General features: G+C 37.4%; 2 long non-coding RNA genes across 2 annotated transcripts; one reads left to right on the top strand and one right to left on the bottom strand.

The window, feature by feature from the left end:
- Nucleotides 1-31,999: 31,999 nt before the first annotated feature.
- On the bottom strand, nt 32,000-34,010 carry LOC141378701 (uncharacterized). The gene is made up of 2 exons (XR_012393930.1): nt 33,541-34,010; nt 32,000-32,836 (listed from the first exon to the last, which is right to left on the bottom strand). It is a non-coding gene; the product is annotated as an uncharacterized lncRNA (long non-coding RNA).
- On the top strand, nt 33,765-35,609 carry LOC141378700 (uncharacterized). The gene is made up of 2 exons (XR_012393929.1): nt 33,765-33,859; nt 34,773-35,609. It is a non-coding gene; the product is annotated as an uncharacterized lncRNA (long non-coding RNA).
- Nucleotides 35,610-72,089: the final 36,480 nt, after the last annotated feature.

Below are 72,089 nucleotides of genomic sequence, written 5' to 3' on the forward strand. Positions count from 1 at the left end.
AATTCAGAATGTGATAAAACCAGATCCAGCCACTAAAAAGCATTTTCTTTTTGTTTTAGACAACATTTCATGCACTGTTAAACATGTTAAAGCAAGTTGCAAGTGAAAATCTATGTCTCTGACTGAGTTTGCATTACTGCTTGTTTTGACCTCTGCTGGCTGAGTAAAGCTCATTTTCAACGTCCAATGCAGAATGTAATAAAACCAGATCCAGCTACTAAAATGCATCATTCTTTTTGTTTTAGACAACATTTCATGCACTGTTAAATATGTTAAAGCAAGTTGCAAGTGAAAATCTATGTCTCTGACTGAGTTTGCATTACTGCTTGTTTTGACCTCTGCTGGCTGAGTAAAGCTCATTTTCAACGTCCAATGCAGATTGTGATAAAACCAGATCCAGCTACTAAAATGCATCATTCTTTTTGTTTTAGACAACATTTCATGCACTGTTAAACATGCTTGCAAGTTGCAAGTGAAAATCTATGTCTCTGACTGAGTTTGCATTACTGCTTATTTTGACCTGTGCTGGCTGAGAACAGCTCATTTTCAACGTTCAATTCAGAATGTGAGAAAACCAGATCCAGCCACTAAAAAGCATTTTCGTTTTGCTTTAGACAACATTTCATGCACTGTTAAATATGTTTAAGAAAGTTGCAAGTGAAAATCTATGTCTCTGACTGAGTTTGCATTACTGCTTGTTTTGACCTCTGCTGGCTGAGTAAAGCTCATTTTCAACGTCCAATGCAGAATGTGATAAAACCAGATCCAGCTACTAAAATGCATCATTCTTTTTGTTTTAGACAACATTTCATGCACTGTTAAACATGTTAAAGCAAGTTGCAAGTGAAAATCTATGTCTCTGACTGAGTTTGCATTACTGCTTATTTTGACCTCTGCTGGCTGAGAACAGCTCATTTTCAACGTTCAATTCAGAATGTGATAAAACCAGATCCAGCCACAAAAATGCATCATTCTTTTTGTTTTAGACAACATTTCATGCACTGTTAAACATGTTAAAGCAAGTTGCAAGTGAAAATCTATGTCTCTGACTGAGTTTGCATTACTGCTTATTTTGACCTCTGCTGGCTCTGAAAAGCTCATTTTCAACGTTCAATTCAGAATGTGATAAAACCAGATCCAGCCACTAAAAAGCATTTTCTTTTTGTTTTAGACAACATTTCATGCACTGTTAAACATGTTAAAGCAAGTTGCAAGTGAAAATCTATGTCTCTGACTGAGTTTGCATTACTGCTTATTTTGACCTCTGCTGGCTCTGAAAAGCTCATTTTCAACGTTCAATTCAGAATGTGATAAAACCAGATCCAGCCACTAAAAAGCATTTTCTTTTTGTTTTAGACAACATTTCATGCACTGTTAAATATGTTTAAGAAAGTTGCAAGTGAAAATCTATGTCTATGACTGAGTTTGCATTACTGCTTATTTTGACCTCTGCTGGCTCTGAAAAGCTCATTTTCAACGTTCAATTCAGAATGTGATAAAACCAGATCCAGCCACTAAAAAACATTTTCTTTTTGCTTTAGACAACATTTCATGCACTGTTAAATATGTTTAAGAAAGTTGCAAGTGAAAATCTATGTCTCTGACTGAGTTTGCATTACTGCTTGTTTTGACCTGTGCTGGCTGAGTAAAGCTCATTTTCAACGTCCAATGCAGAATGTGATAAAACCAGATCCAGCTACTAAAATGCATCATTCTTTTTGTTTTAGACAACATTTCATGCACTGTTAAACATGTTAAAGCAAGTTGCAAGTGAAAATCTATGTCTCTGACTGAGTTTGCATTACTGCTTATTTTGACCTCTGCTGGCTCTGAAAAGCTCATTTTCAACGTTCAATTCAGAATGTGATAAAACCAGATCCAGCCACTAAAAAGCATTTTCTTTTTGTTTTAGACAACATTTCATGCACTTTTAAATATGTTTAAGAAAGTTGCAAGTGAAAATCTATGTCTATTACTGAGTTTGCATTACTGCTTATTTTGACCTCTGCTGGCTCTGAAAAGCTCATTTTCAACGTTCAATTCAGAATGTGATAAAACCAGATCCAGCCACTAAAAAGCATTTTCTTTTTGCTTTAGACAACATTTCATGCACTGTTAAATATGTTTAAGAAAGTTGCAAGTGAAAATCTATGTCTCTGACTGAGTTTGCATTACTGCTTATTTTGACCTCTGCTGGCTGAGAACAGCTCATTTTCAACGTTCAATTCAGAATGTGATAAAACCAGATCCAGCCACAAAAATTCATCATTCTTTTTGTTTTAGACAACATTTCATGCACTGTTAAACATGTTAAAGCAAGTTGCAAGTGAAAATCTATGTCTCTGACTGAGTTTGCATTACTGCTTATTTTGACCTCTGCTGGCTGAGAACAGCTCATTTTCAACGTTCAATTCAGAATGTGATAAAACCAGATCCAGCCACAAAAATGCATCATTCTTTTTGTTTTAGACAACATTTCATGCTCTGTTAAACATGTTAAAGCAAGTTGCAAGTGAAAATCTATGTCTCTGACTGAGTTTGCATTACTGCTTGTTTTGACCTCTGCTGGCTGAGTAAAGCTCATTTTCAACGTCCAATGCAGAATGTGATAAAACCAGATCCAGCTACTAAAATGCATCATTCTTTTTGTTTTAGACAACATTTCATGCACTGTTAAACATGTTAAAGCAAGTTGCAGGTGAAAATCTATGTCTCTGACTGAGTTTGCATTACTGCTTATTTTGACCTCTGCTGGCTGAGAACAGCTCATTTTCAACGTTCAATTCAGAATGTGATAAAACCAGATCCAGCCACAAAAATGCATCATTCTTTTTGTTTTAGACAACATTTCATGCACTGTTAAACATGCTTGCAAGTTGCAAGTGAAAATCTATGTCTCTGACTGAGTTTGCATTACTGCTTATTTTGACCTGTGCTGGCTGAGAACGTTCGAGGTTACAGAAGTAACCCTTCGTTCCCCGAGGAGGGGAACGGAAGTGCCATGAATGGGAGGATTCGGATCAGAAGCCGCTTATCTGGAGAGTATTGAACGGGCCAATGAATGAAATTAATTGGCAGCGTAAGCTTGCGCAGGTGTGCGACATCTGCAATCATCTCAGCATATAAGCACACCTGAAGCCAGCAGACGCCATCCTTTTAAGCTGAAGAGACTTTCAAACAGCTAAGGGACAGTCATTATGGCGACGGAATATGGCACTTCCGTTCCCCTCCTCGGGGAACGAAGGGTTACTTCTGTAACCTCGAACGTTCCCCTTCGGTTGGGGAACTTCAGTGCCATGAATGGGAGAATATGGAAAGCGCCATAATGACTGCACCTTACCAACACCCCCGATGAGGAGATAGTCAAGCAAGCGTGACGCACCCACATCATGGGGGGCGCGGTCCTCCAACGTGTCCCTGGCCCTAATTTATCCTACTTCAACAGAAGTTTTACGGATTTAGATATATTTTTTGGGAAGTCGTGAGCATCTAGATAATTCTAGGAAATACGACAGTACGTTGGGAAGCGTGCAATCCCGATAGGGAGGACGCTGCGGAGGCCATCCGTTACCCAAGGGGGGGATAGATGGCAGAATTACCTATGGACTAGCCCTAAAAGGGGGAGTACGCATAGCAAAGAGTGGTTAGCGGAGAGGGAAGACACGGGTCCGCCCAGGGGGGGGACTTAACCGTGGCGGAATAAGCATATGGGATCGCCTAGTGGGGATCACGCATAGCAGGCACCTATACCCAAAACGCGGGCTGACCAGCGGGCAGACCTACAACGTAGTGGACCAGCAAGTGACTCCTCCGCTGAGTCAGTGCTGGGGGCCACGGAGGAATCTGCAGGGCTCACCTGACGGGGAACTTTACTGACAGATAAAAAAGGCGCACGTACCTCCGTGTTAGGGAGAATGGCGCAGCAAGCGTGTTTCAACACCCTACCGAGTTGTCTCCTCAATCACCAAAGGGTTACCTAATACCCTTGAGGAAACCGGCTCCACTCGCAGATTGTAAAACCTTGCAAATGTGTTGGGTGTCGCCCAGCCCGCAGCTCTACAGATGTCTGTTAGAGAGGCGCCGCGTGCACGCGCCCAAGAGGATGCAACGCTCCGAGTGGAGTGTGCACGTACTCCCGGGGGACACGGCTGACCTCGACTCGAATAAGCGAGTGAAATGGCATCCACAATCCAGTGGGATAATCTTTGTTTCGATACGGCACTTCCCTGCTGCCGACCGCCATAACAGACAAAGAGCTGCTCAGATGATCTAAAATTCTGAGTACGGTCCACATAAATGCGCAGAGCGCGAACTGGACAAAGTAAAGAAAGGGCTGGGTCTGCCTCCTCCGGGGGCAGCGCTTGCAGGTTCACTACCTGATCTCTAAAGGGGGTGGTAGGAACCTTGGGCACATAACCGGGGCGGGGTCTCAGGATAACGTGAGAGTAATCCGGCCCGAATTCCAGGCACGAGTCACTGACCGAAAATGCCTCCAGGTCCCCGACCCTCTTGATGGAGGCCAACGCAACCAGCAGAGCTGTCTTCAGGGACAGAAATCTTAGAGATACTGATTCGAGTGGCTCAAAGGGATCGGATCGCAGACTCGTGAGAACGAGGGCGAGATCCCAAGAGGGCATGAGAGGGGGGCGAGATGGATTAATTCGCCTAGCACCCCTAAGGAACTGGATGACCAGGTTATGCTTTCCCACGGTGCCGCCAGCTACCGCGCTATGATAAGCGGAGATGGCGGCCACGTAAACCTTGAGAGTGGAGGGCGACAGCCTGCTGTCCAACTTCTCTTGAAGGAAAGAGAGCACAACACTAATCTGGCAATTTCGGGGGTCTTCTCTGCGAGAGACGCACCATTCAGTGAATAGACTCCACTTCAGGGCGTAGGCGCGCCTCGTGGAGGGGGCTCTAGCCTGAGTGATGGTATTAACCACCGCAGTCGGTAGGTTACCTAAGTCTTCCTCGCGTCTAGGGACCACACGTGGAGGTTCCAAAGATCGGGGCGAGGGTGCCAGATGGTGCCCTGTCCCTGAGAGAGTAGGTCCTCTCTCAAAGGGATCCGCCAGGGGAGGGCCGTCGCGAGGAGTGAGAGCTCTGATATCCAGGTCCGGTTGGGCCAAAGGGGCGCAACTAGCAGAACCTGTTCCTCGTCCTCCCTGACCTTGCACAGAAACTGCGCGAGCAGGCTCACTGGGGGAAACGCATACTTGCGCATGCCCCGAGGCCAGCTGTGGGCCAGTGCATCCGTGCCGAGAGAGCCCTCGGTCAGGGAAAAAAACAACTGGCAGTGAGCGTTCTCGGGGGAAGCAAACAGATCGATCTGGGCCTCCCCGAATCGCGCCCATATCAGCTGAACAGACTCGGGGTGGAGTCTCCATTCTCCAGGGCGTAACAGCTGTCGTGAGAGCGCATCGGCTGCACGATTGAGCGTGCCTGGGACGTGAATGGCGCGCAGCGATTTCAGCCGCGGGTGACTCCAGAGGAGCAGACGGCGGGCGAGCTGAGACATGCGGCGAGAGCGCATACCCCCCATGCGGTTGATATACGCCGCCGCCGCCGTACTGTCCGTCCTGACCAGCACGTGTTGCTGCTCCAGCACCGGTAAAAAGCGGTGGAGAGCGAGGAACACTGCCAACAGCTCTAGGCGATTGATATGCCAATGCAGCTGGGCACCCTTCCAGAGGCCCGCAGCCGCATGCCCGCGACACACGGCCCCCCAACCCGTGTTGGAAGCGTCTGTTGAAACAACAACATGGCTGGACGCCTGTCCTAGAGGCACACCGGCCTGTAGGAACGAGGGGTCGTTCCAAGGGCTGAGGGCGCGGCGACACAGCGCAGTAACCGAGACCCGGTGTGTGCCCGCGTGCCATGCGCGTCTGGGGACCCGATCGTGAAGCCAGTGCTGAAGTGGTCTCATATGGAGCAACCCGAGCGGCGTGACGGCGGCTGCGGATGCCATATGCCCCAGGAGCCTCTGAAAGAACTTCAGTGGGACCACTAGTTTGCTGTCGAGCTCCCTCAGACAGTTCAGCAACAGGCGAGCGCGTTCCTCGGAGAGGTGCGCTACCATGGTGATCGAGTCCAGCTCCATCCCGAGAAAAGAAATCCTCTGCACGGGGGCGAGTTTGCTCTTTTCTCGGTTGACCTGAAGCCCCAGTAGGCGGAGATGCCGAAGCACCTCGTCCCTGTGCATAATCAATTGCTCCCGCGAGTGGGCTAAAATCAGCCAGTCGTCGAGATAATTGAGTATGCGAATGCCCGCGAGCCGAAGGGGCGCTAGGGCACCCTCCGCGAGTTTGGTGAAGACCCGCGGAGACAGAGAGAGCCCGAAGGGGAGGACCTTGTACTGCCACGCTCGACCCTCGAACGCAAACCGCAGAAATTGGCGGTGGCGTGGAAGAATGGAGACATGGAAATACGCGTCCTTCAGGTCTATGGCTGCAAACCAATCCCGAGGACGAACGCATTGGAGAATGCGCCTCTGCGTGAGCATTCTGAACGGCAGCTTGTGCAGACAGCGGTTCAAAACGCGCAGATCTAGGATTGGCCGTGACCCACCGCTCTTTTTGGGTACGATGAAGTATGGGCTGTAAAACCCACTCTCCATCTCGGCTGGAGGAACCGGCTCGATTGCACCCTTCGCCAGGAGGGCAGCAATCTCCTCTCGCAAGACAGGGGCGGACAGGGGGTTGACCCTGGAGAAATACACGCCCGTAAACTTGGGGGGCCGTTTCGCGAACTGAATCGCGTAACCGAGTCTGATTGTGCGTATGAGCCACCGCGAGGGGCTGGCCCGCGCTAACCAGGCAGGCAGAGCCCTCGCTAATGGAGTCATCGCTACAATCGCTGACGTACCAGCGGTGGGGCAGCGCGGAGTGGGTGTGCTGATCCGGGAAGCACGAGGGTCCCGCGGAAAAGCTGGAGGAGAGCGATTCGCTCTGGCTCCGCACCCTGACTCCGGAGAGGGGGCTGGAGGGCTGAGGGAAGGGAGACCGTCCCCCCAGCGCTTGTGAGCCACTGGCGAAGCACGTAGAGTCTGCGAGCCGGAAGGCAGCGCGTCCCGGACTGGCAGAACTCGTGCAGTCACATCCGGGGAAGGGGAAAAGTGCTCTTTTACTGATGTTTTGGTGGCACTGAAAAGTACCGTTGTAATCGGGGCCCCGCCCTCCAGCGGGGAAAGAGCAAGTTTCCTCTTCTCCGGATGGCCTGTCTCAGGGACGCTTCGCGGTCCGTTTACCGGACTTAACGGCGCCCTGGGCAGGAGGGGCTGCCTGCTTTCGAGGTGAACGCCGCGCCCGCTTGGCCGGAGGCGCAGGCGGGGGCGGGGCAGCACTCGTTGGCGGGCGCCCTCGGCGAGGAACAGCGGAGGTGGATGGCTCGGCGGGCGGAGCGGGCTTACGGCCACGCCGATAGATGACATTGCCCATCGCATCCGACTGCTCTTTCACCGCCTTGAATTCCTGGGTGAATTCACCGACGGTGTCGCCGAACAGGCCAGCCTGGGATATGGGCGAATCAAGAAAGCGAACTTTGTCAACGTCGCGCATATCGGCCAGGTTTAGCCAGAGGTGGCGTTCCTGAACCACAAGTGTGGACATCGTCCTCCCCAGCGCACACGCGGCGGACTTAGTAGTCCGAAGAGCATAGTCGGTCGCGGTGCGCAGCTCATGTAATAAGCTTGGGTTGGACCCGCCCTCGTGCAGCTCGGCCAGCGCCTGCGCTTGGTAGCGCTGGTAGGTGGCCATCGCGTGCAAAGCAGAAGCAGCCTGGCCCGCAGCCTTATAAGCTCTGGCTCCGAGGGAGGCAGACAACCTACAGGCTTTGGACGGGAGGCGGGGCAAACCCCGCCACGTAGAGGCGCCGCGCGGACAAAGATTGACCGCGATAGCGCGCTCCACTGACGGGATCGCCTCATACCCCCTGGCAGCTCCGCCGTCAAGGGCGGTGAGGGCGGAGGCACTCGCAGCACGGGCAGAGAAAGGTGCCCTCCAGGACTGCGTGAGCTTACTGTGCACTTCCGGGAAGAAGGGGACGAGAGGCTTCGAAGGCTTCGCCTTCTGGTCCTCTACGTAGCACCCATCTAGTCGGTCCGGCCGCGGAGCTGGGGGATAAACCATCTCCAACCCCACGGCCGAAGCAGCCCGGGAAAGCACGGCTAACATGTCCGCTTCAGGATCCGATTTGACAGCGCTCACCTGCCCGGAGGGGGCGAGCGGGTCCGGATCTTCGTCAGACAGTGAAAGCCCACCCTCCGATGCCGCGGAGGACATCTGATCTCCGGTGTCAGCGAGTGTGAGAGCTACCATCTGGTTAGACGGATCACTCTCACCACCCGAAGCTTGGATGGAGCGCCGTGAGGAGCGAGAGGTCCGCGAGCCCGTGGGCGGCGGATTAGCTCCCGCTGAAACCCTCAGATCTGCCCGAGCGCCCGCTGCTTTTTTAGAACAGGAGGCAACTGGGGTGGCTCGCTCTCTTGCGAAAGTTAGCCGTGATCTTAGCTGTGCAACGGTCATGGCATCGCAATGACGACATGAACCGCCCGCGAGCACCGCATTAACATGCTGGACCCCCAAACATGCAATGCAGTGATCGTGTCCATCATCCGGAGACAGGAAACCCCCGCATCCAGAAACGCACAGTCGGAGCGCCATCCTGAAAAGGACGTGCTGCACGACTGTGTTGCTCTTTTAGGAAAGTTGCAACTATACGCACCGCTCTGGAGGACCGGACCCAAAGAACCGCAGGCAAGGGAGTAACCCAGCTCGACCGTCTGCCACCGCGAAGACCCACTCTGGACCGGGAGACACACTCGTTCGCTCTGAAGTGCTGATCAGCAAGAGGAACCCTCATCGACTCACTCAGAAAGGATCTGAAGCGAAAAGGATGGCGTCTGCTGGCTTCAGGTGTGCTTATATGCTGAGATGATTGCAGATGTCGCACACCTGCGCAAGCTTACGCTGCCAATTAATTTCATTCATTGGCCCGTTCAATACTCTCCAGATAAGCGGCTTCTGATCCGAATCCTCCCATTCATGGCACTGAAGTTCCCCAACCGAAGGGGAACAGCTCATTTTCAACGTTCAATTCAGAATGTGATAAAACCAGATCCAGCCACAAAAATGCATCATTCTTTTTGTTTTAGACAACATTTCATGCACTGTTAAACTTGTTAAAGCAAGTTGCAAGTGAAAATCTATGTCTATGACTGAGTTTGCATTACTGCTTATTTTGACCTCTGCTGGCTCTGAAAAGCTCATTTTCAACGTTCAATTCAGAATGTGATAAAACCAGATCCAGCCACTAAAAAGCATTTTCGTTTTGCTTTAGACAACATTTCATGCACTGTTAAATATGTTTAAGAAAGTTGCAAGTGAAAATCTATGTCTCTGACTGAGTTTGCATTACTGCTTGTTTTGACCTCTGCTGGCTGAGTAAAGCTCATTTTCAACGTCCAATGCAGAATGTGATAAAACCAGATCCAGCTACTAAAATGCATCATTCTTTTTGTTTTAGACAACATTTCATGCACTGTTAAACATGTTAAAGCAAGTTGCAAGTGAAAATCTATGTCTCTGACTGAGTTTGCATTACTGCTTATTTTGACCTCTGCTGGCTGAGAACAGCTCATTTTCAACGTTCCATTCAGAATGTGATAAAACCAGATCCAGCCACAAAAATGCATCATTCTTTTTGTTTTAGACAACATTTCATGCACTGTTAAACATGTTAAAGCAAGTTGCAAGTGAAAATCTATGTCTCTGACTGAGTTTGCATTACTGCTTATTTTGACCTCTGCTGGCTCTGAAAAACTCATTTTCAACGTTCAATTCAGAATGTGATAAAACCAGATCCAGCCACTAAAAAGCATTTTCTTTTTGTTTTAGACAACATTTCATGCACTGTTAAACATGTTAAAGCAAGTTGCAAGTGAAAATCTATGTCTCTGACTGAGTTTGCATTACTGCTTATTTTGACCTCTGCTGGCTCTGAAAAGCTCATTTTCAACGTTCAATTCAGAATGTGATAAAACCAGATCCAGCCACTAAAAAGCATTTTCTTTTTGTTTTAGACAACATTTCATGCACTGTTAAATATGTTTAAGAAAGTTGCAAGTGAAAATCTATGTCTATGACTGAGTTTGCATTACTGCTTATTTTGACCTCTGCTGGCTCTGAAAAGCTCATTTTCAACGTTCAATTCAGAATGTGATAAAACCAGATCCAGCCACTAAAAAACATTTTCTTTTTGCTTTAGACAACATTTCATGCACTGTTAAATATGTTTAAGAAAGTTGCAAGTGAAAATCTATGTCTCTGACTGAGTTTGCATTACTGCTTGTTTTGACCTGTGCTGGCTGAGTAAAGCTCATTTTCAACGTCCAATGCAGAATGTGATAAAACCAGATCCAGCTACTAAAATGCATCATTCTTTTTGTTTTAGACAACATTTCATGCACTGTTAAACATGTTAAAGCAAGTTGCAAGTGAAAATCTATGTCTCTGACTGAGTTTGCATTACTGCTTATTTTGACCTCTGCTGGCTCTGAAAAGCTCATTTTCAACGTTCAATTCAGAATGTGATAAAACCAGATCCAGCCACTAAAAAGCATTTTCTTTTTGTTTTAGACAACATTTCATGCACTTTTAAATATGTTTAAGAAAGTTGCAAGTGAAAATCTATGTCTATTACTGAGTTTGCATTAATGCTTATTTTGACCTCTGCTGGCTCTGAAAAGCTCATTTTCAACGTTCAATTCAGAATGTGATAAAACCAGATCCAGCCACTAAAAAGCATTTTCTTTTTGCTTTAGACAACATTTCATGCACTGTTAAATATGTTTAAGAAAGTTGCAAGTGAAAATCTATGTCTCTGACTGAGTTTGCATTACTGCTTATTTTGACCTCTGCTGGCTGAGAACAGCTCATTTTCAACGTTCAATTCAGAATGTGATAAAACCAGATCCAGCCACAAAAATTCATCATTCTTTTTGTTTTAGACAACATTTCATGCACTGTTAAACATGTTAAAGCAAGTTGCAAGTGAAAATCTATGTCTCTGACTGAGTTTGCATTACTGCTTATTTTGACCTCTGCTGGCTGAGAACAGCTCATTTTCAACGTTCAATTCAGAATGTGATAAAACCAGATCCAGCCACAAAAATGCATCATTCTTTTTGTTTTAGACAACATTTCATGCACTGTTAAATATGTTTAAGAAAGTTGCAAGTGAAAATCTATGTCTCTGACTGAGTTTGCATTACTGCTTATTTTGACCTCTGCTGGCTGAGAACAGCTCATTTTCAACGTTCAATTCAGAATGTGATAAAACCAGATCCAGCCACAAAAATTCATCATTCTTTTTGTTTTAGACAACATTTCATGCACTGTTAAACATGTTAAAGCAAGTTGCAAGTGAAAATCTATGTCTCTGACTGAGTTTGCATTACTGCTTATTTTGACCTCTGCTGGCTGAGAACAGCTCATTTTCAACGTTCAATTCAGAATGTGATAAAACCAGATCCAGCCACAAAAATGCATCATTCTTTTTGTTTTAGACAACATTTCATGCTCTGTTAAACATGTTAAAGCAAGTTGCAAGTGAAAATCTATGTCTCTGACTGAGTTTGCATTACTGCTTGTTTTGACCTCTGCTGGCTGAGTAAAGCTCATTTTCAACGTCCAATGCAGAATGTGATAAAACCAGATCCAGCTACTAAAATGCATCATTCTTTTTGTTTTAGACAACATTTCATGCACTGTTAAACATGTTAAAGCAAGTTGCAGGTGAAAATCTATGTCTCTGACTGAGTTTGCATTACTGCTTATTTTGACCTCTGCTGGCTGAGAACAGCTCAATTTCAACGTTCAATTCAGAATGTGATAAAACCAGATCCAGCCACAAAAATGCATCATTCTTTTTGTTTTAGACAACATTTCATGCACTGTTAAACATGTTAAAGCAAGTTGCAAGTGAAAATCTATGTCTCTGACTGAGTTTGCATTACTGCTTATTTTGACCTGTGCTGGCTGAGAACAGCTCATTTTCAACGTTCAATTCAGAATGTGATAAAACCAGATCCAGCCACAAAAATGCATCATTCTTTTTGTTTTAGACAACATTTCATGCACTGTTAAACATGTTAAAGCAAGTTGCAAGTGAAAATCTATGTCTCTGACTGAGTTTGCATTACTGCTTATTTTGACCTCTGCTGGCTCTGAAAAGCTCATTTTCAACGTTCAATTCAGAATGTGATAAAACCAGATCCAGCCACTAAAAAGCATTTTCTTTTTGTTTTAGACAACATGTCATGCACTGTTAAACATGTTAAAGCAAGTTGCAAGTGAAAATCTATGTCTCTGACTGAGTTTGCATTACTGCTTGTTTTGACCTCTGCTGGCTGAGTAAAGCTCATTTTCAACGTCCAATGCAGAATGTAATAAAACCAGATCCAGCTACTAAAATGCATCATTCTTTTTGTTTTAGACAACATTTCATGCACTGTTAAACATGCTTGCAAGTTGCAAGTGAAAATCTATGTCTCTGACTGAGTTTGCATTACTGCTTATTTTGACCTCTGCTGGCTCTGAAAAGCTCATTTTCAACGTTCAATTCAGAATGTGATAAAACCAGATCCAGCCACTAAAAAGCATTTTCTTTTTGTTTTAGACAACATTTCATGCACTGTTAAATATGTTTAAGAAAGTTGCAAGTGAAAATCTATGTCTATGACTGAGTTTGCATTACTGCTTATTTTGACCTCTGCTGGCTCTGAAAAGCTCATTTTCAACGTTCAATTCAGAATGTGATAAAACCAGATCCAGCCACTAAAAAACATTTTCTTTTTGCTTTAGACAACATTTCATGCACTGTTAAATATGTTTAAGAAAGTTGCAAGTGAAAATCTATGTCTCTGACTGAGTTTGCATTACTGCTTGTTTTGACCTGTGCTGGCTGAGTAAAGCTCATTTTCAACGTCCAATGCAGAATGTGATAAAACCAGATCCAGCTACTAAAATGCATCATTCTTTTTGTTTTAGACAACATTTCATGCACTGTTAAACATGTTAAAGCAAGTTGCAAGTGAAAATCTATGTCTCTGACTGAGTTTGCATTACTGCTTATTTTGACCTCTGCTGGCTCTGAAAAGCTCATTTTCAACGTTCAATTCAGAATGTGATAAAACCAGATCCAGCCACTAAAAAGCATTTTCTTTTTGTTTTAGACAACATTTCATGCACTTTTAAATATGTTTAAGAAAGTTGCAAGTGAAAATCTATGTCTATTACTGAGTTTGCATTAATGCTTATTTTGACCTCTGCTGGCTCTGAAAAGCTCATTTTCAACGTTCAATTCAGAATGTGATAAAACCAGATCCAGCCACTAAAAAGCATTTTCTTTTTGCTTTAGACAACATTTCATGCACTGTTAAATATGTTTAAGAAAGTTGCAAGTGAAAATCTATGTCTCTGACTGAGTTTGCATTACTGCTTATTTTGACCTCTGCTGGCTGAGAACAGCTCATTTTCAACGTTCAATTCAGAATGTGATAAAACCAGATCCAGCCACAAAAATTCATCATTCTTTTTGTTTTAGACAACATTTCATGCACTGTTAAACATGTTAAAGCAAGTTGCAAGTGAAAATCTATGTCTCTGACTGAGTTTGCATTACTGCTTATTTTGACCTCTGCTGGCTGAGAACAGCTCATTTTCAACGTTCAATTCAGAATGTGATAAAACCAGATCCAGCCACAAAAATGCATCATTCTTTTTGTTTTAGACAACATTTCATGCACTGTTAAATATGTTTAAGAAAGTTGCAAGTGAAAATCTATGTCTCTGACTGAGTTTGCATTACTGCTTATTTTGACCTCTGCTGGCTGAGAACAGCTCATTTTCAACGTTCAATTCAGAATGTGATAAAACCAGATCCAGCCACAAAAATTCATCATTCTTTTTGTTTTAGACAACATTTCATGCACTGTTAAACATGTTAAAGCAAGTTGCAAGTGAAAATCTATGTCTCTGACTGAGTTTGCATTACTGCTTATTTTGACCTCTGCTGGCTGAGAACAGCTCATTTTCAACGTTCAATTCAGAATGTGATAAAACCAGATCCAGCCACAAAAATGCATCATTCTTTTTGTTTTAGACAACATTTCATGCTCTGTTAAACATGTTAAAGCAAGTTGCAAGTGAAAATCTATGTCTCTGACTGAGTTTGCATTACTGCTTGTTTTGACCTCTGCTGGCTGAGTAAAGCTCATTTTCAACGTCCAATGCAGAATGTGATAAAACCAGATCCAGCTACTAAAATGCATCATTCTTTTTGTTTTAGACAACATTTCATGCACTGTTAAACATGTTAAAGCAAGTTGCAGGTGAAAATCTATGTCTCTGACTGAGTTTGCATTACTGCTTATTTTGACCTCTGCTGGCTGAGAACAGCTCAATTTCAACGTTCAATTCAGAATGTGATAAAACCAGATCCAGCCACAAAAATGCATCATTCTTTTTGTTTTAGACAACATTTCATGCACTGTTAAACATGTTAAAGCAAGTTGCAAGTGAAAATCTATGTCTCTGACTGAGTTTGCATTACTGCTTATTTTGACCTGTGCTGGCTGAGAACAGCTCATTTTCAACGTTCAATTCAGAATGTGATAAAACCAGATCCAGCCACAAAAATGCATCATTCTTTTTGTTTTAGACAACATTTCATGCACTGTTAAACATGTTAAAGCAAGTTGCAAGTGAAAATCTATGTCTCTGACTGAGTTTGCATTACTGCTTATTTTGACCTCTGCTGGCTCTGAAAAGCTCATTTTCAACGTTCAATTCAGAATGTGATAAAACCAGATCCAGCCACTAAAAAGCATTTTCTTTTTGTTTTAGACAACATGTCATGCACTGTTAAACATGTTAAAGCAAGTTGCAAGTGAAAATCTATGTCTCTGACTGAGTTTGCATTACTGCTTGTTTTGACCTCTGCTGGCTGAGTAAAGCTCATTTTCAACGTCCAATGCAGAATGTAATAAAACCAGATCCAGCTACTAAAATGCATCATTCTTTTTGTTTTAGACAACATTTCATGCACTGTTAAACATGCTTGCAAGTTGCAAGTGAAAATCTATGTCTCTGACTGAGTTTGCATTACTGCTTATTTTGACCTCTGCTGGCTCTGAAAAGCTCATTTTCAACGTTCAATTCAGAATGTGATAAAACCAGATCCAGCCACTAAAAAGCATTTTCTTTTTGTTTTAGACAACATTTCATGCACTGTTAAATATGTTTAAGAAAGTTGCAAGTGAAAATCTATGTCTATTACTGAGTTTGCATTACTGCTTATTTTGACCTCTGCTGGCTCTGAAAAGCTCATTTTCAACGTTCAATTCAGAATGTGATAAAACCAGATCCAGCCACTAAAAAGCATTTTCGTTTTGCTTTAGACAACATTTCATGCACTGTTAAATATGTTTAAGAAAGTTGCAAGTGAAAATCTATGTCTCTGACTGAGTTTGCATTACTGCTTGTTTTGACCTCTGCTGGCTGAGTAAATCTCATTTTCAACGTCCAATGCAGAATGTGATAAAACCAGATCCAGCTACTAAAATGCATCATTTTTTTATTTTAGACAACATTTCATGCACTGTTAAACATGTTAAAGCAAGTTGCAAGTGAAAATCTATGTCTCTGACTGAGTTTGCATTACTGCTTGTTTTGACCTCTGCTGGCTGAGTAAAGCTCATTTTCAACGTCCAATGCAGAATGTAATAAAACCAGATCCAGCCACAAAAATGCATCATTCTTTTTGTTTTAGACAACATTTCATGCACTGTTAAACATGTTAAAGCAAGTTGCAAGTGAAAATCTATGTCTCTGACTGAGTTTGCATTACTGCTTATTTTGACCTCTGCTGGCTGAGAACAGCTCATTTTCAACGTTCAATTCAGAATGTGATAAAACCAGATCCAGCCACAAAAATTCATCATTCTTTTTGTTTTAGACAACATTTCATGCACTGTTAAACATGTTAAAGCAAGTTGCAAGTGAAAATCTATGTCTCTGACTGAGTTTGCATTACTGCTTATTTTGACCTCTGCTGGCTGAGAACAGCTCATTTTCAACGTTCAATTCAGAATGTGATAAAACCAGATCCAGCCACAAAAATGCATCATTCTTTTTGTTTTAGACAACATTTCATGCTCTGTTAAACATGTTAAAGCAAGTTGCAAGTGAAAATCTATGTCTCTGACTGAGTTTGCATTACTGCTTGTTTTGACCTCTGCTGGCTGAGTAAAGCTCATTTTCAACGTCCAATGCAGAATGTGATAAAACCAGATCCAGCTACTAAAATGCATCATTCTTTTTGTTTTAGACAACATTTCATGCACTGTTAAACATGTTAAAGCAAGTTGCAGGTGAAAATCTATGTCTCTGACTGAGTTTGCATTACTGCTTATTTTGACCTCTGCTGGCTGAGAACAGCTCAATTTCAACGTTCAATTCAGAATGTGATAAAACCAGATCCAGCCACAAAAATGCATCATTCTTTTTGTTTTAGACAACATTTCATGCACTGTTAAACATGTTAAAGCAAGTTGCAAGTGAAAATCTATGTCTCTGACTGAGTTTGCATTACTGCTTATTTTGACCTGTGCTGGCTGAGAACAGCTCATTTTCAACGTTCAATTCAGAATGTGATAAAACCAGATCCAGCCACAAAAATGCATCATTCTTTTTGTTTTAGACAACATTTCATGCACTGTTAAACATGTTAAAGCAAGTTGCAAGTGAAAATCTATGTCTCTGACTGAGTTTGCATTACTGCTTATTTTGACCTCTGCTGGCTCTGAAAAGCTCATTTTCAACGTTCAATTCAGAATGTGATAAAACCAGATCCAGCCACTAAAAAGCATTTTCTTTTTGTTTTAGACAACATGTCATGCACTGTTAAACATGTTAAAGCAAGTTGCAAGTGAAAATCTATGTCTCTGACTGAGTTTGCATTACTGCTTGTTTTGACCTCTGCTGGCTGAGTAAAGCTCATTTTCAACGTCCAATGCAGAATGTAATAAAACCAGATCCAGCTACTAAAATGCATCATTCTTTTTGTTTTAGACAACATTTCATGCACTGTTAAACATGCTTGCAAGTTGCAAGTGAAAATCTATGTCTCTGACTGAGTTTGCATTACTGCTTATTTTGACCTCTGCTGGCTCTGAAAAGCTCATTTTCAACGTTCAATTCAGAATGTGATAAAACCAGATCCAGCCACTAAAAAGCATTTTCTTTTTGTTTTAGACAACATTTCATGCACTGTTAAATATGTTTAAGAAAGTTGCAAGTGAAAATCTATGTCTATTACTGAGTTTGCATTACTGCTTATTTTGACCTCTGCTGGCTCTGAAAAGCTCATTTTCAACGTTCAATTCAGAATGTGATAAAACCAGATCCAGCCACTAAAAAGCATTTTCGTTTTGCTTTAGACAACATTTCATGCACTGTTAAATATGTTTAAGAAAGTTGCAAGTGAAAATCTATGTCTCTGACTGAGTTTGCATTACTGCTTGTTTTGACCTCTGCTGGCTGAGTAAATCTCATTTTCAACGTCCAATGCAGAATGTGATAAAACCAGATCCAGCTACTAAAATGCATCATTTTTTTTATTTTAGACAACATTTCATGCACTGTTAAACATGTTAAAGCAAGTTGCAAGTGAAAATCTATGTCTCTGACTGAGTTTGCATTACTGCTTGTTTTGACCTCTGCTGGCTGAGTAAAGCTCATTTTCAACGTCCAATGCAGAATGTAATAAAACCAGATCCAGCTACTAAAATGCATCATTCTTTTTGTTTTAGACAACATTTCATGCACTGTTAAATATGTTAAAGCAAGTTGCTGGTGAAAATCTATGTCTCTGACTGAGTTTGCATTACTGCTTATTTTGACCTCTGCTGGCTGAGAACAGCTCATTTTCAACGTTCAATTCAGAATGTGATAAAACCAGATCCAGCCACAAAAATGCATCATTCTTTTTGTTTTAGACAACATTTCATGCACTGTTAAACATGTTAAAGCAAGTTGCAAGTGAAAATCTATGTCTCTGACTGAGTTTGCATTACTGCTTATTTTGACCTCTGCTGGCTCTGAAAAGCTCATTTTTAACGTTCAATTCAGAATGTGATAAAACCAGATCCAGCCACTAAAAAGCATTTTCTTTTTGTTTTAGACAACATTTCATGCACTGTTAAATATGTTTAAGAAAGTTGCAAGTGAAAATCTATGTCTATTACTGAGTTTGCATTACTGCTTATTTTGACCTCTGCTGGCTCTGAAAAGCTCATTTTCAACGTTCAATTCAGAATGTGATAAAACCAGATCCAGCCACTAAAAAGCATTTTCGTTTTGCTTTAGACAACATTTCATGCACTGTTAAATATGTTTAAGAAAGTTGCAAGTGAAAATCTATGTCTCTGACTGAGTTTGCATTACTGCTTGTTTTGACCTCTGCTGGCTGAGTAAAGCTCATTTTCAACGTCCAATGCAGAATGTGATAAAACCAGATCCAGGTACTAAAATGCATCATTTTTTTTTATTTTAGACAACATTTCATGCACTGTTAAATATGTTAAAGCAAGTTGCTAGTGAAAATCTATGTCTCTGACTGAGTTTGCAGTACTGCTTATTTTGACCTCTGCTGGCTGAGAACAGCTCATTTTCAACGTTCAATTCAGAATGTGATAAAACCAGATCCATTCACAAAAATGCATCATTCTTTTTGTTTTAGACAACATTTCATGCACTGTTAAACATGTTAAAGCAAGTTGCAAGTGAAAATCTATGTCTCTGACTGAGTTTGCATTACTGCTTGTTTTGACCTGTGCTGGCTGAGTAAAGCTCATTTTCAACGTCCAATGCAGAATGTGATAAAACCAGATCCAGCTACTAAAATGCATCATTCTTTTTGTTTTAGACAACATTTCATGCACTGTTAAACATGTTAAAGCAAGTTGCAAGTGAAAATCTATGTCTCTGACTGAGTTTGCATTACTGCTTATTTTGACCTCTGCTGGCTCTGAAAAGCTCATTTTCAACGTTCAATTCAGAATGTGATAAAACCAGATCCAGCCACTAAAAAGCATTTTCTTTTTGTTTTAGACAACATTTCATGCACTGTTAAATATGTTTAAGAAAGTTGCAAGTGAAAATCTATGTCTATGACTGAGTTTGCATTACTGCTTATTTTGACCTCTGCTGGCTCTGAAAAGCTCATTTTCAACGTTCAATTCAGAATGTGATAAAACCAGATCCAGCCACTAAAAAACATTTTCTTTTTGCTTTAGACAACATTTCATGCACTGTTAAATATGTTTAAGAAAGTTGCAAGTGAAAATCTATGTCTCTGACTGAGTTTGCATTACTGCTTGTTTTGACCTGTGCTGGCTGAGTAAAGCTCATTTTCAACGTCCAATGCAGAATGTGATAAAACCAGATCCAGCTACTAAAATGCATCATTCTTTTTGTTTTAGACAACATTTCATGCACTGTTAAACATGTTAAAGCAAGTTGCAAGTGAAAATCTATGTCTCTGACTGAGTTTGCATTACTGCTTATTTTGACCTCTGCTGGCTCTGAAAAGCTCATTTTCAACGTTCAATTCAGAATGTGATAAAACCAGATCCAGCCACTAAAAAGCATTTTCTTTTTGCTTTAGACAACATTTCATGCACTGTTAAATATGTTTAAGAAAGTTGCAAGTGAAAATCTATGTCTCTGACTGAGTTTGCATTACTGCTTATTTTGACCTCTGCTGGCTGAGAACAGCTCATTTTCAACGTTCAATTCAGAATGTGATAAAACCAGATCCAGCCACAAAAATGCATCATTCTTTTTGTTTTAGACAACATTTCATGCACTGTAAAACATGTTAAAGCAAGTTGCAAGTGAAAATCTATGTCTCTGACTGAGTTTGCATTACTGCTTATTTTGACCTCTGCTGGCTCTGAATAGCTCATTTTCAACGTTCAATTCAGAATGTGATAAAACCAGATCCAGCCACTAAAAAGCATTTTCTTTTTGTTTTAGACAACATTTCATGCACTGTTAAACATGTTAAAGCAAGTTGCAAGTGAAAATCTATGTCTCTGACTGAGTTTGCATTACTGCTTATTTTGACCTCTGCTGGCTCTGAAAAGCTCATTTTCAACGTTCAATTCAGAATGTGATAAAACCAGATCCAGCCACTAAAAAGCATTTTCTTTTTGTTTTAGACAACATTTCATGCACTGTTAAATATGTTTAAGAAAGTTGCAAGTGAAAATCTATGTCTATGACTGAGTTTGCATTACTGCTTGTTTTGACCTCTGCTGGCTCTGAAAAGCTCATTTTCAACGTTCAATTCAGAATGTGATAAAACCAGATCCATTCACTAAAAAACATTTTCTTTTTGCTTTAGACAACATTTCATGCACTGTTAAATATGTTTAAGAAAGTTGCAAGTGAAAATCTATGTCTATTACTGAGTTTGCATTACTGCTTATTTTGACCTCTGCTGGCTGAGAACAGCTCATTTTCAACGTTCAATTCAGAATGTGATAAAACCAGATCCAGCCACAAAAATGCATCATTCTTTTTGTTTTAGACAACATTTCATGCACTGTTAAACATGTTAAAGCAAGTTGCAAGTGAAAATCTATGTCTCTGACTGAGTTTGCATTACTGCTTATTTTGACCTCTGCTGGCTGAGAACAGCTCATTTTCAACGTTCAATTCAGAATGTGATAAAACCAGATCCAGCCACAAAAATGCATCATTCTTTTTGTTTTAGACAACATTTCATGCTCTGTTAAACATGTTAAAGCAAGTTGCAAGTGAAAATCTATGTCTCTGACTGAGTTTGCATTACTGCTTGTTTTGACCTCTGCTGGCTGAGTAAAGCTCATTTTCAACGTCCAATGCAGAATGTGATAAAACCAGATCCAGCTACTAAAATGCATCATTCTTTTTGTTTTAGACAACATTTCATGCACTGTTAAACATGTTAAAGCAAGTTGCAAGTGAAAATCTATGTCTCTGACTGAGTTTGCATTACTGCTTATTTTGACCTCTGCTGGCTGAGAACAGCTCATTTTCAACGTTCAATTCAGAATGTGATAAAACCAGATCCAGCCACAAAAATGCATCATTCTTTTTGTTTTAGACAACATTTCTTGCACTGTTAAACATGTTAAAGCAAGTTGCAAGTGAAAATCTATGTCTCTGACTGAGTTTGCATTACTGCTTATTTTGACCTCTGCTGGCTCTGAAAAGCTCATTTTCAACGTTCAATTCAGAATGTGATAAAACCAGATCCAGCCACTAAAAAGCATTTTCTTTTTGTTTTAGACAACATTTCATGCACTGTTAAATATGTTTAAGAAAGTTGCAAGTGAAAATCTATGTCTATGACTGAGTTTGCATTACTGCTTATTTTGACCTCTGCTGGCTCTGAAAAGCTCATTTTCAACGTTCAATTCAGAATGTGATAAAACCAGATCCAGCCACTAAAAAGCATTTTCTTTTTGCTTTAGACAACATTTCATGCACTGTTAAATGTGTTTAAGAAAGTTGCAAGTGAAAATCTATGTCTCTGACTGAGTTTGCATTACTGCTTGTTTTGACCTCTGCTGGCTGAGTAAAGCTCATTTTCAACATCCAATGCAGAATGTGATAAAACCAGATCCAGCTACTAAAATGCATCATTCTTTTTGTTTTAGACAATATTTCATGCACTGTTAAACATGTTAAAGCAAGTTGCAAGTGAAAATCTATGTCTCTGACTGAGTTTGCAGTACTGCTTATTTTGACCTCTGCTGGCTGAGAACAGCTCATTTTCAACGTTCAATTCAGAATGTGATAAAACCAGATCCATTCACAAAAATGCATCATTCTTTTTGTTTTAGACAACATTTCATGCACTGTTAAACATGTTAAAGCAAGTTGCAAGTGAAAATCTATGTCTCTGACTGAGTTTGCATTACTGCTTATTTTGACCTCTGCTGGCTCTGAAAAGCTCATTTTCAACGTTCAATTCAGAATGTGATAAAACCAGATCCAGCCACTAAAAAGCATTTTCTTTTTGTTTTAGACAACATTTCATGCACTGTTAAACATGTTAAAGCAAGTTGCAAGTGAAAATCTATGTCTCTGACTGAGTTTGCATTACTGCTTATTTTGACCTCTGCTGGCTCTGAAAAGCTCATTTTCAACGTTCAATTCAGAATGTGATAAAACCAGATCCATTCACAAAAATGCATCATTCTTTTTGTTTTAGACAACATTTCATGCACTGTTAAACATGTTAAAGCAAGTTGCAAGTGAAAATCTATGTCTCTGACTGAGTTTGCATTACTGCTTATTTTGACCTCTGCTGGCTCTGAAAAGCTCATTTTCAACGTTCAATTCAGAATGTGATAAAACCAGATCCAGCCACTAAAAAACATTTTCTTTTTGCTTTAGACAACATTTCATGCACTGTTAAATATGTTTAAGAAAGTTGCAAGTGAAAATCTATGTCTCTGACTGAGTTTGTATTACTGCTTGTTTTGACCTCTGCTGGCTGAGTAAAGCTCATTTTCAACGTCTAATGCAGAATGTGATAAAACCAGATCCAGCTACTAAAATGCATCATTCTTTTTGTTTTAGACAACATTTCATGCACTGTTAAACAATTTAAAGCAAGTTGCAAGTGAAAATCTATGTCTATTACTGAGTTTGCATTACTGCTTATTTTGACCTCTGCTGGCTCTGAAAAGCTCATTTTCAACGTTCAATTCAGAATGTGATAAAACCAGATCCAGCCACTAAAAAGCATTTTCTTTTTGTTTTAGACAACATTTCATGCACTTTTAAATATGTTTAAGAAAGTTGCAAGTGAAAATCTATGTCTATTACTGAGTTTGCATTACTGCTTATTTTGACCTCTGCTGGCTCTGAAAAGCTCATTTTCAACGTTCAATTCAGAATGTGATAAAACCAGATCCAGCCACAAAAATGCATCATTCTTTTTGTTTTAGACAACATTTCATGCACTGTAAAACATGTTAAAGCAAGTTGCAAGTGAAAATCTATGTCTCTGACTGAGTTTGCATTACTGCTTATTTTGACCTCTGCTGGCTCTGAATAGCTCATTTTCAACGTTCAATTCAGAATGTGATAACACCAGATCCAGCCACTAAAAAGCATTTTCTTTTTGCTTTAGACAACATTTCATGCACTGTTAAATATGTTTAAGAAAGTTGCAAGTGAAAATCTATGTCTCTGACTGAGTTTGCATTACTGCTTATTTTGACCTCTGCTGGCTGAGAACAGCTCATTTTCAACGTTCAATTCAGAATGTGATAAAACCAGATCCAGCCACTAAAAAGCATTTTCTTTTTGTTTTAGACAACATTTCATGCACTGTTAAACATGTTAAAGCAAGTTGCAAGTGAAAATCTATGTCTCTGACTGAGTTTGCATTACTGCTTGTTTTGACCTCTGCTGGCTCTGAAAAGCTCATTTTCAACGTTCAATTCAGAATGTGATAAAACCAGATCCAGCCACTAAAAAGCATTTTCTTTTTGTTTTAGACAACATTTCATACACTGTTAAATATGTTTAAGAAAGTTGCAAGTGAAAATCTATGTCTCTGACTGAGTTTGCATTACTGCTTGTTTTGACCTCTGCTGGCTGAGTAAAGCTCATTTTCAACATCCAATGCAGAATGTGATTAAACCAGATCCAGCTACTAAAATGCATCATTCTTTTTGTTTTAGACAATATTTCATGCACTGTTAAACATGTTAAAGCAAGTTGCAAGTGAAAATCTATGTCTCTGACTGAGTTTGCAGTACTGCTTATTTTGACCTCTGCTGGCTGAGTAAAGCTCATTTTTAACATCCAATGCAGAATGTGATAAAACCAGATCCAGCCACTAAAAAGCATTTTCTTTTTGTTTTAGACAACATTTCATGCACTGTTAAATATGTTTAAGAAAGTTGCAAGTGAAAATCTATGTCTATGACTGAGTTTGCATTACTGCTTATTTTGACCTCTGCTGGCTCTGAAAAGCTCATTTTCAACGTTTAATTCAGAATGTGATAAAACCAGATCCAGCCACTAAAAAACATTTTCTTTTTGCTTTAGACAACATTTCATGCACTGTTAAATATGTTTAAGAAAGTTGCAAGTGAAAATCTATGTCTCTGACTGAGTTTGCATTACTGCTTGTTTTGACCTGTGCTGGCTGAGTAAAGCTCATTTTCAACGTCCAATGCAGAATGTGATAAAACCAGATCCAGCTACTAAAATGCATCATTCTTTTTGTTTTAGACAACATTTCATGCACTGTTAAACATGTTAAAGCAAGTTGCAAGTGAAAATCTATGTCTCTGACTGAGTTTGCATTACTGCTTATTTTGACCTCTGCTGGCTCTGAAAAGCTCATTTTCAACGTTCAATTCAGAATGTGATAAAACCAGATCCAGCCACTAAAAAGCATTTTCTTTTTGCTTTAGACAACATTTCATGCACTGTTAAATATGTTTAAGAAAGTTGCAAGTGAAAATCTATGTCTCTGACTGAGTTTGCATTACTGCTTATTTTGACCTCTGCTGGCTGAGAACAGCTCATTTTCAACGTTCAATTCAGAATGTGATAAAACCAGATCCAGCCACAAAAATGCATCATTCTTTTTGTTTTAGACAACATTTCATGCACTGTAAAACATGTTAAAGCAAGTTGCAAGTGAAAATCTATGTCTCTGACTGAGTTTGCATTACTGCTTATTTTGACCTCTGCTGGCTCTGAATAGCTCATTTTCAACGTTCAATTCAGAATGTGATAAAACCAGATCCAGCCACTAAAAAGCATTTTCTTTTTGTTTTAGACAACATTTCATGCACTGTTAAACATGTTAAAGCAAGTTGCAAGTGAAAATCTATGTCTCTGACTGAGTTTGCATTACTGCTTATTTTGACCTCTGCTGGCTCTGAAAAGCTCATTTTCAACGTTCAATTCAGAATGTGATAAAACCAGATCCAGCCACTAAAAAGCATTTTCTTTTTGTTTTAGACAACATTTCATGCACTGTTAAATATGTTTAAGAAAGTTGCAAGTGAAAATCTATGTCTATGACTGAGTTTGCATTACTGCTTGTTTTGACCTCTGCTGGCTCTGAAAAGCTCATTTTCAACGTTCAATTCAGAATGTGATAAAACCAGATCCATTCACTAAAAAACATTTTCTTTTTGCTTTAGACAACATTTCATGCACTGTTAAATATGTTTAAGAAAGTTGCAAGTGAAAATCTATGTCTCTGACTGAGTTTGCATTACTGCTTGTTTTGACCTCTGCTGGCTGAGTAAAGCTCATTTTCAACGTCCAATGCAGAATGTGATAAAACCAGATCCAGCTACTAAAATGCATCATTCTTTTTGTTTTAGACAACATTTCATGCACTGTTAAACATGTTAAAGCAAGTTGCAAGTGAAAATCTATGTCTCTGACTGAGTTTGCATTACTGCTTATTTTGACCTCTGCTGGCTCTGAAAAGCTCATTTTCAACGTTCAATTCAGAATGTGATAAAACCAGATCCAGCCACTAAAAAGCATTTTCTTTTTGTTTTAGACAATATTTCATGCACTTTTAAATATGTTTAAGAAAGTTGCAAGTGAAAATTTATGTCTATTACTGAGTTTGCATTACTGCTTATTTTGACCTCTGCTGGCTCTGAAAAGCTCATTTTCAACGTTCAATTCAGAATGTGATAAAACCAGATCCAGCCACTAAAAAGCATTTTCTTTTTGCTTTAGACAACATTTCATGCACTGTTAAATATGTTTAAGAAAGTTGCAAGTGAAAATCTATGTCTCTGACTGAGTTTGCATTACTGCTTATTTTGACCTCTGCTGGCTGAGAACAGCTCATTTTCAACGTTCAATTCAGAATGTGATAAAACCAGATCCAGCCACAAAAATGCATCATTCTTTTTGTTTTAGACAACATTTCATGCACTGTTAAACATGTTAAAGCAAGTTGCAAGTGAAAATCTATGTCTCTGACTGAGTTTGCATTACTGCTTATTTTGACCTCTGCTGGCTGAGAACAGCTCATTTTCAACGTTCAATTCAGAATGTGATAAAACCAGATCCAGCCACAAAAATGCATCATTCTTTTTGTTTTAGACAACATTTCATGCTCTGTTAAACATGTTAAAGCAAGTTGCAAGTGAAAATCTATGTCTCTGACTGAGTTTGCATTACTGCTTGTTTTGACCTCTGCTGGCTGAGTAAAGCTCATTTTCAACGTCCAATGCAGAATGTGATAAAACCAGATCCAGCTACTAAAATGCATCATTCTTTTTGTTTTAGACAACATTTCATGCACTGTTAAACATGTTAAAGCAAGTTGCAAGTGAAAATCTATGTCTCTGACTGAGTTTGCATTACTGCTTATTTTGACCTCTGCTGGCTGAGAACAGCTCATTTTCAACGTTCAATTCAGAATGTGATAAAACCAGATCCAGCCACAAAAATGCATCATTCTTTTTGTTTTAGACAACATTTCTTGCACTGTTAAACATGTTAAAGCAAGTTGCAAGTGAAAATCTATGTCTCTGACTGAGTTTGCATTACTGCTTATTTTGACCTCTGCTGGCTCTGAAAAGCTCATTTTCAACGTTCAATTCAGAATGTGATAAAACCAGATCCAGCCACTAAAAAGCATTTTCTTTTTGTTTTAGACAACATTTCATGCACTGTTAAATATGTTTAAGAAAGTTGCAAGTGAAAATCTATGTCTATGACTGAGTTTGCATTACTGCTTATTTTGACCTCTGCTGGCTCTGAAAAGCTCATTTTCAACGTTCAATTCAGAATGTGATAAAACCAGATCCAGCCACTAAAAAGCATTTTCTTTTTGCTTTAGACAACATTTCATGCACTGTTAAATGTGTTTAAGAAAGTTGCAAGTGAAAATCTATGTCTCTGACTGAGTTTGCATTACTGCTTGTTTTGACCTCTGCTGGCTGAGTAAAGCTCATTTTCAACATCCAATGCAGAATGTGATAAAACCAGATCCAGCTACTAAAATGCATCATTCTTTTTGTTTTAGACAATATTTCATGCACTGTTAAACATGTTAAAGCAAGTTGCAAGTGAAAATCTATGTCTCTGACTGAGTTTGCAGTACTGCTTATTTTGACTTCTGCTGGCTGAGAACAGCTCATTTTCAACGTTCAATTCAGAATGTGATAAAACCAGATCCATTCACAAAAATGCATCATTCTTTTTGTTTTAGACAACATTTCATGCACTGTTAAACATGTTAAAGCAAGTTGCAAGTGAAAATCTATGTCTCTGACTGAGTTTGCATTACTGCTTATTTTGACCTCTGCTGGCTCTGAAAAGCTCATTTTCAACGTTCAATTCAGAATGTGATAAAACCAGATCCAGCCACTAAAAAGCATTTTCTTTTTGTTTTAGACAACATTTCATGCACTGTTAAACATGTTAAAGCAAGTTGCAAGTGAAAATCTATGTCTCTGACTGAGTTTGCATTACTGCTTATTTTGACCTCTGCTGGCTCTGAAAAGCTCATTTTCAACGTTCAATTCAGAATGTGATAAAACCAGATCCATTCACAAAAATGCATCATTCTTTTTGTTTTAGACAACATTTCATGCACTGTTAAACATGTTAAAGCAAGTTGCAAGTGAAAATCTATGTCTCTGACTGAGTTTGCATTACTGCTTATTTTGACCTCTGCTGGCTCTGAAAAGCTCATTTTCAACGTTCAATTCAGAATGTGATAAAACCAGATCCAGCCACTAAAAAACATTTTCTTTTTGCTTTAGACAACATTTCATGCACTGTTAAATATGTTTAAGAAAGTTGCAAGTGAAAATCTATGTCTCTGACTGAGTTTGTATTACTGCTTGTTTTGACCTCTGCTGGCTGAGTAAAGCTCATTTTCAACGTCTAATGCAGAATGTGATAAAACCAGATCCAGCTACTAAAATGCATCATTCTTTTTGTTTTAGACAACATTTCATGCACTGTTAAACAATTTAAAGCAAGTTGCAAGTGAAAATCTATGTCTCTGACTGAGTTTGCATTACTGCTTATTTTGACCTCTGCTGGCTCTGAATAGCTCATTTTCAACGTTCAATTCAGAATGTGATAAAACCAGATCCAGCCACTAAAAAGCATTTTCTTTTTGTTTTAGACAACATTTCATGCACTGTTAAACATGTTAAAGCAAGTTGCAAGTGAAAATCTATGTCTCTGACTGAGTTTGCATTACTGCTTATTTTGACCTCTGCTGGCTCTGAAAAGCTCATTTTCAACGTTCAATTCAGAATGTGATAAAACCAGATCCAGCCACTAAAAAGCATTTTCTTTTTGTTTTAGACAACATTTCATGCACTGTTAAATATGTTTAAGAAAGTTGCAAGTGAAAATCTATGTCTCTGACTGAGTTTGCATTACTGCTTATTTTGACCTCTGCTGGCTGAGAACAGCTCATTTTCAACGTTCAATTCAGAATGTGATAAAACCAGATCCAGCCACAAAAATGCATCATTCTTTTTGTTTTAGACAACATTTCATGCACTGTAAAACATGTTAAAGCAAGTTGCAAGTGAAAATCTATGTCTCTGACTGAGTTTGCATTACTGCTTATTTTGACCTCTGCTGGCTCTGAATAGCTCATTTTCAACGTTCAATTCAGAATGTGATAAAACCAGATCCAGCCACTAAAAAGCATTTTCTTTTTGTTTTAGACAACATTTCATGCACTGTTAAACATGTTAAAGCAAGTTGCAAGTGAAAATCTATGTCTCTGACTGAGTTTGCATTACTGCTTATTTTGACCTCTGCTGGCTCTGAAAAGCTCATTTTCAACGTTCAATTCAGAATGTGATAAAACCAGATCCAGCCACTAAAAAGCATTTTCTTTTTGTTTTAGACAACATTTCATGCACTGTTAAATATGTTTAAGAAAGTTGCAAGTGAAAATCTATGTCTATGACTGAGTTTGCATTACTGCTTGTTTTGACCTCTGCTGGCTCTGAAAAGCTCATTTTCAACGTTCAATTCAGAATGTGATAAAACCAGATCCATTCACTAAAAAACATTTTCTTTTTGCTTTAGACAACATTTCATGCACTGTTAAATATGTTTAAGAAAGTTGCAAGTGAAAATCTATGTCTCTGACTGAGTTTGCATTACTGCTTGTTTTGACCTCTGCTGGCTGAGTAAAGCTCATTTTCAACGTCCAATGCAGAATGTGATAAAACCAGATCCAGCTACTAAAATGCATCATTCTTTTTGTTTTAGACAACATTTCATGCACTGTTAAACATGTTAAAGCAAGTTGCAAGTGAAAATCTATGTCTCTGACTGAGTTTGCATTACTGCTTATTTTGACCTCTGCTGGCTCTGAAAAGCTCATTTTCAACGTTCAATTCAGAATGTGATAAAACCAGATCCAGCCACTAAAAAGCATTTTCTTTTTGTTTTAGACAACATTTCATGCACTTTTAAATATGTTTAAGAAAGTTGCAAGTGAAAATCTATGTCTATTACTGAGTTTGCATTACTGCTTATTTTGACCTCTGCTGGCTCTGAAAAGCTCATTTTCAACGTTCAATTCAGAATGTGATAAAACCAGATCCAGCCACTAAAAAGCATTTTCTTTTTGCTTTAGACAACATTTCATGCACTGTTAAATATGTTTAAGAAAGTTGCAAGTGAAAATCTATGTCTCTGACTGAGTTTGCATTACTGCTTATTTTGACCTCTGCTGGCTGAGAACAGCTCATTTTCAACGTTCAATTCAGAATGTGATAAAACCAGATCCAGCCACAAAAATGCATCATTCTTTTTGTTTTAGACAACATTTCATGCACTGTTAAACATGTTAAAGCAAGTTGCAAGTGAAAATCTATGTCTCTGACTGAGTTTGCATTACTGCTTATTTTGACCTCTGCTGGCTGAGAACAGCTCATTTTCAACGTTCAATTCAGAATGTGATAAAACCAGATCCAGCCACAAAAATGCATCATTCTTTTTGTTTTAGACAACATTTCATGCTCTGTTAAACATGTTAAAGCAAGTTGCAAGTGAAAATCTATGTCTCTGACTGAGTTTGCATTACTGCTTGTTTTGACCTCTGCTGGCTGAGTAAAGCTCATTTTCAACGTCCAATGCAGAATGTGATAAAACCAGATCCAGCTACTAAAATGCATCATTCTTTTTGTTTTAGACAACATTTCATGCACTGTTAAACATGTTAAAGCAAGTTGCAAGTGAAAATCTATGTCTCTGACTGAGTTTGCATTACTGCTTATTTTGACCTCTGCTGGCTGAGAACAGCTCATTTTCAACGTTCAATTCAGAATGTGATAAAACCAGATCCAGCCACAAAAATGCATCATTCTTTTTGTTTTAGACAACATTTCTTGCACTGTTAAACATGTTAAAGCAAGTTGCAAGTGAAAATCTATGTCTCTGACTGAGTTTGCATTACTGCTTATTTTGACCTCTGCTGGCTCTGAAAAGCTCAGGTAACGCTTTCTTTTACAACCCGCAAAGTACCGCGTAAGTACAGTGAAATTACAGTGTACTTTTCTGTACGTACTGTGTAAGTATAATGAACGTATGTGTAGGTATAAGGGAACAAACCGTAATGCTTGGGTAAAAAGGGGGTAACAGCCAGATGTTCATCACGAAAATTACCGCGTAAGTACAGTGAGATAACGGTGTACTTTTCTTTAAATTGCAAAAGAACAAACCATAATGTTTGCGTAATAGGGGAGTAACAATAAGATATTCATCACGCAAAGAAGTATATTACGTTTAAGATGCACTTTTCTTCAAGTATTGTATACATATAAAGAATTATGCAAGGATGGTGGCAACCTATTGCTATCTGCAAATGTACTGTACATGCACCTGCATGAGTACATTAGTACTCTTATTCAGTGCTTGGGTTTTATATGGGGTGTTTAATGAATAAAAGGTTTACAACCTGTGAAATTATGAACCCTTATAGTATACTGTATGTATTTTAAATCTGCAATTCAATATAAAATATATTTCCATACACTACTTACCTTATGTTTACTCGTCGATCTCACCAAAGTCATCAATGTCTCCATAACTCACTATCAACAAATAACTTTGCATGATATAGGCCTACCGTCAGGGTTCAATGCAGATTAAAACAGGCTCGCATCTTTACTGCTGTTTGCACAGGGGGGCTAACCGTTGCATTTCAGTAAATATATAGCTGATGCTTTATAGAAAAATCTAGTAATTTGGTCTTCAATCAATAAAAACTGCTGCTGTAGTTTACTCTGTTCTTAGTGTTCAAGTATACACTAGTGTGTTAAAGTTCAGCTTCTTCCCTCTTTGTTCCCTGTAGTTAAAGGGTAAATACAGTATTTGTTCCCTCCTTGTTCCCTGTACTTACAGGGTAAATACCACATTTGAGGGTTGTAAATTAAAGTGAAGCATTGTTCCTCCATTGTTACCCCCTTGTTCCCTGTACTTACAGGGTAAATACCACATTTGAGGGTTGTAAATTAAAGTGAAGCATTGTTCCTCCATTGTTACCCCCTTGTTCCCTGTACTTACAGGGTAAATACCACATTTGAGGGTTGTAAATTAAAGTGAAGCATTGTTCCTCCATTGTTACCCCCTTGTTCCCTGTACTTACAAGGTAAATACCACATTTGAGGGTTGTAAATTAAAGTGAAGCATTGTTCCTCCATTGTTACCCCCTTGTTCCCTGTACTTACAGAGTAAATACCACATTTGAGGGTTGTAAATTAAAGTGAAGCATTGTTCCTCCCTTGTTACCTGTAGTTTAAGGGTAAATACAACATTTGTTCCCCCCTTGTTCCCTTTAGTTTACAATGTAAAATCTTGAAGGCAGTAAAATAAATAAACAAACACACAATATATTTCTTCCTTACTTTGTAACCTTTATTTTAATTAATAAGCATTTTAAAACACTTCATCTTAATCAAACATTGTCTTGTCTTTCATTGCCTATACTCATTAATTTTCTCTTCGGCTTTGTCCTTTTGTTAATCTGGGGTCGTCACAGTGGAATGAACCACCAACTTATCCAGCATATGTTTTACGCAGTGGATGCACTTCCAGCTGCAACCCATCTTTGGGAAACATCCATACACACCCATTCACACTCATTCACTTTGGACAATTTAGTCTACCCAATTCACCTGTACCGCATGTCTTTGGACTGTGAGGGAAGCCGGAGCACCCGGAGGAAACCCACGCGAACGCAGGGAGAACTCCACGCAGAAACGCCAATTGACCCAGCCGAGGCTCGAACCAGCAACCTTCTTGGTGTGAGGAAACAGCACTACCTACTGTGCCACTGTGTTGCCACCCAGCTGCAACCCATCACTGGGAAACATCCATCCACACTCATTCACACACATACACTACGGACAATTTTAGCTTACCCAATGTCACCACATATTTTTGGACTTGTGGGAGCACCCGGAGGAAACCCACGCTAACATGGGGAGAACATGCAAACTCCACACAGAAATGCCAACTGACCCAGCCGAGGCTCGAACCAGCGACCTTCTTGCTGTGAGGCGATTGTGCTACCCACTGCGCCTGCCTATACTCAAACAGCAAAATAACACATTATTTCCTTCCCCCTTTTTTTCTGGCATCTCTTGCTTGGCTTCCTCTTCTGCTCTTCTCAGCTTCCAATGAGGACTCTGATGGTGAGTGGCTGATGAAATCCCATGGGTCTTGCTGCTCTGCATTTATATAAAATATATGAACAGACATAAAGGCTTTTAGTAAGCTATAGACATGTTTATTTTCCTGTTTAATGTGTGTGTGGTGGTTGTCCAACAATTTCACACTCTAAACATTTACAGATACCATACAGACACTATACATTACTATCGAACAAAAGTACTATCATCAGATCATATGGGAGATTGTGATCATTTTTTAGTGATAATAATTAAAGCACAAAGGGGAAAAGGCTTAAATAGTAGGCTACTGTGCTTAAGTCCTAGGCTAACGTTACTAGTAATTGGGGGGGGGGGGGGGGGGTGTATGTGTATTCATATATTAAACTGGCATGCTACAGAAAATATCAATTTACATTTCCAAACATTGTTTTTGTCATTAACTTTGCTGTAATTAACGTATACAGGGAGAAAATAGTCTGCACAGTGAGTATGACAGCAGCCACAGAGATCTGACCTAATCATCATCCAGTCTGTCTAGAATGAAATGAAAAAACTTAATCCAGAGGAACTTTGGCAACATCTATAAGATGTGCAAAGTAAACGACAGTAAACATTGGTAAATATTCGCTGCTGGCCGTTTAGATTCGGCCATGAACTAACGTTAATGTTACGCTAAAACAAATGAAACAAAATAAATATAATCTAGTTAATGCACAACTTCTAATCGTAACAATAGCCTTATTTACTAACGATTTACTCACATGTGTTACATGGTTACGAGACGGAGGAATTCCAAACGTCCCAAAAGTCTGAGCAAAACCTCGTGGGGTGCTGCTGCAGTTTGATTCGGATCTTTAGAGGCTTCTTGATTCACAACTCGTTTGAATCAACGAATCAGTAGGCGCAGACCTGAAGTGATACAATATCGCGAGATGGATTCAAATGCACACGGAGCTGTCTGTTGTTCTCGCGATGTTTTGATGTCACACTGATCGGTTTGTTGAAGACGAATCGATTCAACTCTCCGTCCTCCATTCCCAGAATTTCCTGTTCACGGCAGTACAAGGACGGCAGCGCGAGGTAAATAAAACAAGTATTTTTTATGACGTTATGTACATAGAAGTGTTTGTGTAGGTTTTTGTTTCTATCTGATGTTTGTACCTATTTTTAACGATAACGTTACACCCTTTTCACAATACTGTTATGACGCGTTTAACGATCATCAGCATCTAAAATCCTTGAGTTTTTATATAATTATTTTTATAAAATAACATTTGTTTGTATTTACGTATGTATTATATAATATGATTAACGTTACATGTGCGAGGTGTTTCAAACAGTGTCTATGGACATGAGTAAATTAGATGTTATTCTCTCTTCTTGCTGGCGTTATCAGTTTCACAATATTTTTTTTTTCTTTTTCTAATTGTCAAGACAACACCGTCATAAAGTTTTCATTTTATTTGAGCAAAGTAGATTGTTATAAAATGTGTTGTACTTTCCCATTCACTGCACTGAAATGTAAAAAGGGTCCATAACAGTAAATCAGTAAACAGTAAAAGTATTATGTTATCTTTCACTTTATTTAGGACTAATAATGGGTTAAGACATGTACATAATCAAAAACTAACCTTAGGGGTAGTTCACCCAAACCTTACATTTACTTACCATTTAATTTATAACACAGAATTTAAATATGTACACTGAACTGCAAATAATCTTTACTTCAAAGTCTATACTGCCTTCACATATATTTAAGCCTTTTCCCCTCTGCGCTTTAATTATTATCACTAAAAAATGATCACAATCTCCCATATGATCTGATGATAGTACTTTTGTTTGATAGTAATGTATAGTGTCTGTATGGTATCTGTAAATGTTTAGAGTGTGAAATTGTTGGACAACCACCACACACACATTAAACAGGAAAATAAACATGTCTATAGCTTACTAAAAGCCTTTATTTCTGTTCATATATTTTATATAAATGCAGAGCAGCAAGACCCATGGGATTTCATCAGCCACTCACCATCAGAGTCCTCATTGGAAGCTGAGAAGAGCAGAAGAGGAAGCCAAGCAAGAGATGCCAGAAAAAAAGGGGGAAGGAAATAATGTGTTATTTTGCTGTTTGAGTATAGGCAGGCGCAGTGGGTAGCACAATCGCCTCACAGCAAGAAGGTCGCTGGTTCGAGCCTCGGCTGGGTCAGTTGGCATTTCTGTGTGGAGTTTGCATGTTCTCCCCATGTTAGCGTGGGTTTCCTCCGGGTGCTCCCACAAGTCCAAAAATATGTGGTGACATTGGGTAAGCTAAAATTGTCCGTAGTGTATGTGTGTGAATGAGTGTGGATGGATGTTTCCCAGTGATGGGTTGCAGCTGGGTGGCAACACAGTGGCACAGTAGGTAGTGCTGTTTCCTCACACCAAGAAGGTTGCTGGTTCGAGCCTCGGCTGGGTCAATTGGCGTTTCTGCGTGGAGTTCTCCCTGCGTTCGCGTGGGTTTCCTCCGGGTGCTCCGGCTTCCCTCACAGTCCAAAGACATGCGGTACAGGTGAATTGGGTAGACTAAATTGTCCAAAGTGAATGAGTGTGAATGGGTGTGTATGGATGTTTCCCAAAGATGGGTTGCAGCTGGAAGTGCATCCACTGCGTAAAACATATGCTGGATAAGTTGGTGGTTCATTCCACTGTGACGACCCCAGATTAACAAAAGGACAAAGCCGAAGAGAAAATTAATGAGTATAGGCAATGAAAGACAAGACAATGTTTGATTAAGATGAAGTGTTTTAAAATGCTTATTAATTAAAATAAAGGTTACAAAGTAAGGAAGAAATATATTGTGTGTTTGTATATTTATTTTACTGCCTTCAATATTTTACATTGTAAACTAAAGGGAACAAGGGGGGAACAAATGTTGTATTTACCCTTAAACTACAGGTAACAAGGGAGGAACAATGCTTCACTTTAATTTACAACCCTCAAATGTGGTATTTACCCTGTAAGTACAGGGAACAAGGGGGTAACAATGGAGGAACAATGCTTCACTTTAATTTACAACCCTCAAATGTGGTATTTACCTTGTAAGTACAGGGAACAAGGGGGTAACAATGGAGGAACAATGCTTCACTTTAATTTACAACCCTCAATGGTGGTATTTACCCTGTAAGTACAGGGAACAAGGGGGTAACAATGGAGGAACAATGCTTCACTTTAATTTACAACCCTCAAATGTATTTACCCTGTAAGTACAGGGAACAAGGGGGTAACAATGGAGGAACAATGCTTCACTTTAATTTACAACCCTCAAATGTGGTATTTACCCTGTAAGTACAGGGAACAAGGAGGGAACAAATACTGTATTTACCCTTTAACTACAGGGAACAAAGAGGGAAGAAGCTGAACTTTAACACACTAGTGTATACTTGAACACTAAGAACAGAGTAAACTACAGCAGCAGTTTTTATTGATTGAAGACCAAATTACTAGATTTTTCTATAAAGCATCAGCTATACATTTACTGAAATGCAACAGTTAGCCCCCCTGTGCAACAGCAGTAAAGATGCGAGCCTGTTTTAATCTGCATTGAACCCTGACGGTAGGCCTATGTCATGCAAAGTTATTTGTTGATAGTGAGTTATGGAGACATTGATGGCTTTGGTGAGATCGACGAGTAAACATAAGGTAAGTAGTGTATGGAAATATATTTTATATTGAATTGCAGATTTAAAATACATACAGTATACAATAAGGGTTCATAATTTCACAGGTTGTAAACCTTTTATTCATTAAACACCCCATATAAAACCCAAGCACTGAATAAGAGTACTAATGTACTCACGCAGGTGCATATACAGTACATTTGCAGATAGCAATAGGTTGCCACCATCCTTGCATAATTCTTTATATGTATACAATACTTAAAGAAAAGTGCATCTTAAACGTAATATACTTCTTTGCGTGATGAATATCTTATTGTTACTCCCCTATTACGCAAACATTATGGTTTGTTCTTTTGCAATTTAAAGAAAAGTACACCGTTATCTCACTGTACTTACGCGGTAATTTTCGTGATGAACATCTGGCTGTTACCCCCTTTTTACCCAAGCATTACGGTTTGTTTCCTTATACCTACACATACGTTCATTATACTTACACAGTACGTACAGAAAAGTACACTGTAATTTCACTGTACTTACGCGGTAATTTGCGGGTTGTAAAAGAAAGCGTTACCAAAGCTCATTTTCAACGTTCAATTCAGAATGTGATAAAACCAGATCCAGCCACTAAAAAGCATTTTCTTTTTGTTTTAGACAACATTTCATGCACTGTTAAATATGTTTAAGAAAGTTGCAAGTGAAAATCTATGTCTATGACTGAGTTTGCATTACTGCTTATTTTGACCTCTGCTGGCTCTGAAAAGCTCATTTTCAACGTTCAATTCAGAATGTGATAAAACCAGATCCAGCCACTAAAAAGCATTTTCTTTTTGCTTTAGACAACATTTCATGCACTGTTAAATGTGTTTAAGAAAGTTGCAAGTGAAAATCTATGTCTCTGACTGAGTTTGCATTACTGCTTGTTTTGACCTCTGCTGGCTGAGTAAAGCTCATTTTCAACATCCAATGCAGAATGTGATAAAACCAGATCCAGCTACTAAAATGCATCATTCTTTTTGTTTTAGACAATATTTCATGCACTGTTAAACATGTTAAAGCAAGTTGCAAGTGAAAATCTATGTCTCTGACTGAGTTTGCAGTACTGCTTATTTTGACTTCTGCTGGCTGAGAACAGCTCATTTTCAACGTTCAATTCAGAATGTGATAAAACCAGATCCATTCACAAAAATGCATCATTCTTTTTGTTTTAGACAACATTTCATGCACTGTTAAACATGTTAAAGCAAGTTGCAAGTGAAAATCTATGTCTCTGACTGAGTTTGCATTACTGCTTATTTTGACCTCTGCTGGCTCTGAAAAGCTCATTTTCAACGTTCAATTCAGAATGTGATAAAACCAGATCCAGCCACTAAAAAGCATTTTCTTTTTGTTTTAGACAACATTTCATGCACTGTTAAACATGTTAAAGCAAGTTGCAAGTGAAAATCTATGTCTCTGACTGAGTTTGCATTACTGCTTATTTTGACCTCTGCTGGCTCTGAAAAGCTCATTTTCAACGTTCAATTCAGAATGTGATAAAACCAGATCCATTCACAAAAATGCATCATTCTTTTTGTTTTAGACAACATTTCATGCACTGTTAAACATGTTAAAGCAAGTTGCAAGTGAAAATCTATGTCTCTGACTGAGTTTGCATTACTGCTTATTTTGACCTCTGCTGGCTCTGAAAAGCTCATTTTCAACGTTCAATTCAGAATGTGATAAAACCAGATCCAGCCACTAAAAAACATTTTCTTTTTGCTTTAGACAACATTTCATGCACTGTTAAATATGTTTAAGAAAGTTGCAAGTGAAAATCTATGTCTCTGACTGAGTTTGTATTACTGCTTGTTTTGACCTCTGCTGGCTGAGTAAAGCTCATTTTCAACGTCTAATGCAGAATGTGATAAAACCAGATCCAGCTACTAAAATGCATCATTCTTTTTGTTTTAGACAACATTTCATGCACTGTTAAACAATTTAAAGCAAGTTGCAAGTGAAAATCTATGTCTATTACTGAGTTTGCATTACTGCTTATTTTGACCTCTGCTGGCTCTGAAAAGCTCATTTTCAACGTTCAATTCAGAATGTGATAACACCAGATCCAGCCACTAAAAAGCATTTTCTTTTTGCTTTAGACAACATTTCATGCACTGTTAAATATGTTTAAGAAAGTTGCAAGTGAAAATCTATGTCTCTGACTGAGTTTGCATTACTGCTTATTTTGACCTCTGCTGGCTGAGAACAGCTCATTTTCAACGTTCAATTCAGAATGTGATAAAACCAGATCCAGCCACAAAAATGCATCATTCTTTTTGTTTTAGACAACATTTCATGCACTGTAAAACATGTTAAAGCAAGTTGCAAGTGAAAATCTATGTCTCTGACTGAGTTTGCATTACTGCTTATTTTGACCTCTGCTGGCTCTGAATAGCTCATTTTCAACGTTCAATTCAGAATGTGATAAAACCAGATCCAGCCACTAAAAAGCATTTTCTTTTTGTTTTAGACAACATTTCATGCACTGTTAAACATGTTAAAGCAAGTTGCAAGTGAAAATCTATGTCTCTGACTGAGTTTGCATTACTGCTTATTTTGACCTCTGCTGGCTCTGAAAAGCTCATTTTCAACGTTCAATTCAGAATGTGATAAAACCAGATCCAGCCACTAAAAAGCATTTTCTTTTTGTTTTAGACAACATTTCATGCACTGTTAAATATGTTTAAGAAAGTTGCAAGTGAAAATCTATGTCTATGACTGAGTTTGCATTACTGCTTGTTTTGACCTCTGCTGGCTCTGAAAAGCTCATTTTCAACGTTCAATTCAGAATGTGATAAAACCAGATCCATTCACTAAAAAACATTTTCTTTTTGCTTTAGACAACATTTCATGCACTGTTAAATATGTTTAAGAAAGTTGCAAGTGAAAATCTATGTCTATTACTGAGTTTGCATTACTGCTTATTTTGACCTCTGCTGGCTGAGAACAGCTCATTTTCAACGTTCAATTCAGAATGTGATAAAACCAGATCCAGCCACAAAAATGCATCATTCTTTTTGTTTTAGACAACATTTCATGCACTGTTAAACATGTTAAAGCAAGTTGCAAGTGAAAATCTATGTCTCTGACTGAGTTTGCATTACTGCTTATTTTGACCTCTGCTGGCTGAGAACAGCTCATTTTCAACGTTCAATTCAGAATGTGATAAAACCAGATCCAGCCACAAAAATGCATCATTCTTTTTGTTTTAGACAACATTTCATGCTCTGTTAAACATGTTAAAGCAAGTTGCAAGTGAAAATCTATGTCTCTGACTGAGTTTGCATTACTGCTTGTTTTGACCTCTGCTGGCTGAGTAAAGCTCATTTTCAACGTCCAATGCAGAATGTGATAAAACCAGATCCAGCTACTAAAATGCATCATTCTTTTTGTTTTAGACAACATTTCATGCACTGTTAAACATGTTAAAGCAAGTTGCAAGTGAAAATCTATGTCTCTGACTGAGTTTGCATTACTGCTTATTTTGACCTCTGCTGGCTGAGAACAGCTCATTTTCAACGTTCAATTCAGAATGTGATAAAACCAGATCCAGCCACAAAAATGCATCATTCTTTTTGTTTTAGACAACATTTCTTGCACTGTTAAACATGTTAAAGCAAGTTGCAAGTGAAAATCTATGTCTCTGACTGAGTTTGCATTACTGCTTATTTTGACCTCTGCTGGCTCTGAAAAGCTCATTTTCAACGTTCAATTCAGAATGTGATAAAACCAGATCCAGCCACTAAAAAGCATTTTCTTTTTGTTTTAGACAACATTTCATGCACTGTTAAATATGTTTAAGAAAGTTGCAAGTGAAAATCTATGTCTATGACTGAGTTTGCATTACTGCTTATTTTGACCTCTGCTGGCTCTGAAAAGCTCATTTTCAACGTTCAATTCAGAATGTGATAAAACCAGATCCAGCCACTAAAAAGCATTTTCTTTTTGCTTTAGACAACATTTCATGCACTGTTAAATGTGTTTAAGAAAGTTGCAAGTGAAAATCTATGTCTCTGACTGAGTTTGCATTACTGCTTGTTTTGACCTCTGCTGGCTGAGTAAAGCTCATTTTCAACATCCAATGCAGAATGTGATAAAACCAGATCCAGCTACTAAAATGCATCATTCTTTTTGTTTTAGACAATATTTCATGCACTGTTAAACATGTTAAAGCAAGTTGCAAGTGAAAATCTATGTCTCTGACTGAGTTTGCAGTACTGCTTATTTTGACCTCTGCTGGCTGAGAACAGCTCATTTTCAACGTTCAATTCAGAATGTGATAAAACCAGATCCATTCACAAAAATGCATCATTCTTTTTGTTTTAGACAACATTTCATGCACTGTTAAACATGTTAAAGCAAGTTGCAAGTGAAAATCTATGTCTCTGACTGAGTTTGCATTACTGCTTATTTTGACCTCTGCTGGCTCTGAAAAGCTCATTTTCAACGTTCAATTCAGAATGTGACAAAACCAGATCCAGCCACTAAAAAGCATTTTCTTTTTGTTTTAGACAACATTTCATGCACTGTTAAACATGTTAAAGCAAGTTGCAAGTGAAAATCTATGTCTCTGACTGAGTTTGCATTACTGCTTATTTTGACCTCTGCTGGCTCTGAAAAGCTCATTTTCAACGTTCAATTCAGAATGTGATAAAACCAGATCCATTCACAAAAATGCATCATTCTTTTTGTTTTAGACAACATTTCATGCACTGTTAAACATGTTAAAGCAAGTTGCAAGTGAAAATCTATGTCTCTGACTGAGTTTGCATTACTGCTTATTTTGACCTCTGCTGGCTCTGAAAAGCTCATTTTCAACGTTCAATTCAGAATGTGATAAAACCAGATCCAGCCACTAAAAAACATTTTCTTTTTGCTTTAGACAACATTTCATGCACTGTTAAATATGTTTAAGAAAGTTGCAAGTGAAAATCTATGTCTCTGACTGAGTTTGTATTACTGCTTGTTTTGACCTCTGCTGGCTGAGTAAAGCTCATTTTCAACGTCTAATGCAGAATGTGATAAAACCAGATCCAGCTACTAAAATGCATCATTCTTTTTGTTTTAGACAACATTTCATGCACTGTTAAACAATTTAAAGCAAGTTGCAAGTGAAAATCTATGTCTATTACTGAGTTTGCATTACTGCTTATTTTGACCTCTGCTGGCTCTGAAAAGCTCATTTTCAACGTTCAATTCAGAATGTGATAAAACCAGATCCAGCCACTAAAAAGCATTTTCTTTTTGTTTTAGACAACATTTCATGCACTTTTAAATATGTTTAAGAAAGTTGCAAGTGAAAATCTATGTCTATTACTGAGTTTGCATTACTGCTTATTTTGACCTCTGCTGGCTCTGAAAAGCTCATTTTCAACGTTCAATTCAGAATGTGATAAAACCAGATCCAGCCACAAAAATGCATCATTCTTTTTGTTTTAGACAACATTTCATGCACTGTAAAACATGTTAAAGCAAGTTGCAAGTGAAAATCTATGTCTCTGACTGAGTTTGCATTACTGCTTATTTTGACCTCTGCTGGCTCTGAATAGCTCATTTTCAACGTTCAATTCAGAATGTGATAACACCAGATCCAGCCACTAAAAAGCATTTTCTTTTTGCTTTAGACAACATTTCATGCACTGTTAAATATGTTTAAGAAAGTTGCAAGTGAAAATCTATGTCTCTGACTGAGTTTGCATTACTGCTTATTTTGACCTCTGCTGGCTGAGAACAGCTCATTTTCAACGTTCAATTCAGAATGTGATAAAACCAGATCCAGCCACTAAAAAGCATTTTCTTTTTGTTTTAGACAACATTTCATGCACTGTTAAACATGTTAAAGCAAGTTGCAAGTGAAAATCTATGTCTCTGACTGAGTTTGCATTACTGCTTGTTTTGACCTCTGCTGGCTCTGAAAAGCTCATTTTCAACGTTCAATTCAGAATGTGATAAAACCAGATCCAGCCACTAAAAAGCATTTTCTTTTTGTTTTAGACAACATTTCATACACTGTTAAATATGTTTAAGAAAGTTGCAAGTGAAAATCTATGTCTCTGACTGAGTTTGCATTACTGCTTGTTTTGACCTCTGCTGGCTGAGTAAAGCTCATTTTCAACATCCAATGCAGAATGTGATTAAACCAGATCCAGCTACTAAAATGCATCATTCTTTTTGTTTTAGACAATATTTCATGCACTGTTAAACATGTTAAAGCAAGTTGCAAGTGAAAATCTATGTCTCTGACTGAGTTTGCAGTACTGCTTATTTTGACCTCTGCTGGCTGAGTAAAGCTCATTTTTAACATCCAATGCAGAATGTGATAAAACCAGATCCAGCCACTAAAAAGCATTTTCTTTTTGTTTTAGACAACATTTCATGCACTGTTAAATATGTTTAAGAAAGTTGCAAGTGAAAATCTATGTCTATGACTGAGTTTGCATTACTGCTTATTTTGACCTCTGCTGGCTCTGAAAAGCTCATTTTCAACGTTCAATTCAGAATGTGATAAAACCAGATCCAGCCACTAAAAAACATTTTCTTTTTGCTTTAGACAACATTTCATGCACTGTTAAATATGTTTAAGAAAGTTGCAAGTGAAAATCTATGTCTCTGACTGAGTTTGCATTACTGCTTGTTTTGACCTGTGCTGGCTGAGTAAAGCTCATTTTCAACGTCCAATGCAGAATGTGATAAAACCAGATCCAGCTACTAAAATGCATCATTCTTTTTGTTTTAGACAACATTTCATGCACTGTTAAACATGTTAAAGCAAGTTGCAAGTGAAAATCTATGTCTCTGACTGAGTTTGCATTACTGCTTATTTTGACCTCTGCTGGCTCTGAAAAGCTCATTTTCAACGTTCAATTCAGAATGTGATAAAACCAGATCCAGCCACTAAAAAGCATTTTCTTTTTGCTTTAGACAACATTTCATGCACTGTTAAATATGTTTAAGAAAGTTGCAAGTGAAAATCTATGTCTCTGACTGAGTTTGCATTACTGCTTATTTTGACCTCTGCTGGCTGAGAACAGCTCATTTTCAACGTTCAATTCAGAATGTGATAAAACCAGATCCAGCCACAAAAATGCATCATTCTTTTTGTTTTAGACAACATTTCATGCACTGTAAAACATGTTAAAGCAAGTTGCAAGTGAAAATCTATGTCTCTGACTGAGTTTGCATTACTGCTTATTTTGACCTCTGCTGGCTCTGAATAGCTCATTTTCAACGTTCAATTCAGAATGTGATAAAACCAGATCCAGCCACTAAAAAGCATTTTCTTTTTGTTTTAGACAACATTTCATGCACTGTTAAACATGTTAAAGCAAGTTGCAAGTGAAAATCTATGTCTCTGACTGAGTTTGCATTACTGCTTATTTTGACCTCTGCTGGCTCTGAAAAGCTCATTTTCAACGTTCAATTCAGAATGTGATAAAACCAGATCCAGCCACTAAAAAGCATTTTCTTTTTGTTTTAGACAACATTTCATGCACTGTTAAATATGTTTAAGAAAGTTGCAAGTGAAAATCTATGTCTATGACTGAGTTTGCATTACTGCTTGTTTTGACCTCTGCTGGCTCTGAAAAGCTCATTTTCAACGTTCAATTCAGAATGTGATAAAACCAGATCCATTCACTAAAAAACATTTTCTTTTTGCTTTAGACAACATTTCATGCACTGTTAAATATGTTTAAGAAAGTTGCAAGTGAAAATCTATGTCTCTGACTGAGTTTGCATTACTGCTTGTTTTGACCTCTGCTGGCTGAGTAAAGCTCATTTTCAACGTCCAATGCAGAATGTGATAAAACCAGATCCAGCTACTAAAATGCATCATTCTTTTTGTTTTAGACAACATTTCATGCACTGTTAAACATGTTAAAGCAAGTTGCAAGTGAAAATCTATGTCTCTGACTGAGTTTGCATTACTGCTTATTTTGACCTCTGCTGGCTCTGAAAAGCTCATTTTCAACGTTCAATTCAGAATGTGATAAAACCAGATCCAGCCACTAAAAAGCATTTTCTTTTTGTTTTAGACAACATTTCATGCACTTTTAAATATGTTTAAGAAAGTTGCAAGTGAAAATCTATGTCTATTACTGAGTTTGCATTACTGCTTATTTTGACCTCTGCTGGCTCTGAAAAGCTCATTTTCAACGTTCAATTCAGAATGTGATAAAACCAGATCCAGCCACTAAAAAGCATTTTCTTTTTGCTTTAGACAACATTTCATGCACTGTTAAATATGTTTAAGAAAGTTGCAAGTGAAAATCTATGTCTCTGACTGAGTTTGCATTACTGCTTATTTTGACCTCTGCTGGCTGAGAACAGCTCATTTTCAACGTTCAATTCAGAATGTGATAAAACCAGATCCAGCCACAAAAATGCATCATTCTTTTTGTTTTAGACAACATTTCATGCACTGTTAAACATGTTAAAGCAAGTTGCAAGTGAAAATCTATGTCTCTGACTGAGTTTGCATTACTGCTTATTTTGACCTCTGCTGGCTGAGAACAGCTCATTTTCAACGTTCAATTCAGAATGTGATAAAACCAGATCCAGCCACAAAAATGCATCATTCTTTTTGTTTTAGACAACATTTCATGCTCTGTTAAACATGTTAAAGCAAGTTGCAAGTGAAAATCTATGTCTCTGACTGAGTTTGCATTACTGCTTGTTTTGACCTCTGCTGGCTGAGTAAAGCTCATTTTCAACGTCCAATGCAGAATGTGATAAAACCAGATCCAGCTACTAAAATGCATCATTCTTTTTGTTTTAGACAACATTTCATGCACTGTTAAACATGTTAAAGCAAGTTGCAAGTGAAAATCTATGTCTCTGACTGAGTTTGCATTACTGCTTATTTTGACCTCTGCTGGCTGAGAACAGCTCATTTTCAACGTTCAATTCAGAATGTGATAAAACCAGATCCAGCCACAAAAATGCATCATTCTTTTTGTTTTAGACAACATTTCTTGCACTGTTAAACATGTTAAAGCAAGTTGCAAGTGAAAATCTATGTCTCTGACTGAGTTTGCATTACTGCTTATTTTGACCTCTGCTGGCTCTGAAAAGCTCATTTTCAACGTTCAATTCAGAATGTGATAAAACCAGATCCAGCCACTAAAAAGCATTTTCTTTTTGTTTTAGACAACATTTCATGCACTGTTAAATATGTTTAAGAAAGTTGCAAGTGAAAATCTATGTCTATGACTGAGTTTGCATTACTGCTTATTTTGACCTCTGCTGGCTCTGAAAAGCTCATTTTCAACGTTCAATTCAGAATGTGATAAAACCAGATCCAGCCACTAAAAAGCATTTTCTTTTTGCTTTAGACAACATTTCATGCACTGTTAAATGTGTTTAAGAAAGTTGCAAGTGAAAATCTATGTCTCTGACTGAGTTTGCATTACTGCTTGTTTTGACCTCTGCTGGCTGAGTAAAGCTCATTTTCAACATCCAATGCAGAATGTGATAAAACCAGATCCAGCTACTAAAATGCATCATTCTTTTTGTTTTAGACAATATTTCATGCACTGTTAAACATGTTAAAGCAAGTTGCAAGTGAAAATCTATGTCTCTGACTGAGTTTGCAGTACTGCTTATTTTGACTTCTGCTGGCTGAGAACAGCTCATTTTCAACGTTCAATTCAGAATGTGATAAAACCAGATCCATTCACAAAAATGCATCATTCTTTTTGTTTTAGACAACATTTCATGCACTGTTAAACATGTTAAAGCAAGTTGCAAGTGAAAATCTATGTCTCTGACTGAGTTTGCATTACTGCTTATTTTGACCTCTGCTGGCTCTGAAAAGCTCATTTTCAACGTTCAATTCAGAATGTGATAAAACCAGATCCAGCCACTAAAAAGCATTTTCTTTTTGTTTTAGACAACATTTCATGCACTGTTAAACATGTTAAAGCAAGTTGCAAGTGAAAATCTATGTCTCTGACTGAGTTTGCATTACTGCTTATTTTGACCTCTGCTGGCTCTGAAAAGCTCATTTTCAACGTTCAATTCAGAATGTGATAAAACCAGATCCATTCACAAAAATGCATCATTCTTTTTGTTTTAGACAACATTTCATGCACTGTTAAACATGTTAAAGCAAGTTGCAAGTGAAAATCTATGTCTCTGACTGAGTTTGCATTACTGCTTATTTTGACCTCTGCTGGCTCTGAAAAGCTCATTTTCAACGTTCAATTCAGAATGTGATAAAACCAGATCCAGCCACTAAAAAACATTTTCTTTTTGCTTTAGACAACATTTCATGCACTGTTAAATATGTTTAAGAAAGTTGCAAGTGAAAATCTATGTCTCTGACTGAGTTTGTATTACTGCTTGTTTTGACCTCTGCTGGCTGAGTAAAGCTCATTTTCAACGTCTAATGCAGAATGTGATAAAACCAGATCCAGCTACTAAAATGCATCATTCTTTTTGTTTTAGACAACATTTCATGCACTGTTAAACAATTTAAAGCAAGTTGCAAGTGAAAATCTATGTCTATTACTGAGTTTGCATTACTGCTTATTTTGACCTCTGCTGGCTCTGAAAAGCTCATTTTCAACGTTCAATTCAGAATGTGATAACACCAGATCCAGCCACTAAAAAGCATTTTCTTTTTGCTTTAGACAACATTTCATGCACTGTTAAATATGTTTAAGAAAGTTGCAAGTGAAAATCTATGTCTCTGACTGAGTTTGCATTACTGCTTATTTTGACCTCTGCTGGCTGAGAACAGCTCATTTTCAACGTTCAATTCAGAATGTGATAAAACCAGATCCAGCCACTAAAAAGCATTTTCTTTTTGTTTTAGACAACATTTCATGCACTGTTAAACATGTTAAAGCAAGTTGCAGGTGAAAATCTATGTCTCTGACTGAGTTTGCATTACTGCTTGTTTTGACCTCTGCTGGCTCTGAAAAGCTCATTTTCAACGTTCAATTCAGAATGTGATAAAACCAGATCCAGCCACTAAAAAGCATTTTCTTTTTGTTTTAGACAACATTTCATACACTGTTAAATATGTTTAAGAAAGTTGCAAGTGAAAATCTATGTCTCTGACTGAGTTTGCATTACTGCTTATTTTGACCTCTGCTGGCTCTGAAAAGCTCATTTTCAACGTCCAATGCAGAATGTGATAAAACCAGATCCAGCTACTAAAATGCATCATTCTTTTTGTTTTAGACAATATTTCATGCACTGTTAAACATGTTAAAGCAAGTTGCAAGTGAAAATCTATGTCTCTGACTGAGTTTGCAGAACTGCTTATTTTGACCTCTGCTGGCTGAGAACAGCTCATTTTCAACGTTCAATTCAGAATGTGGTAAAACCAGATCCAGCCACTAAAAAGCATTTTCTTTTTGTTTTAGACAACATTTCATGCACTGTTAAACATGTTAAAGCAAGTTGCAAGTGAAAATCTATGTCTCTGACTGAGTTTGCATTACTGCTTATTTTGACCTCTGCTGGCTCTGAAAAGCTCATTTTCAACGTTCAATTCAGAATGTGATAAAACCAGATCCATTCACAAAAATGCATCATTCTTTTTGTTTTAGACAACATTTCATGCACTGTTAAACATGTTAAAGCAAGTTGCAAGTGAAAATCTATGTCTCTGACTGAGTTTGCATTACTGCTTATTTTGACCTCTGCTGGCTCTGAAAAGCTCATTTTCAACGTTCAATTCAGAATGTGATAAAACCAGATCCAGCCACTAAAAAGCATTTTCTTTTTGTTTTAGACAACATTTCATGCACTGTTAAACATGTTAAAGCAAGTTGCAAGTGAAAATCTATGTCTCTGACTGAGTTTGCATTACTGCTTATTTTGACCTCTGCTGGCTCTGAAAAGCTCATTTTCAACGTTCAATTCAGAATGTGATAAAACCAGATCCAGCCACTAAAAAACATTTTCTTTTTGCTTTAGACAACATTTCATGCACTGTTAAATATGTTTAAGAAAGTTGCAAGTGAAAATCTATGTCTCTGACTGAGTTTGCATTACTGCTTGTTTTGACCTCTGCTGGCTGAGTAAAGCTCATTTTCAACGTCTAATGCAGAATGTGATAAAACCAGATCCAGCTACTAAAATGCATCATTCTTTTTGTTTTAGACAACATTTCATGCACTGTTAAACATGTTAAAGCAAGTTGCAAGTGAAAATCTATGTCTCTGACTGAGTTTGCATTACTGCTTATTTTGACCTCTGCTGGCTCTGAAAAGCTCATTTTCAACGTTCAATTCAGAATGTGATAAAACCAGATCCAGCCACTAAAAAGCATTTTCTTTTTGTTTTAGACAACATTTCATGCACTTTTAAATATGTTTAAGAAAGTTGCAAGTGAAAATCTATGTCTATTACTGAGTTTGCATTACTTCTTATTTTGACCTCTGCTGGCTCTGAAAAGCTCATTTTCAACGTTCAATTCAGAATGTGATAAAACCAGATCCAGCCACTAAAAAGCATTTTCTTTTTGTTTTAGACAACATTTCATGCACTGTTAAATATGTTTAAGAAAGTTGCAAGTGAAAATCTATGTCTATGACTGAGTTTGCATTACTGCTTATTTTGACCTCTGCTGGCTCTGAAAAGCTCATTTTCAACGTTCAATTCAGAATGTGATAAAACCAGATCCAGCCACTAAAAAGCATTTTCTTTTTGCTTTAGACAACATTTCATGCACTGTTAAATATGTTTAAGAAAGTTGCAAGTGAAACTCTATGTCTCTGACTGAGTTTGCATTACTGCTTGTTTTGACCTCTGCTGGCTGAGTAAAGCTCATTTTCAACATCCAATGCAGAATGTGATAAAACCAGATCCAGCTACTAAAATGCATCATTCTTTTTGTTTTAGACAATATTTCATGCACTGTTAAACATGTTAAAGCAAGTTGCAAGTGAAAATCTATGTCTCTGACTGAGTTTGCAGTACTGCTTATTTTGACCTCTGCTGGCTGAGAACAGCTCATTTTCAACGTTCAATTCAGAATGTGATAAAACCAGATCCATTCACAAAAATGCATCATTCTTTTTGTTTTAGACAACATTTCATGCACTGTTAAACATGTTAAAGCAAGTTGCAAGTGAAAATCTATGTCTCTGACTGAGTTTGCATTACTGCTTATTTTGACCTCTGCTGGCTCTGAAAAGCTCATTTTCAACGTTCAATTCAGAATGTGATAAAACCAGATCCAGCCACTAAAAAGCATTTTCTTTTTGTTTTAGACAACATTTCATGCACTGTTAAACATGTTAAAGCAAGTTGCAAGTGAAAATCTATGTCTCTGACTGAGTTTGCATTACTGCTTATTTTGACCTCTGCTGGCTCTGAAAAGCTCATTTTCAACGTTCAATTCAGAATGTGATAAAACCAGATCCAGCCACTAAAAAGCATTTTCTTTTTGTTTTAGACAACATTTCATGCACTGTTAAATATGTTTAAGAAAGTTGCAAGTGAAAATCTATGTCTCTGACTGAGTTTGCATTACTGCTTGTTTTGACCTCTGCTGGCTGAGTAAAGCTCATTTTCAACGTCTAATGCAGAATGTGATAAAACTAGATCCAGCTACTAAAATGCATCATTCTTTTTGTTTTAGACAACATTTCATGCACTGTTAAACATGTTAAAGCAAGTTGCAATTGAAAATCTATGTCTCTGACTGAGTTTGCATTACTGCTTATTTTGACCTCTGCTGGCTCTGAAAAGCTCATTTTCAACGTTCAATTCAGAATGTGATAAAACCAGATCCAGCCACTAAAAAGCATTTTCTTTTTGTTTTAGACAACATTTCATGCACTTTTAAATATGTTTAAGAAAGTTGCAAGTGAAAAGCTATGTCTCTGTCTGAGTTTGCATTACTGCTTATTTTGACCTCTGCTGGCTGAGTAAAGCTCATTTTCAACGTCCAATGCAGAATGTGATAAAACCAGATCCAGCTACTAAAATGCATCATTCTTTTTGTTTTAGACAACATTTCATGCACTGTTAAACATGCTTGCAAGTTGCAAGTGAAAATCTATGTCTCTGACTGAGTTTGCATTACTGCTTATTTTGACCTCTGCTGGCTCTGAAAAGCTCATTTTCAACGTTCAATTCAGAATGTGATAAAACCAGATCCAGCCACTAAAAAGCATTTTCTTTTTGTTTTAGACAACATTTCATGCACTGTTAAATATGTTTAAGAAAGTTGCAAGTGAAAATCTATGTCTATTACTGAGTTTGCATTACTGCTTATTTTGACCTCTGCTGGCTCTGAAAAGCTCATTTTCAACGTTCAATTCAGAATGTGATAAAACCAGATCCAGCCACTAAAAAGCATTTTCGTTTTGCTTTAGACAACATTTCATGCACTGTTAAATATGTTTAAGAAAGTTGCAAGTGAAAATCTATGTCTCTGACTGAGTTTGCATTACTGCTTGTTTTGACCTCTGCTGGCTGAGTAAAGCTCATTTTCAACGTCCAATGCAGAATGTGATAAAACCAGATCCAGCTACTAAAATGCATCATTCTTTTTATTTTAGACAACATTTCATGCACTGTTAAACATGTTAAAGCAAGTTGCAAGTGAAAATCTATGTCTCTGACTGAGTTTGCATTACTGCTTGTTTTGACCTCTGCTGGCTGAGTAAAGCTCATTTTCAACGTCCAATGCAGAATGTAATAAAACCAGATCCAGCTACTAAAATGCATCATTCTTTTTGTTTTAGACAACATTTCATGCACTGTTAAACATGTTAAAGCAAGTTGCAAGTGAAAATCTATGTCTCTGACTGAGTTTGCATTACTGCTTATTTTGACCTCTGCTGGCTCTGAAAAGCTCATTTTCAACGTTCAATTCAGAATGTGATAAAACCAGATCCAGCCACTAAAAAGCATTTTCTTTTTGTTTTAGACAACATTTCATGCACTTTTAAATATGTTTAAGAAAGTTGCAAGTGAAAATCTATGTCTATTACTGAGTTTTCATTACTGCTTATTTTGACCTCTGCTGGCTCTGAAAAGCTAATTTTCAACGTTCAATTCAGAATGTGATAAAACCAGATCCAGCCACTAAAAAGCATTTTCTTTTTGTTTTAGACAACATTTCATGCACTGTTAAATATGTTTAAGAAAGTTGCAAGTGAAAATCTATGTCTATGACTGAGTTTGCATTACTGCTTTATTTTGACCTCTGCTGGCTCTGAAAAGCTCATTTTCAACGTTCAATTCAGAATGTGATAAAACCAGATCCAGCCACTAAAAAGCATTTTCTTTTTGCTTTAGACAACATTTCATGCACTGTTAAATATGTTTAAGAAAGTTGCAAGTGAAAATCTATGTCTCTGACTGAGTTTGCATTACTGCTTGTTTTGACCTCTGCTGGCTGAGTAAAGCTCATTTTCAACATCCAATGCAGAATGTGATAAAACCAGATCCAGCTACTAAAATGCATCATTCTTTTTGTTTTAGACAATATTTCATGCACTGTTAAACATGTTAAAGCAAGTTGCAAGTGAAAATCTATGTCTCTGACTGAGTTTGCAGTACTGCTTATTTTGACCTCTGCTGGCTGAGAACAGCTCATTTTCAACGTTCAATTCAGAATGTGATAAAACCAGATCCATTCACAAAAATGCATCATTCTTTTTGTTTTAGACAACATTTCATGCACTGTTAAACATGTTAAAGCAAGTTGCAAGTGAAAATCTATGTCTCTGACTGAGTTTGCATTACTGCTTATTTTGACCTCTGCTGGCTCTGAAAAGCTCATTTTCAACGTTCAATTCAGAATGTGATAAAACCAGATCCAGCCACTAAAAAGCATTTTCTTTTTGTTTTAGACAACATTTCATGCACTGTTAAACATGTTAAAGCAAGTTGCAAGTGAAAATCTATGTCTCTGACTGAGTTTGCATTACTGCTTATTTTGACCTCTGCTGGCTCTGAAAAGCTCATTTTCAACGTTCAATTCAGAATGTGATAAAACCAGATCCATTCACAAAAATGCATCATTCTTTTTGTTTTAGACAACATTTCATGCACTGTTAAACATGTTAAATCAAGTTGCAAGTGAAAATCTATGTCTCTGACTGAGTTTGCATTACTGCTTGTTTTGACCTCTGCTGGCTGAGTAAAGCTCATTTTCAACGTCTAATGCAGAATGTGATAAAACTAGATCCAGCTACTAAAATGCATCATTCTTTTTGTTTTAGACAACATTTCATGCACTGTTAAACATGTTAAAGCAAGTTGCAATTGAAAATCTATGTCTCTGACTGAGTTTGCATTACTGCTTATTTTGACCTCTGCTGGCTCTGAAAAGCTCATTTTCAACGTTCAATTCAGAATGTGATAAAACCAGATCCAGCCACTAAAAAGCATTTTCTTTTTGTTTTAGACAACATTTCATGCACTTTTAAATATGTTTAAGAAAGTTGCAAGTGAAAATCTATGTCTCTGACTGAGTTTGCATTACTGCTTATTTTGACCTCTGCTGGCTGAGTAAAGCTCATTTTCAACGTTCAATTCAGAATGTGATAAAACCAGATCCAGCTACTAAAAAGCATTTTCTTTTTGCTTTAGACAACATTTCATGCACTGTTAAATATGTTTAAGAAAGTTGCAAGTGAAAATCTATGTCTCTGACTGAGTTTGCATTACTGCTTGTTTTGACCTCTGCTGGCTGAGAACAGCTCATTTTCAACGTCCAATGCAGAATGTGATAAAACCAGATCCAGCTACTAAAATGCATCATTCTTTTTGTTTTAGACAACATTTCATGCACTGTTAAACATGCTTGCAAGTTGCAAGTGAAAATCTATGTCTCTGACTGAGTTTGCATTACTGCTTATTTTGACCTCTGCTGGCTCTGAAAAGCTCATTTTCAACGTTCAATTCAGAATGTGATAAAACCAGATCCAGCCACTAAAAAGCATTTTCTTTTTGTTTTAGACAACATTTTATGCACTGTTAAATATGTTTAAGAAAGTTGCAAGTGAAAATCTATGTCTATTACTGAGTTTGCATTACTGCTTATTTTGACCTCTGCTGGCTCTGAAAAGCTCATTTTCAACGTTCAATTCAGAATGTGATAAAACCAGACCCAGCCACTAAAAAGCATTTTCGTTTTGCTTTAGACAACATTTCATGCACTGTTAAATATGTTTAAGAAAGTTGCAAGTGAAAATCTATGTCTCTGACTGAGTTTGCATTACTGCTTGTTTTGACCTCTGCTGGCTGAGTAAAGCTCATTTTCAACGTCCAATGCAGAATGTGATAAAACCAGATCCAGCTACTAAAATGCATCATTCTTTTTATTTTAGACAACATTTCATGCACTGTTAAACATGTTAAAGCAAGTTGCAAGTGAAAATCTATGTCTCTGACTGAGTTTGCATTACTGCTTGTTTTGACCTCTGCTGGCTGAGTAAAGCTCATTTTCAACGTCCAATGCAGAATGTAATAAAACCAGATCCAGCTACTAAAATGCATCATTCTTTTTGTTTTAGACAACATTTCATGCACTGTTAAATATGTTTAAGCAAGTTGCTAGTGAAAATCTATGTCTCTGACTGAGTTTGCATTACTGCTTATTTTGACCTCTGCTGGCTGAGAACAGCTCATTTTCAACGTTCAATTCAGAATGTGATAAAACCAGATCCAGCCACAAAAATGCATCATTCTTTTTGTTTTAGACAACATTTCATGCACTGTTAAACATGTTAAAGCAAGTTGCAAGTGAAAATCTATGTCTCTGACTGAGTTTGCATTACTGCTTATTTTGACCTCTGCTGGCTTTGAAAAGCTCATTTTCAACGTTCAATTCAGAATGTGATAAAACCAGATCCAGCCACTAAAAAACATTTTCTTTTTGTTTTAGACAACATTTCATGCACTGTTAAACATGTTAAAGCAAGTTGCAAGTGAAAATCTGTCTATGACTGAGTTTGCATTACTGCTTATTTTGACATCTGCTGGCTTTGAAAAGCTCATTTTCAACGTTCAAATCAGAATGTGATAAAACCAGATCCAGCCACTAAAATGCATCATTCTTTTTGTTTTAGACAACATTTCATGCACTGTTAAACATGTTAAAGCAAGTTGCAAGTGAAAATCTATGTCTCTGACTGAGTTTGCATTACTGCTTATTTTGACCTCTGCTGGCTGAGTAAAGCTCATTTTCAACGTCCAATACCGAATGTGATAAAACCAGATCCAGCCACTAAAATGCATCTTTCTTTTTGTTTTAGACAACATTTCATGCACTGTTAAATATGTTTAAGAAAGTTGCAAGTGAAAATCTATGTCTCTGACTGAGTTTGCATTACTGCTTGTTTTGACCTCTGCTAGCTGAGTAAAGCTCATTTTCAACGTCCAATGCAGAATGTGATAAAACCAGATCCAGCTACTAAAATGCATCATTCTTTTTGTTTTAGACAACATTTCATGCACTGTTAAACATGTTAAAGCAAGTTGCAAGCGAAAATCTATGTCTCTGACTGAGTTTGCAATACTGCTTATTTTGACCTCTGCTGGCTGAGAACAGTTCATTTTCAACGTTCAATTCAGAATGTGATAAAACCAGATCCAGCCACAAAAAGGCATCATTCTTTTTGTTTTAGACAACATTTCATGCACTGTTAAACATGTTAAAGCAAGTTGCAAGTGAAAATCTACGTCTCTGACTGAGTTTGCATTACTGCTTATTTTGACCTCTGCTGGCTGAGTGAAGCTCATTTTCAACGTCCAATACAGAATGTGATAAAACCAGATCCAGCTACTAAAATACATCATTCTTTTTGTTTTAGACAACATTTCATGCACTGTTAAACATGTTAAAGCAAGTTGCAAGTTAAAATCTATGTCTCTGACTGAGTTTGCATTACTGCTTATTTTGACCTCTGCTGGCTGACAACAGCTCATTTTCAACGTTCAATTCAGAATGTGATAAAACCAGATCCAGCCACTAAAATGCATCATTCTTTTTGCATTAGACAACATTTCATGCACTGTTAAACATGTTTAAGAAAGTTGCAAGTGAAAATCTATGTCTCTGACTGAGTTTGCAATACTGCTTATTTTGACCTCTGCTGGCTGAGAACAGTTCATTTTCAACGTTCAATTCAGAATGTGATAAAACCAGATCCAACCACAAAAAGGCATCATTCTTTTTGTTTTAGACAACATTTCATGCACTGTTAAACATGTTAAAGCAAGTTGCAAGTGAAAATCTATGTCTCTGACTGAGTTTGCATTATTGCTTATTTTGACCTCTGCTGGCTGAGAACAGCTCATTTTCAACGTTCAATTCAGAATGTGATAAAACCAGATCCAGCCACAAAAATGCATCATTCTTTTTGTTTTAGACAACATTTCATGCACTGTTAAACATGTTAAAGCAAGTTGCAAGTGAAAATCTATGTCTCTGACTGAGTTTGCATTACTGCTTATTTTGACCTCTGCTGGCTGAGTGCAGCTCATTTTCAACGTCCAATACAGAATGTGATAAAACCAGATCCAGCTACTAAAATGCATCATTCTTTTTGTTTTAGACAACATTTCATGCACTGTTAAACATGTTAAAGCAAGTTGCAAGTGAAAATCTATGTCTCTGACTGAGTTTGCATTACTGCTTATTTTGACCTCTGCTGGCTGAGAACAGCTCATTTTCAACGTTCAATTCAGAATGTGATAAAACCAGATCCAGCCACTAAAATGCATCATTCTTTTTGTTTTAGACAATATTTCATGCACTGTTAAACATGTTTAAGCAAGTTGCAAGTGAAAATCTATGTCTCTGACTGAGTTTGCATTACTGCTTATTTTGACCTCTGCTGGCTCTGAAAAGCTAATTTTCAACGTTCAATTCAGAATGTGATAAAACCAGATCCAGCCACTAAAAAGCATTTTCTTTTTGCTTTAGACAACATTTCATACACTGTTAAATATGTTAAAGCAAGTTGCAAGTGAAAATCTATGTCTCTGACTGAGTTTGCATTACTGCTTATTTTGACCTCTGCTGGCTCTGAAAAGCTCATTTTCAACGTTCAATTCAGAATGTGATAAAACCAGATCCAGCCACTAAAAAGCATTTTCTTTTTGTTTTAGACAACATTTCATGCACTTTTAAATATGTTTAAGAAAGTTGCAAGTGAAAATCTATGTCTATTACTGAGTTTGCATTACTGCTTATTTTGACCTCTGCTGGCTCTGAAAAGCTCATTTTCAACGTTCAATTCAGAATGTGATAAAACCAGATCCAGCCACTAAAAAGCATTTTCTTTTTGCTTTAGACAACATTTCATGCACTGTTAAATATGTTTAAGAAAGTTGCAAGTGAAAATCTATGTCTCTGACTGAGTTTGCATTACTGCTTATTTTGACCTCTGCTGGCTGAGAACAGCTCATTTTCAACGTTCAATTCAGAATGTGATAAAACCAGATCCAGCCACAAAAATGCACCATTCTTTTTGTTTTAGACAACATTTCATGCACTGTTAAACATGTTAAAGCAAGTTGCAAGTGAAAATCTATGTCTCTGACTGAGTTTGCATTACTGCTTATTTTGACCTCTGCTGGCTGAGAACAGCTCATTTTCAACGTTCAATTCAGAATGTGATAAAACCAGATCCAGCCACAAAAATGCATCATTCTTTTTGTTTTAGACAACATTTCATGCTCTGTTAAACATGTTAAAGCAAGTTGCAAGTGAAAATCTATGTCTCTGACTGAGTTTGCATTACTGCTTGTTTTGACCTCTGCTGGCTGAGTAAAGCTCATTTTCAACGTCCAATGCAGAATGTGATAAAACCAGATCCAGCTACTAAAATGCATCATTCTTTTTGTTTTAGACAACATTTCATGCACTGTTAAACATGTTAAAGCAAGTTGCAGGTGAAAATCTATGTCTCTGACTGAGTTTGCATTACTGCTTATTTTGACCTCTGCTGGCTGAGAACAGCTCATTTTCAACGTTCAATTCAGAATGTGATAAAACCAGATCCAGCCACAAAAATGCATCATTCTTTTTGTTTTAGACAACATTTCATGCACTGTTAAACTTGTTAAAGCAAGTTGCAAGTGAAAATCTATGTCTATGACTGAGTTTGCATTACTGCTTATTTTGACCTCTGCTGGCTCTGAAAAGCTCATTTTCAACGTTCAATTCAGAATGTGATAAAACCAGATCCAGCCACTAAAAAGCATTTTCTTTTTGCTTTAGACAACATTTCATGCACTGTTAAATATGTTTAAGAAAGTTGCAAGTGAAAATCTATGTCTCTGACTGAGTTTGCATTACTGCTTGTTTTGAACTCTGCTGGCTGAGTAAAGCTCATTTTCAACGTCCAATGCAGAATGTGATAAAACCAGATCCAGCTACTAAAATGCATCATTCTTTTTGTTTTAGACAACATTTCATGCACTGTTAAACATGTTAAAGCAAGTTGCAAGTGAAAATCTATGTCTCTGACTGAGTTTGCATTACTGCTTATTTTGACCTCTGCTGGCTGAGAACAGCTCATTTTCAACGTTCAATTCAGAATGTGATAAAACCAGATCCAGCCACAAAAATGCATCATTCTTTTTGTTTTAGACAACATTTCATGCACTGTTAAACATGTTAAAGCAAGTTGCAAGTGAAAATCTATGTCTCTGACTGAGTTTGCATTACTGCTTATTTTGACCTCTGCTGGCTCTGAAAAGCTCATTTTCAACGTTCAATTCAGAATGTGATAAAACCAGATCCAGCCACTAAAAAGCATTTTCTTTTTGTTTTAGACAACATTTCATGCACTGTTAAATATGTTTAAGAAAGTTGCAAGTGAAAATCTATGTCTATGACTGAGTTTGCATTACTGCTTATTTTGACCTCTGCTGGCTCTGAAAAGCTCATTTTCAACGTTCAATTCAGAATGTGATAAAACCAGATCCAGCCACTAAAAAGCATTTTCTTTTTGCTTTAGACAACATTTCATGCACTGTTAAATGTGTTTAAGAAAGTTGCAAGTGAAAATCTATGTCTCTGACTGAGTTTGCATTACTGCTTGTTTTGACCTCTGCTGGCTGAGTAAAGCTCATTTTCAACATCCAATGCAGAATGTGATAAAACCAGATCCAGCCACAAAAATGCATCATTCTTTTTGTTTTAGACAATATTTCATGCACTGTTAAACATGTTTAAGCAAGTTGCAAGTGAAAATCTATGTCTCTGACTGAGTTTGCATTACTGCTTATTTTGACCTGTGCTGGCTGAGAACAGCTCATTTTCAACGTTCAAATCAGAATGTGATAAAACCAGATCCAGCCACTAAAATGCATCATTCTTTTTGTTTTAGACAACATTTCATGCACTGTTAAACATGTTAAAGCAAGTTGCAAGTGAAAATCTATGTCTCTGACTGAGTTTGCATTACTGCTTATTTTGACCTCTGCTGGCTGAGTAAAGCTCATTTTCAACGTCCAATACCGAATGTGATAAAACCAGATCCAGCCACTAAAATGCATCTTTCTTTTTGTTTTAGACAACATTTCATGCACTGTTAAATATGTTTAAGAAAGTTGCAAGTGAAAATCTATGTCTCTGACTGAGTTTGCATTACTGCTTGTTTTGACCTCTGCTAGCTGAGTAAAGCTCATTTTCAACGTCCAATGCAGAATGTGATAAAACCAGATCCAGCTACTAAAATGCATCATTCTTTTTGTTTTAGACAACATTTCATGCACTGTTAAACATGTTAAAGCAAGTTGCAAGCGAAAATCTATGTCTCTGACTGAGTTTGCAATACTGCTTATTTTGACCTCTGCTGGCTGAGAACAGTTCATTTTCAACGTTCAATTCAGAATGTGATAAAACCAGATCCAGCCACAAAAAGGCATCATTCTTTTTGTTTTAGACAACATTTCATGCACTGTTAAACATGTTAAAGCAAGTTGCAAGTGAAAATCTATGTCTCTGACTGAGTTTGCATTACTGCTTATTTTGACCTCTGCTGGCTGAGTGAAGCTCATTTTCAACGTCCAATACAGAATGTGATAAAACCAGATCCAGCTACTAAAATACATCATTCTTTTTGTTTTAGACAACATTTCATGCACTGTTAAACATGTTAAAGCAAGTTGCAAGTTAAAATCTATGTCTCTGACTGAGTTTGCATTACTGCTTATTTTGACCTCTGCTGGCTGACAACAGCTCATTTTCAACGTTCAATTCAGAATGTGATAAAACCAGATCCAGCCACTAAAATGCATCATTCTTTTTGCATTAGACAACATTTCATGCACTGTTAAACATGTTTAAGAAAGTTGCAAGTGAAAATCTATGTCTCTGACTGAGTTTGCAATACTGCTTATTTTGACCTCTGCTGGCTGAGAACAGTTCATTTTCAACGTTCAATTCAGAATGTGATAAAACCAGATCCAACCACAAAAAGGCATCATTCTTTTTGTTTTAGACAACATTTCATGCACTGTTAAACATGTTAAAGCAAGTTGCAAGTGAAAATCTATGTCTCTGACTGAGTTTGCATTATTGCTTATTTTGACCTCTGCTGGCTGAGAACAGCTCATTTTCAACGTTCAATTCAGAATGTGATAAAACCAGATCCAGCCACAAAAATGCATCATTCTTTTTGTTTTAGACAACATTTCATGCACTGTTAAACATGTTAAAGCAAGTTGCAAGTGAAAATCTATGTCTCTGACTGAGTTTGCATTACTGCTTATTTTGACCTCTGCTGGCTGAGTGCAGCTCATTTTCAACGTCCAATACAGAATGTGATAAAACCAGATCCAGCTACTAAAATGCATCATTCTTTTTGTTTTAGACAACATTTCATGCACTGTTAAACATGTTAAAGCAAGTTGCAAGTGAAAATCTATGTCTCTGACTGAGTTTGCATTACTGCTTATTTTGACCTCTGCTGGCTGAGAACAGCTCATTTTCAACGTTCAATTCAGAATGTGATAAAACCAGATCCAGCCACTAAAATGCATCATTCTTTTTGTTTTAGACAATATTTCATGCACTGTTAAACATGTTTAAGCAAGTTGCAAGTGAAAATCTATGTCTCTGACTGAGTTTGCATTACTGCTTATTTTGACCTCTGCTGGCTCTGAAAAGCTAATTTTCAACGTTCAATTCAGAATGTGATAAAACCAGATCCAGCCACTAAAAAGCATTTTCTTTTTGCTTTAGACAACATTTCATACACTGTTAAATATGTTAAAGCAAGTTGCAAGTGAAAATCTATGTCTCTGACTGAGTTTGCATTACTGCTTATTTTGACCTCTGCTGGCTCTGAAAAGCTCATTTTCAACGTTCAATTCAGAATGTGATAAAACCAGATCCAGCCACTAAAAAGCATTTTCTTTTTGTTTTAGACAACATTTCATGCACTTTTAAATATGTTTAAGAAAGTTGCAAGTGAAAATCTATGTCTATTACTGAGTTTGCATTACTGCTTATTTTGACCTCTGCTGGCTCTGAAAAGCTCATTTTCAACGTTCAATTCAGAATGTGATAAAACCAGATCCAGCCACTAAAAAGCATTTTCTTTTTGCTTTAGACAACATTTCATGCACTGTTAAATATGTTTAAGAAAGTTGCAAGTGAAAATCTATGTCTCTGACTGAGTTTGCATTACTGCTTATTTTGACCTCTGCTGGCTGAGAACAGCTCATTTTCAACGTTCAATTCAGAATGTGATAAAACCAGATCCAGCCACAAAAATGCACCATTCTTTTTGTTTTAGACAACATTTCATGCACTGTTAAACATGTTAAAGCAAGTTGCAAGTGAAAATCTATGTCTCTGACTGAGTTTGCATTACTGCTTATTTTGACCTCTGCTGGCTGAGAACAGCTCATTTTCAACGTTCAATTCAGAATGTGATAAAACCAGATCCAGCCACAAAAATGCATCATTCTTTTTGTTTTAGACAACATTTCATGCTCTGTTAAACATGTTAAAGCAAGTTGCAAGTGAAAATCTATGTCTCTGACTGAGTTTGCATTACTGCTTGTTTTGACCTCTGCTGGCTGAGTAAAGCTCATTTTCAACGTCCAATGCAGAATGTGATAAAACCAGATCCAGCTACTAAAATGCATCATTCTTTTTGTTTTAGACAACATTTCATGCACTGTTAAACATGTTAAAGCAAGTTGCAAGTGAAAATCTATGTCTCTGACTGAGTTTGCATTACTGCTTATTTTGACCTCTGCTGGCTGAGAACAGCTCATTTTCAACGTTCAATTCAGAATGTGATAAAACCAGATCCAGCCACAAAAATGCATCATTCTTTTTGTTTTAGACAACATTTCATGCACTGTTAAACATGTTAAAGCAAGTTGCAAGTGAAAATCTATGTCTCTGACTGAGTTTGCATTACTGCTTATTTTGACCTCTGCTGGCTCTGAAAAGCTCATTTTCAACGTTCAATTCAGAATGTGATAAAACCAGATCCAGCCACTAAAAAGCATTTTCTTTTTGTTTTAGACAACATTTCATGCACTGTTAAATATGTTTAAGAAAGTTGCAAGTGAAAATCTATGTCTATGACTGAGTTTGCATTACTGCTTATTTTGACCTCTGCTGGCTCTGAAAAGCTCATTTTCAACGTTCAATTCAGAATGTGATAAAACCAGATCCAGCCACTAAAAAGCATTTTCTTTTTGCTTTAGACAACATTTCATGCACTGTTAAATGTGTTTAAGAAAGTTGCAAGTGAAAATCTATGTCTCTGACTGAGTTTGCATTACTGCTTGTTTTGACCTCTGCTGGCTGAGTAAAGCTCATTTTCAACATCCAATGCAGAATGTGATAAAACCAGATCCAGCCACAAAAATGCATCATTATTTTTGTTTTAGACAATATTTCATGCACTGTTAAACATGTTTAAGCAAGTTGCAAGTGAAAATCTATGTCTCTGACTGAGTTTGCATTACTGCTTATTTTGACCTGTGCTGGCTGAGAACAGCTCATTTTCAACGTTCAATTCAGAATGTGATAAAACCAGATCCAGCCACAAAAATGCATCATTCTTTTTGTTTTAGACAACATTTCATGCACTGTTAAACTTGTTAAAGCAAGTTGCAAGTGAAAATCTATGTCTATGACTGAGTTTGCATTACTGCTTGTTTTGACCTCTGCTGGCTCTGAAAAGCTCATTTTCAACGTTCAATTCAGAATGTGATAAAACCAGATCCAGCCACTAAAAAGCATTTTCTTTTTGCTTTAGACAACATTTCATGCACTGTTAAATATGTTTAAGAAAGTTGCAAGTGAAAATCTATGTCTCTGACTGAGTTTGCATTACTGCTTGTTTTGACCTCTGCTGGCTGAGTAAAGCTCATTTTCAATGTCCAATGCAGAATGTGATAAAACCAGATCCAGCTACTAAAATGCATCATTCTTTTTGTTTTAGACAACATTTCATGCACTGTTAAACATGTTAAAGCAAGTTGCAAGTGAAAATCTATGTCTCTGACTGAATTTGCATTACTGCTTATTTTGACCTCTGCTGGCTGAGAACAGCTCATTTTCAACGTTCAATTCAGAATGTGATAAAACCAGATCCAGCCACAAAAATGCATCATTCTTTTTGTTTTAGACAACATTTCTTGCACTGTTAAACATGTTAAAGCAAGTTGCAAGTGAAAATCTATGTCTCTGACTGAGTTTGCATTACTGCTTATTTTGACCTCTGCTGGCTCTGAAAAGCTCATTTTCAACGTTCAATTCAGAATGTGATAAAACCAGATCCAGCCACTAAAAAGCATTTTCTTTTTGTTTTAGACAACATTTCATGCACTGTTAAATATGTTTAAGAAAGTTGCAAGTGAAAATCTATGTCTATGACTGAGTTTGCATTACTGCTTATTTTGACCTCTGCTGGCTCTGAAAAGCTCATTTTCAACGTTCAATTCAGAATGTGATAAAACCAGATCCAGCCACTAAAAAGCATTTTCTTTTTGCTTTAGACAACATTTCATGCACTGTTAAATGTGTTTAAGAAAGTTGCAAGTGAAAATCTATGTCTCTGACTGAGTTTGCATTACTGCTTGTTTTGACCTCTGCTGGCTGAGTAAAGCTCATTTTCAACATCCAATGCAGAATGTGATAAAACCAGATCCAGCTACTAAAATGCATCATTCTTTTTGTTTTAGACAATATTTCATGCACTGTTAAACATGTTAAAGCAAGTTGCAAGTGAAAATCTATGTCTCTGACTGAGTTTGCATTACTGCTTATTTTGACCTCTGCTGGCTGAGAGCAGCTCATTTTCAACGTTCAGTTCAGAATGTGATAAAACCAGATCCATTCACAAAAATGCATCATTCTTTTTGTTTTAGACAACATTTCATGCACTGTTAAACATGTTAAAGCAAGTTGCAAGTGAAAATCTATGTCTCTGACTGAGTTTGCATTACTGCTTATTTTGACCTCTGCTGGCTCTGAAAAGCTCATTTTCAACGTTCAATTCAGAATGTGATAAAACCAGATCCAGCCACTAAAAAGCATTTTCTTTTTGCTTTAGACAACATTTCATGCACTGTTAAATATGTTTAAGAAAGTTGCAAGTGAAAATCTATGTCTCTGACTGAGTTTGCATTACTGCTTGTTTTGACCTCTGCTGGCTGAGTAAAGCTCATTTTCAACGTCCAATGCAGAATGTGATAAAACCAGATCCAGCTACTAAAATGCATCATTCTTTTTATTTTAGACAACATTTCATGCACTGTTAAACATGTTAAAGCAAGTTGCAAGTGAAAATCTATGTCTCTGACTGAGTTTGCATTACTGCTTGTTTTGACCTCTGCTGGCTGAGTAAAGCTCATTTTCAACGTCCAATGCAGAATGTAATAAAACCAGATCCAGCTACTAAAATGCATCATTCTTTTTGTTTTAGACAACATTTCATGCACTGTTAAACATGTTAAAGCAAGTTGCAAGTGAAAATCTATGTCTCTGACTGAGTTTGCATTACTGCTTATTTTGACCTCTGCTGGCTCTGAAAAGCTCATTTTCAACGTTCAATTCAGAATGTGATAAAACCAGATCCAGCCACTAAAAAGCATTTTCTTTTTGTTTTAGACAACATTTCATGCACTTTTAAATATGTTTAAGAAAGTTGCAAGTGAAAATCTATGTCTATTACTGAGTTTGCATTACTGCTTATTTTGACCTCTGCTGGCTCTGAAAAGCTAATTTTCAACGTTCAATTCAGAATGTGATAAAACCAGATCCAGCCACTAAAAAGCATTTTCTTTTTGTTTTAGACAACATTTCATGCACTGTTAAATATGTTTAAGAAAGTTGCAAGTGAAAATCTATGTCTATGACTGAGTTTGCATTACTGCTTTATTTTGACCTCTGCTGGCTCTGAAAAGCTCATTTTCAACGTTCAATTCAGAATGTGATAAAACCAGATCCAGCCACTAAAAAGCATTTTCTTTTTGCTTTAGACAACATTTCATGCACTGTTAAATATGTTTAAGAAAGTTGCAAGTGAAAATCTATGTCTCTGACTGAGTTTGCATTACTGCTTGTTTTGACCTCTGCTGGCTGAGTAAAGCTCATTTTCAACATCCAATGCAGAATGTGATAAAACCAGATCCAGCTACTAAAATGCATCATTCTTTTTGTTTTAGACAATATTTCATGCACTGTTAAACATGTTAAAGCAAGTTGCAAGTGAAAATCTATGTCTCTGACTGAGTTTGCAGTACTGCTTATTTTGACCTCTGCTGGCTGAGAACAGCTCATTTTCAACGTTCAATTCAGAATGTGATAAAACCAGATCCATTCACAAAAATGCATCATTCTTTTTGTTTTAGACAACATTTCATGCACTGTTAAACATGTTAAAGCAAGTTGCAAGTGAAAATCTATGTCTCTGACTGAGTTTGCATTACTGCTTATTTTGACCTCTGCTGGCTCTGAAAAGCTCATTTTCAACGTTCAATTCAGAATGTGATAAAACCAGATCCAGCCACTAAAAAGCATTTTCTTTTTGTTTTAGACAACATTTCATGCACTGTTAAACATGTTAAAGCAAGTTGCAAGTGAAAATCTATGTCTCTGACTGAGTTTGCATTACTGCTTATTTTGACCTCTGCTGGCTCTGAAAAGCTCATTTTCAACGTTCAATTCAGAATGTGATAAAACCAGATCCATTCACAAAAATGCATCATTCTTTTTGTTTTAGACAACATTTCATGCACTGTTAAACATGTTAAAGCAAGTTGCAAGTGAAAATCTATGTCTCTGACTGAGTTTGCATTACTGCTTGTTTTGACCTCTGCTGGCTGAGTAAAGCTCATTTTCAACGTCTAATGCAGAATGTGATAAAACTAGATCCAGCTACTAAAATGCATCATTCTTTTTGTTTTAGACAACATTTCATGCACTGTTAAACATGTTAAAGCAAGTTGCAATTGAAAATCTATGTCTCTGACTGAGTTTGCATTACTGCTTATTTTGACCTCTGCTGGCTCTGAAAAGCTCATTTTCAACGTTCAATTCAGAATGTGATAAAACCAGATCCAGCCACTAAAAAGCATTTTCTTTTTGTTTTAGACAACATTTCATGCACTTTTAAATATGTTTAAGAAAGTTGCAAGTGAAAATCTATGTCTCTGACTGAGTTTGCATTACTGCTTATTTTGACCTCTGCTGGCTGAGTAAAGCTCATTTTCAACGTTCAATTCAGAATGTGATAAAACCAGATCCAGCTACTAAAAAGCATTTTCTTTTTGCTTTAGACAACATTTCATGCACTGTTAAATATGTTTAAGAAAGTTGCAAGTGAAAATCTATGTCTCTGACTGAGTTTGCATTACTGCTTGTTTTGACCTCTGCTGGCTGAGAACAGCTCATTTTCAACGTCCAATGCAGAATGTGATAAAACCAGATCCAGCTACTAAAATGCATCATTCTTTTTGTTTTAGACAACATTTCATGCACTGTTAAACATGCTTGCAAGTTGCAAGTGAAAATCTATGTCTCTGACTGAGTTTGCATTACTGCTTATTTTGACCTCTGCTGGCTCTGAAAAGCTCATTTTCAACGTTCAATTCAGAATGTGATAAAACCAGATCCAGCCACTAAAAAGCATTTTCTTTTTGTTTTAGACAACATTTTATGCACTGTTAAATATGTTTAAGAAAGTTGCAAGTGAAAATCTATGTCTATTACTGAGTTTGCATTACTGCTTATTTTGACCTCTGCTGGCTCTGAAAAGCTCATTTTCAACGTTAAATTCAGAATGTGATAAAACCAGACCCAGCCACTAAAAAGCATTTTCGTTTTGCTTTAGACAACATTTCATGCACTGTTAAATATGTTTAAGAAAGTTGCAAGTGAAAATCTATGTCTCTGACTGAGTTTGCATTACTGCTTGTTTTGACCTCTGCTGGCAAAGTAAAGCTCATTTTCAACGTCCAATGCAGAATGTGATAAAACCAGATCCAGCTACTAAAATGCATCATTCTTTTTATTTTAGACAACATTTCATGCACTGTTAAACATGTTAAAGCAAGTTGCAAGTGAAAATCTATGTCTCTGACTGAGTTTGCATTACTGCTTGTTTTGACCTCTGCTGGCTGAGTAAAGCTCATTTTCAACGTCCAATGCAGAATGTAATAAAACCAGATCCAGCTACTAAAATGCATCATTCTTTTTGTTTTAGACAACATTTCATGCACTGTTAAATATGTTTAAGCAAGTTGCTAGTGAAAATCTATGTCTCTGACTGAGTTTGCATTACTGCTTATTTTGACCTCTGCTGGCTGAGAACAGCTCATTTTCAACGTTCAATTCAGAATGTGATAAAACCAGATCCAGCCACAAAAATGCATCATTCTTTTTGTTTTAGACAACATTTCATGCACTGTTAAACATGTTAAAGCAAGTTGCAAGTGAAAATCTATGTCTCTGACTGAGTTTGCATTACTGCTTATTTTGACCTCTGCTGGCTTTGAAAAGCTCATTTTCAACGTTCAATTCAGAATGTGATAAAACCAGATCCAGCCACTAAAAAACATTTTCTTTTTGTTTTAGACAACATTTCATGCACTGTTAAACATGTTAAAGCAAGTTGCAAGTGAAAATCTGTCTATGACTGAGTTTGCATTACTGCTTATTTTGACATCTGCTGGCTTTGAAAAGCTCATTTTCAACGTTCAAATCAGAATGTGATAAAACCAGATCCAGCCACTAAAATGCATCATTCTTTTTGTTTTAGACAACATTTCATGCACTGTTAAACATGTTAAAGCAAGTTGCAAGTGAAAATCTATGTCTCTGACTGAGTTTGCATTACTGCTTATTTTGACCTCTGCTGGCTGAGTAAAGCTCATTTTCAACGTCCAATACCGAATGTGATAAAACCAGATCCAGCCACTAAAATGCATCTTTCTTTTTGTTTTAGACAACATTTCATGCACTGTTAAATATGTTTAAGAAAGTTGCAAGTGAAAATCTATGTCTCTGACTGAGTTTGCATTACTGCTTGTTTTGACCTCTGCTAGCTGAGTAAAGCTCATTTTCAACGTCCAATGCAGAATGTGATAAAACCAGATCCAGCTACTAAAATGCATCATTCTTTTTGTTTTAGACAACATTTCATGCACTGTTAAACATGTTAAAGCAAGTTGCAAGCGAAAATCTATGTCTCTGACTGAGTTTGCAATACTGCTTATTTTGACCTCTGCTGGCTGAGAACAGTTCATTTTCAACGTTCAATTCAGAATGTGATAAAACCAGATCCAGCCACAAAAAGGCATCATTCTTTTTGTTTTAGACAACATTTCATGCACTGTTAAACATGTTAAAGCAAGTTGCAAGTGAAAATCTATGTCTCTGACTGAGTTTGCATTACTGCTTATTTTGACCTCTGCTGGCTGAGTGAAGCTCATTTTCAACGTCCAATACAGAATGTGATAAAACCAGATCCAGCTACTAAAATACATCATTCTTTTTGTTTTAGACAACATTTCATGCACTGTTAAACATGTTAAAGCAAGTTGCAAGTTAAAATCTATGTCTCTGACTGAGTTTGCATTACTGCTTATTTTGACCTCTGCTGGCTGACAACAGCTCATTTTCAACGTTCAATTCAGAATGTGATAAAACCAGATCCAGCCACTAAAATGCATCATTCTTTTTGCATTAGACAACATTTCATGCACTGTTAAACATGTTTAAGAAAGTTGCAAGTGAAAATCTATGTCTCTGACTGAGTTTGCAATACTGCTTATTTTGACCTCTGCTGGCTGAGAACAGTTCATTTTCAACGTTCAATTCAGAATGTGATAAAACCAGATCCAACCACAAAAAGGCATCATTCTTTTTGTTTTAGACAACATTTCATGCACTGTTAAACATGTTAAAGCAAGTTGCAAGTGAAAATCTATGTCTCTGACTGAGTTTGCATTATTGCTTATTTTGACCTCTGCTGGCTGAGAACAGCTCATTTTCAACGTTCAATTCAGAATGTGATAAAACCAGATCCAGCCACAAAAATGCATCATTCTTTTTGTTTTAGACAACATTTCATGCACTGTTAAACATGTTAAAGCAAGTTGCAAGTGAAAATCTATGTCTCTGACTGAGTTTGCATTACTGCTTATTTTGACCTCTGCTGGCTGAGTGCAGCTCATTTTCAACGTCCAATACAGAATGTGATAAAACCAGATCCAGCTACTAAAATGCATCATTCTTTTTGTTTTAGACAACATTTCATGCACTGTTAAACATGTTAAAGCAAGTTGCAAGTGAAAATCTATGTCTCTGACTGAGTTTGCATTACTGCTTATTTTGACCTCTGCTGGCTGAGAACAGCTCATTTTCAACGTTCAATTCAGAATGTGATAAAACCAGATCCAGCCACTAAAATGCATCATTCTTTTTGTTTTAGACAATATTTCATGCACTGTTAAACATGTTTAAGCAAGTTGCAAGTGAAAATCTATGTCTCTGACTGAGTTTGCATTACTGCTTATTTTGACCTCTGCTGGCTCTGAAAAGCTAATTTTCAACGTTCAATTCAGAATGTGATAAAACCAGATCCAGCCACTAAAAAGCATTTTCTTTTTGCTTTAGACAACATTTCATACACTGTTAAATATGTTAAAGCAAGTTGCAAGTGAAAATCTATGTCTCTGACTGAGTTTGCATTACTGCTTATTTTGACCTCTGCTGGCTCTGAAAAGCTCATTTTCAACGTTCAATTCAGAATGTGATAAAACCAGATCCAGCCACTAAAAAGCATTTTCTTTTTGTTTTAGACAACATTTCATGCACTTTTAAATATGTTTAAGAAAGTTGCAAGTGAAAATCTATGTCTATTACTGAGTTTGCATTACTGCTTATTTTGACCTCTGCTGGCTCTGAAAAGCTCATTTTCAACGTTCAATTCAGAATGTGATAAAACCAGATCCAGCCACTAAAAAGCATTTTCTTTTTGCTTTAGACAACATTTCATGCACTGTTAAATATGTTTAAGAAAGTTGCAAGTGAAAATCTATGTCTCTGACTGAGTTTGCATTACTGCTTATTTTGACCTCTGCTGGCTGAGAACAGCTCATTTTCAACGTTCAATTCAGAATGTGATAAAACCAGATCCAGCCACAAAAATGCACCATTCTTTTTGTTTTAGACAACATTTCATGCACTGTTAAACATGTTAAAGCAAGTTGCAAGTGAAAATCTATGTCTCTGACTGAGTTTGCATTACTGCTTATTTTGACCTCTGCTGGCTGAGAACAGCTCATTTTCAACGTTCAATTCAGAATGTGATAAAACCAGATCCAGCCACAAAAATGCATCATTCTTTTTGTTTTAGACAACATTTCATGCTCTGTTAAACATGTTAAAGCAAGTTGCAAGTGAAAATCTATGTCTCTGACTGAGTTTGCATTACTGCTTGTTTTGACCTCTGCTGGCTGAGTAAAGCTCATTTTCAACGTCCAATGCAGAATGTGATAAAACCAGATCCAGCTACTAAAATGCATCATTCTTTTTGTTTTAGACAACATTTCATGCACTGTTAAACATGTTAAAGCAAGTTGCAGGTGAAAATCTATGTCTCTGACTGAGTTTGCATTACTGCTTATTTTGACCTSTGCTGGCTGAGAACAGCTCATTTTCAACGTTCAATTCAGAATGTGATAAAACCAGATCCAGCCACAAAAATGCATCATTCTTTTTGTTTTAGACAACATTTCATGCACTGTTAAACTTGTTAAAGCAAGTTGCAAGTGAAAATCTATGTCTATGACTGAGTTTGCATTACTGCTTRTTTTGACCTCTGCTGGCTCTGAAAAGCTCATTTTCAACGTTCAATTCAGAATGTGATAAAACCAGATCCAGCCACTAAAAAGCATTTTCTTTTTGCTTTAGACAACATTTCATGCACTGTTAAATATGTTTAAGAAAGTTGCAAGTGAAAATCTATGTCTCTGACTGAGTTTGCATTACTGCTTGTTTTGACCTCTGCTGGCTGAGTAAAGCTCATTTTCAAYGTCCAATGCAGAATGTGATAAAACCAGATCCAGCTACTAAAATGCATCATTCTTTTTGTTTTAGACAACATTTCATGCACTGTTAAACATGTTAAAGCAAGTTGCAAGTGAAAATCTATGTCTCTGACTGARTTTGCATTACTGCTTATTTTGACCTCTGCTGGCTGAGAACAGCTCATTTTCAACGTTCAATTCAGAATGTGATAAAACCAGATCCAGCCACAAAAATGCATCATTCTTTTTGTTTTAGACAACATTTCWTGCACTGTTAAACATGTTAAAGCAAGTTGCAAGTGAAAATCTATGTCTCTGACTGAGTTTGCATTACTGCTTATTTTGACCTCTGCTGGCTCTGAAAAGCTCATTTTCAACGTTCAATTCAGAATGTGATAAAACCAGATCCAGCCACTAAAAAGCATTTTCTTTTTGTTTTAGACAACATTTCATGYACTGTTAAATATGTTTAAGAAAGTTGCAAGTGAAAATCTATGTCTATGACTGAGTTTGCATTACTGCTTATTTTGACCTCTGCTGGCTCTGAAAAGCTCATTTTCAACGTTCAATTCAGAATGTGATAAAACCAGATCCAGCCACTAAAAAGCATTTTCTTTTTGCTTTAGACAACATTTCATGCACTGTTAAATGTGTTTAAGAAAGTTGCAAGTGAAAATCTATGTCTCTGACTGAGTTTGCATTACTGCTTGTTTTGACCTCTGCTGGCTGAGTAAAGCTCATTTTCAACATCCAATGCAGAATGTGATAAAACCAGATCCAGCYACWAAAATGCATCATTCTTTTTGTTTTAGACAATATTTCATGCACTGTTAAACATGTTWAAGCAAGTTGCAAGTGAAAATCTATGTCTCTGACTGAGTTTGCAKTACTGCTTATTTTGACCTSTGCTGGCTGAGAACAGCTCATTTTCAACGTTCAATTCAGAATGTGATAAAACCAGATCCAKYCACAAAAATGCATCATTCTTTTTGTTTTAGACAACATTTCATGCACTGTTAAACWTGTTAAAGCAAGTTGCAAGTGAAAATCTATGTCTMTGACTGAGTTTGCATTACTGCTTRTTTTGACCTCTGCTGGCTCTGAAAAGCTCATTTTCAACG

The sequence above is a fragment of the Danio rerio genome, chromosome 18 (genome assembly GCF_049306965.1).
Source record: "Danio rerio strain Tuebingen ecotype United States chromosome 18, GRCz12tu, whole genome shotgun sequence".
In the NCBI taxonomy this organism is placed as follows: Eukaryota; Metazoa; Chordata; class Actinopteri; order Cypriniformes; family Danionidae; genus Danio; species Danio rerio.